The 63,776-nt window shown below is 31.3% G+C and overlaps 3 protein-coding genes across 4 annotated transcripts; all 3 read right to left on the bottom strand.

Annotated features, from left to right (window-relative positions):
* Positions 1–13,054: 13,054 nt before the first annotated feature.
* LOC132199784 (UDP-glycosyltransferase UGT5-like) lies at positions 13,055–15,306 on the bottom strand. 2 transcript variants are annotated; one of them, XM_059624768.1, is made up of 7 exons: positions 14,925–15,306; positions 14,519–14,721; positions 14,459–14,485; positions 14,199–14,403; positions 13,926–14,148; positions 13,656–13,875; positions 13,055–13,569 (listed from the first exon to the last, which is right to left on the bottom strand). In XM_059624768.1, the coding sequence occupies exons 1-7, from the start codon at positions 15,282–15,284 to the stop codon at positions 13,269–13,271; spliced, it is 1,539 nt and encodes a 512-aa protein (XP_059480751.1). In that variant the 5' UTR covers positions 15,285–15,306; the 3' UTR covers positions 13,055–13,268. The 2 variants fall into 2 exon arrangements, with proteins under 2 accessions (XP_059480751.1, XP_059480750.1); XM_059624767.1 differs by having other exon boundaries at positions 14,459–14,721.
* A 562-nt stretch (positions 15,307–15,868) lies between these two features.
* On the bottom strand, positions 15,869–17,058 carry LOC132201553 (uncharacterized). Its single transcript, XM_059627785.1, has 5 exons — positions 17,036–17,058; positions 16,613–16,779; positions 16,491–16,561; positions 16,336–16,438; positions 15,869–16,281 (listed from the first exon to the last, which is right to left on the bottom strand). Exons 1-5 carry the CDS (start codon positions 17,056–17,058, stop codon positions 15,962–15,964), a joined length of 684 nt encoding a protein of 227 aa, XP_059483768.1. The 3' UTR covers positions 15,869–15,961.
* Positions 17,059–27,729: 10,671 nt separating this feature from the next.
* Positions 27,730–29,298, bottom strand: LOC132201187 (uncharacterized). The gene is made up of 6 exons (XM_059627153.1): positions 29,033–29,298; positions 28,682–28,980; positions 28,274–28,342; positions 28,168–28,210; positions 27,875–28,103; positions 27,730–27,824 (listed from the first exon to the last, which is right to left on the bottom strand). The coding sequence occupies exons 1-5, from the start codon at positions 29,148–29,150 to the stop codon at positions 27,961–27,963; spliced, it is 672 nt and encodes a 223-aa protein (XP_059483136.1). The 5' UTR covers positions 29,151–29,298; the 3' UTR covers positions 27,730–27,824; positions 27,875–27,960.
* Positions 29,299–63,776: the final 34,478 nt, after the last annotated feature.

The raw sequence follows: 63,776 nt of genomic DNA, 5'->3' as shown, positions 1-63,776 counted from the left end.
GAATATAAAGAGACAAGCAGGAAAATTTTTTAGAAATAATTTATGAAAAAGGTTTCACAAGTTAAATATTAAAGGGTAATTAGCCTTAACCAAGCCCAGGACAAGCTGAATTTGCACTAGGGTCAGATCAGGCTAGCTCTAGGAGTTAATTAAATCGAGAGGCACAGGCGGGCTAAGTTATAACAGACTAGGCCACGCTAGGATTGTGGATCATCCTTACCAGGAAGAGCAAAATACCAAAAATAATCAAAAAATTGTTGAACAAGCAAAATTACTGGAATTCATCTAAAACGGAATAGAAACAAAAATTAAATATCAAATCCAATTTTTCTGGAGTCTTTATGTTCTTAAATGAACCCGAGTTATCGGCCCTTGCGATTTAGCAGCCGGTCTGCTACCACTGGTGCCTTTCCCAAGAGGGATAAACAATGAAAAATTTTCATTGTGATTAGCTTAATTAAAACGGTTTGTTTTTATGGAAGACTCCAAAAGACAGTTGAAATCTATTGAATGCTATTTACTTAGCATTGTAATACCTTTTCAGCTTTATTAATATTTATTTAACATTTGTAAAACAAAGCAAAAAATTCTGCTGTACCATTCAGGAAAGAAATCGTGGATGTTTTAGATTCTATTATTAAGCAATTAAATCAAATTACTTTTTAAAATGTGAAAATGAGTTTAATTTATTTAACTTTATTAATTTAAAAATAAAAATAGTTTATTATTATGATAATTAAAAAAAATATTGTATTACATATTTATAATTAATAAATCTGTTGTTTTATAATATTTTAACATTTGAAATACTACAGTGTATTCCCCTAACTGATATTCCCATAGCTAACGCCTCCTTGAAAGAGGTGAAGGAAATGAACAATTATGGAGTTGAGGAAGAGTGACTTATTTTAGTCGCTACAGTTTCATTCAATAATTTCCTCAGAGTTACGTCACAGAATTTTTCACGTCGGATTCCGTTCACTAGTTTTTTTTTCTTGAGCACCACTCGATGGTTGGACTAGATGAATGACCATTGCCTGTCTAGCCCCTACACATCCGAAATGCAAGGGGACGTCATAATAAAAAGCGGCAATTAAATATGACTGCACCTACGGGTCGTGCACACCGCGAGGGCCAAGCCGTGTAATTATCGTCACTGCTGCATCCTCCCACACCAATGCACTGCTTTTCCCCGGCAGAACTAATTTCTCAGAAAGCTACTACTGCCGCCGCGCCACCGGAGCGTGAATTTTATTTTTTGGTGCGTGATTTTCAAAGAGGATTCAAAGTTGATTTCCACCGCGACGCGCGCGAACTTCCTACGATACCATCATTTTCATATAATAATCATGCACTTTGCCGGATATATTATATTTTATAATGTATAGCGCGTCTGTGCTGTATTGTTGTTTTCTGTCCTTTTGATTTGATTTGATTTAATATATATTTATTTATTAGTTCGAAAACTAGTACATGTACATTTAAAATATTAATATGTCAAAAATTTGTCCATTGCACTCTTGATGACCATTTTTGTCCTGCACAAATTGTCTTTTTTCAATCACTTGAACACAATGTTACAATATACTTTTTCTCTTTTGTACTTTCTGATTTTTATGCTAACATTGAAATAACATTTTTGAGGAACTAAAATTCACTTCAATTTACAAAAAAGCAACAATCTAAAGAAGCATTATACTTCCAGATAATATAAATTTGTAAAACTAATTTTCTTCAATATGTTTGGTTTATGTTAAGTTTTATTTATTACCTTATAATATATTTTATTTAATAAAAATTTTTACCGAAACATTTTAAAACTTATAATATTTTCAAATTTTAATAATTATTTAAACAAATTATATGTACATATTTTTTATTTGCAATATTAAACAAATAAATTAAATATTAATCCTTGTTCTTATGATTCTAATTATTAATTTTTTACTGGGAACTGCATTGGATAGATTTTCTCTGGTCATTCTATTACATTCAAATTATGTACATATACCTTCAATTTAAACATTATTAAACATTCTGAGAGTTTCAAAAGTTTTGGAAATTCTGAAAGAACATAAATTTAATTTGCGTGTATCATTGCTACTCAGCAGTAAATTCGCAGCGAGTATACAATGCATACGCGTGCTACTCTGGGCGAGGGCGTGACACGATCCACCCATGACCTCCGTGCAGAATTAAAAGCTCTCCCATTTGGCTCTCTTTGTGCCACACGTAGAGTCGCTCTTTCTGCGTGAGAACAGATTAAATTTATTGGGAGAGAGCCCTTTGTGTCTTTATTAAAGCCACCGTCGAGTGCAAGTCACGTATTCCCAAAAAGAAATACCCTTTCCTAATCCACTTATTGTTGTTTGCTATATGGAGCGACCCCAGGTGACCCTCCAAGGTCACGTCTATGCTTATACACATTTTATTATAAAAATTTTAATTCTTATCTTTTCTATTTAGGCTAATGTTCTTGGCTTGAGTAAAGCAAATTATGACAGCATGAATCATAAAAAAAATGTAAATTATAATTAACAATTACACAAACCCTGAAAATTACATGATGGGAATTATTATTGATTTGTTGAATTTATTAATAAAATATAATTTTGTAAAAAACCCTCAAATAATCATTTTTTTTACAATGTATCTTAACTTTGCAGGAATTATTAAAATCTACAATCTTTAATTAAGAGTTTTACGTGGCGACTAAAAGTGCTTTGGGATTAAATTTTAAAACTTTGCTAGACGATTTGAAATGTCATAATTTATGAATTATTATACTTTTTATAAAAATTACATGCATTATTTTTCCAACATTTTTCAAAATTCGAAATAAATTTCCTTCTGCGTCACGTTTTTTATTTTGCATGCGCAAATGATGGTTTCCTTCTTTGTTTGTTGACGAAGCGCAGCCGAAAGTGCGTAATTAGTGAGATTCAAACCCCAGGGTGTCCGTGTGATTAAGCGCGCTTTGAGGTTCGGCCACTATCTCAAAATTGCGGTTCCTCTCGCCAGAACTTCCTGTAAACAAATAATCTCCTTCGTCAGGATTTTCCACATTATTCTTCTTCGTCATGACTCGAAAATTAAGTCAAAGCAGAGAGAGAGAGAGAGGCACCCGGTGTGCAAGCAAAATTACACGCGACATGCGATTTCTCAGAAAATCCACTCTCAAAGAGGAAGCAGGGAAGTTACGCTACGTGCACTTAACTCCTTCTTTAGCACGTGAACGAAAAGGCAGCGGATGATGCATGAGAAAATTTTTAATTTTTTATCACTTAGAGAATAAAAAGAAGTGTTGTGTAATGAAATTGATTAATTTAACGTTATTCATTTACTTAATTTTCGGAGACAACAAATATATCTTTTTATTTTTGTTATTGGAAATATGCAAATTCTTCTTGGAAAAGTGAATATGCGCAGTTACAAAATTATTTCATGGTCAAGGTTGGTTGGCTGCAGGAATCTTGCACCAAAATAACTGCTTTCCTTGAAGGTTCCAGACGCTCTTCAGTTATATTAAAATGTTAATTAAAAATAATGTGAGTAGATGACTTTTGTTTTAAATACTCAGATCAAACAAGAATAAATATTTATTTCACGAAAATCGGTTTGGCATGCAAGCGAAAGATAATCTGTAATTTTACACCATTGAAGGAGTAATAAAAATCTTTGATAATTGGAACCTCATGAAATTATGTTTAACTTCTGGTGGGACGTGTATATTATTCTAAACGTTTGACAGTGGCCTTGAATATTTTGGCTAATTTTGTTGACGAGGGGCTATTAAAATTCGTTTTGAGCGAAAACATTATGTTTTTACCCTCGAGTCCCTGAATTTACTTGTGTTTGGTGAACATTAAACCGAATTCGCTTTCGGCCAACAATCATCAGGAGCGACGCCGCCGCTTTTATTTTCGGCGGCACGCACCGTGGTCACACAAATTGAGCCCCTGACAGCCACCAACAATGGGTCATTATGGAGAACCTCTCCTGCTTTTCCTTCCAAGCGACGCTGCACTTTCAGGGAGGGCATTGACTCCCTGCACTTGTTATTAAGATTAAAAATAGTGCTTTGATGTCATAAAAATAAAACAGAACGGAAAACTATTGATTTTATAAACTAATACCAGGCTTGAAGAATTTTTTGTAAAATAGATGCAAATTTCCCAATTTTGAAACAGAAATAATAATAAAAAAAAGCGCAGCTAAATTTATGAAATTAGGTTGCAGATTCCGGAGGAAACTTCATATTTTTTCTCTTATAATAAAAAAATTATATCTATTTTTTTCAAATTAGCGAGATCGATCATAATAATTATATTTGTAAAAATTAAAATTGTATGATAATTTTTTTGATGAATTAAAATCCTGGCTTCCTCAAAGAAGTTGAGCACATTTTATTGTTTCTGAGATAAATGAACGACTTGAGTGCCGAAGGATTTGACAACAACCACAAGAACGTCTGAAAAAATTGTATAGTAATTGTTTTATAAATTTATTTTGGTAAATTTTTTATCGTTACACTAAATTATTTTTATCTTTTACCTTTAATTTCCCTTAACATATTGAATTACGCCATAGCAGAGCAGCAATAAGAAAATGATCATAAAAGTTATTCCTCGAATGAAAAATTTAGTGAAGCAATTTTCTGTACAGTAAGTGACCCATTATAAATTTAAAGTTTTTTTTTTGTCAATCTGAAGTTCTTGATCTTTTCTTGAATTTACGTTAGCATGGATCATAATTTTTTTGATTAAAATAAATATTTAATTAAATAAGACCTGAAGCAATAAAATATTTTAATAGTTTGCTTTATTTTTGTGTGTGTGTGAATATTTTGAGAATCTACAACCTTCAACAACATTCAAATGGTGGTGTTGTTTGGTGTAAATTCGTGGTGAATTTCAAAACGAGCTTTTGGGAGACGTCAAGTGTAAAAAACGTCAAAAGGAGCATCTCTGGCTGTGGACGCCCGAAGGCGAGTCGCTCGTCAAAGGTGTGTTTTGGTTTTTTGTGCCTCAGATTCCAGGGGCCCAGCAGTCTGCCTGGTAATTAGACGTTGTGCCAATCATTAGGTGGCCGAGGCACGATCGTTACGTCACACGGAGAACATTGAATAAACATGCACGCAGCTCTCTCGCGTCTCGTCCGCGCTTTCGATTGTCATGCGAAGAGCAAAACTTCTCTTGAGCAACTGCATAAGGCAAACATCGCACGCAGCGCACTAAACACCGTTTGGTGCTACGAATATCACAACTCTATTAGCAAGTTTGACTTTTTCACTTCTACAACATGTTTTTTACTTGAAAGACAAAAAATATTCTGAAATAAATCAGAATTTTTTACTGAGATATTATTGTTTTTGCTGTTTTAGTCTCTGTTTTTATTTTATAAATAGTGTTGGGTGATGTGAAATTGAATCTGATGGAATTTTAAAAAGTCTTATAGAGTCCAATTTTTTGTTGAACAGGATTTTATTTTTATTGATGGGTTCATGAACTTTAATTTTTATATAATAAACTGCAATAAACTAATTTTTAACCAAAGATTTACAAACATCTCACTACTTCTAGAATTAATACAGGAATAAATTGTCATCTAAATAACTTTATAATGAGCAGTTCTTATGCTGATGAGATTGGAGTAAATGAGACTAACTAAATGAAAAATTCATCCAATCCTCTCGGTATTTCCAATTTTTTACTCACATGCAATCTCCAATCGTAAGTTATGTATGCAATAATTAATATCTTAATGAGATTTTTTTAATATCATTTGCAGAATATCCATAAGTACCAACTCAAATAAAAACTGCACCACAATAGAAAGATACAAAAATATCGTTTAATTTCTTGTTCCAGTTTTGAGTCAAAAAAATTATATGATTTAGGAATTTGCACATAAAATATGTAAAAATAGATTTAAGTAAAATTTATATTTGTATAAATGCAATTAGGTTTAAATAAATTATTAAATTAACAGCAAAAACGTAAAAATTAAATTTAAAATATTTAATATCTAATAATTAAATTTAAAATTGATAAAACATTGTATAAAATATAATGTAAAAAATAAATAAAGTTCAAGTTATTTGTTAATAATGTTTTATTAATATACAGGGGTTGTTTCATGGTGATTTGAATTTTTTGTATTTTCAGAAAGCTCATCACACTGAGCAGGCTAAATTCAAGTACCGCGGAAATCGCTCTTGTCGAGTGTTGCAAATTTGCGATTGCCAAAAGGATGAGGGTCATTTTCCAAGTCGGTCCCCCTGCGTTCAATTCTTTTTTTTTTGTAGTGTGGTTATCGCCGCTGCCGACCCGGCCGCGTGTGCAAATTTCAGCGAGTAATTTGCTCGATTTGGAGGATATGAGACTTTTATGGGGCGCTCGGTTCTCTCTGGTTCGTCGCTGCGAAAAGAGAGACATGATGAGATGAGAGGCCGCGAGACCGACACCGGCGACCGACGCTGCTCATTACATGGCCAGGCTAAAATAATAATATGCCTTGGCTGACACGTACACCACTGGACAAAATTTCCTGTTTTTTCCAACGATGTCATTATTTAAGTGATGAAATTTTCACTTAAATACAAATATTTTCCATAATGTAAATTCAAAATTTTCTACAAAAAGAAGTGATGATGAACTATTTATATTTTTAATCAGAAAGGCAGTGTTCAGAATATAATATAAGTTTTATTCTCTTTGGATATAAATTTCTATTATTGCAAAAAGTATTTTACAATTATATATTATTGTAATCAATATAGTACTTGATATATTTCACTACGTAAAATAAAATAAATAGCATTAAGAGACCGCGAAAAGTTAGAAATCTTTATTTAAAAAAAGGGAACACTTGTCACATCTTGCAACCTTGCAAAGCTTGCTTTTTAGAGTTAACTACAGATACTGATCTTTATTTTTTGCTTAATCTAATATAATAAGAAAACAAATAATATCATAATTTTGCACTGGGGTATAATGGTGGCGAAAATTCCTTTTGCTTTGTTGTAAACATTTATTAGTTTTAAAAATAGATATACACTTTTATTTGTGCAGCTGGAGGTGATTTAAGCGGAATAGAATTTTAACGAGCTGATTTATTTTCCACATACACGTGAGAAAATTTGAATACGTAATTGCGGTCATTGTGAGTGTTTGCGCCTGGCGTGTGTAATTTTAGCTGCTCACACTCGATTATTATTATATTGTTGCTCAATTACACCTTTCGTGACTCTTTGTATAAAATGTGAATATAAATACACGCAGCTAGCCACTTAGGCGTGCTTAAACTTTCCACAAAGTGCAGTCATTCATGTCCCTTTTACCTTTTAATGACGTGCAAATTGCCTGTTAGACAAAAATAGATCATCGAAAATTAAAAAAAAAAAAAATGTCTCATGGAATGAGAGGCTGCTCTTTAAACGTGCGTCTGCCGTAATAAAATTCAATCCAGCGAATTGCGGTTGACATTCAATCATTACAAGTAAGAGAGACATCTCGACATTCAGTGCTCCTTGCGTGCTATAACTGCGCCTTATTTTTCAATATCGGCGGCAGACTGCTGGTGTTTCATCGCAAAAACAATTATTCAACCGAGAAGCGGCTGATTAATTTTCCTTTCCGTTCGATTCAATAAAGTCACGCTGACCGCAAAGGGTTGAATGATTTCATGACATGGAATGGCTATTTTCATTAAAAAGTATGTGGAATAATATTTTATAAAATAATAATTTATCAATACTGAAATTGTATTCAATTGATTAAAATCTCAAAAAAACTGATGAGCTGAAAAAATATGTCAGTTTTTTAAATTTTTATCCTTCTTTTGTTTTAAAAATTTAATTGCGCTTTGTTAAATCAATTAATACTAGTCTTTAGAAATATATGAATTTTTTTTAATTTTTTGTTCAATTGATACTGTCTGGCATTACATACATAAAAAATGTGATAGTTCTTGGTTTTTGATAAGAAATATATTTCTTTGCCATGGTTTTATTAAAAGATTTAGCAATTAAGTATAAATAACCTTAACCTTGATTTGAAACTATCTATTTTGACCTGAGCTGATCTTTCTTTGCAATGACTTGATGACTGTTGTGGTAAATTACGGAGCCGGCCGGCCGGCGTTGCTGATGCTGGGACGATCTAAGAAATACCAAAGAGATCGGAATCAGTCGGCTGAGCAGCGCATTATAACAATTACGCAATCTTACCTGCGCTATAACAGGTCGGCCTTGTGCTGTTCATCCCGAGAATAAGTGACACGCCGACTCGCTTATAGTTAATCCAGAAAACAAAGCAGCAAATCAAAGAAAGCTTTAGATTCCAATGCATCAGCTGCGCGACGAGAGGCGATTTGATTCAATGAAAGTGCATTTCGTATGCAAAGAAGCAACTTAAAACGATTGCCAGCTGCTATACATTATGGTATCACAACTAGACTGTCTGTTCATTGAGGGGAATTTATTAATTGAAAATAGGAACTGTGACGTAGATGATTTTATTTTTAATTTTTTTTTTTTAAATGAAAAATTATCAGTGTGTGAGATTAGATTAATAATGTTAAATCTTTCAATATAGCAACATTTTTAGTGCCACATTCTTTAGCCCAATTGAACCGAAAAGCAATTTATTTTCATATTAGTTTTTGAATCATAAATACTGTTTAAGCATATTAATATTATTTTAATGACAAGCAATGATTTTTTTTTTGATCGCCAAAGTATAAAAAAGCCACTATTGAAATATTGAAAATGTTGGCGATAATAACTTAAAAAATAAATAAATAAACTTATAGTAAATAGCAAAAAAACAAATTTTACTTAAATTATTAAATTATCGCAAATGAGAAGCTATTTAAAATTTATAAATTATAAATATTTAGAGAACTTTTAAATATTACGGCTTTCATTCAAATATGCAAACATGACACATATTTTATTTGAGGAGATAATTAAATTACACGGTGCGAAGTGCTCAGCTGCTGGCGAGAAAGGCCAAAACGTTGCAAATTTTTATTTTTTTTCTCCTCTTGGAGTTTTCCAAGTAAACGGGGAGCGTCAGTATCTCCATCTTCAAGTTGATGTTTCTTAAAAGGGACGAGCCTAATTTGGCGCAATTTAATTCCAGCTGCTGCTGAGCTTCGCTTGTGGCGTGACACCGAGAGGTCAAAGACAAGGACACTCGCGGACGATCCTCCGAAAAAATTATGATGCCTCTCGCTACTAATTACACCACAGAAAAACACACAGACACACGCACCTGAAATGAAATGCGATCCGCATGCACCACCGCTCAAGACGAATTTCGCCATCAACTTGTCTTACAGGTTTTCTGGCAAAGGTTTTCCTCATAGGATCAAGTTAAAATAATTTTAGAATATACACAACATACCATGCACTAAACATACGTGTATGGAATTGGCTTTTCATTTATATATATTTTTTAATTTAATCGTTGGTAATTTAAGAAAATAAAACGGTAAAGTACAACTTATTATAATAATTTGGCCATATTTAATTTTATAGGACAAATTGCACAGGATTTTTCATTAACTCTTTTATTTTGATTTTATTTTTTTAATCAATATGAAAATTTGAGTCGACTCCAGATTTCAATTGTTTTCCCCTCTTTTCATTTAAACAATGAAAAGTTCATATCATACGTCTTGATAAATACGTAACATTGCTATTGAACGTTTGTAAAATAAATTTCAGAAAACCTTTCCTCATCCACATTTCCTTCAAACTTCCCACAAGCAAATTAATTCCAGTTCAAAGCAGATTTTTTCGCATCCTCGCCTGATAAAAACATGACGAGGTTTAACATTTTCACTGGAGGCTAGACCAAAACGACAAAAACTTTTCCCACTTTGGTGCGTAATATTTCCGGCCTTTTGACGCATCACACACACTCTCATCCTCGGCTGATCCGCGACGATTAGACAGGGTATCATGCATTGATGGCGAACCACACCTGTTGCGCCTGGAAAGCCCTTCGCCTTTTTCGAGCGCGTCTCTGTAATATAATAATAATAACAAACTTCCAGAGGCAATACATTATATCTATAAAAGAAGAAGGAGCTGTGCGTCGAAATAGAGAGGCTTAAGAATATAGAATGTTACGGCCGTGCGTAAAAATAGTAATATTTAAAGAAGCAGCGACCTCATACACATGAAAGGGAATTTGTAAATAGGCGAATTCCTTTCTCAATCCGTTGCCTGTGAGAATGATTGTGTCACGCATTTAAAATTAATAAAAGTTTAAAACCTTTAAGATTTTATTTATATATAAAAATAAATTATTTATAATACCTTTTGAATTTAAAAAAAATTTACTTTATTATTTATTTAAAAATATTACTTTATTATTTGTATGCAATAATTGATTATTTTTATGTTAAAATTTATTTATTTTTAAATTTTTTTATCCATAAAATAATATTATTTTTACATAAATTAAAGTCTACAAATTTGTATAAAAACTGTTTTGTGCCATTTATTAATTAACACTGAACACTGAAAAATAATTTTCACTGACTGGTTAATTTTGTGTATCCTGACTCCTGACCGTTTAATTTATATTTTCAATCAAATTATTTATGTCAATTATTCCATTTAGTTCATTAACTGATAACTAATAGTAGAAATGAATTTACCAATAACTTGTGTGGCGATACTCGTGGAAAATTTTAGTCAGAGGAGGTCATCAGAGCGTGTCTCCACACCGTGGCGCCCCAAGTATTATTACGTCCGAAGTCACGTCACAACGAATTTCTGATTTTTTTTCTCATTCCCATCTTTACAACACAACGGTGGCTTCGCCAAAAAGAAACTGGTTCCCTTCTGCATTGGGACGATACTTGTGAATTATAATGTTAATCATGAGAAAAGAACCCTGCGGTCAAATGACAAATGGCACCAACATGATTCACTTTTCTTTACACGCTCCGATGCCAACCAGCTTTGACATTTAGGTTTTTGCTCTTTGTGAATGACAAGATTGATCAATTAATTATTCCTGCGTTCCAAGTTTGGATTCGCTCCTTGCTTTGTCAAACACGCCCGCGGCAGATATTCCAAATCTGTCAAGTGTCAGCGAATTGAAATGCACTGTCGCACATATTAATTAATACCGAGAGTTAAATGCACTCTGTTTTATTGCATTGTAATGAGACAGTGAATGGGGACGCAATTTAGCACATAATTTTCCTTTAATGAAGCGCACTTTGTCTCACACTGCACAATACAGCAGTGTAATGTTGTTTGAATGGTAAAATGTTCCCCATTTTAATTAAGTATCATAAAATGATAACCCTAATTATAAGTCCTTAATTAATTTTTACCAACGAGTATTCTAAATTTTTTCCAATCAACTGAATGAAATATCTTAATTGATGATATTTACAATTGAATTGAATAATTTTTTGTATTTTAAAATCAACTGGAAATTAATTATTTTTCTGATCTTTTAATTATATTGAGTTTAATTTGAAATGGTTAATTTTTTACAACTTGATATTTTATTATACAAACACGAATTATCAAAAGAACTATGATTATTTGTGTTATTTTTTAACTTTTGTAGAAATGTAAATTTCATGCAGTTAATTTAATTTATAATTGTTGAAACTCAAATTTAAAACTAAGATTGATAAAAACTAATAATTAATAAATATAAAAACCTATCAGTTTGCAAAATCAATATTATTTATAAGGATAGTGATTTTCCCAAAGAGAAGAATTTATCAAGGGAAAAAAATAAATTGAAATCAATTTTATCTTTGCATCATCGTATTTTGTAATATTTTTCGCACGATGGACAGAATCTTTGAGGTGTCAGAGAAACACTCTCGCGCTGTCAAACACGCATTTGGCCTTGTCTTGAATGCAATCTGGAACATTCCTCTCTTCACCGCGCGTTGATACAATTGAGAGATACAATCACACGCGTACCGATGTATAAGTTTTGTAAAAGTAGCCGCCGACACGGAGAGGTTGGGACGCGAACATCATCTCACGCCCGCTTTTGCATAGCACAGCTCACCTTACAAGCCACTCACTCAATCAAGACAATAATAAAGCAGCGAGAGACGAGACGCCGAGTAAAAAATATTTGTAGCGATCAGAGGTGAGATAAAATGAAATTTCATGGCCGCGAAAGCCCGGAGGCGAGGCCCAGCCGAATCGGACTGAGGTTGTTGCCCCTTTCTTTTTCGCGCATTGTTTCCCTCCGGCGTAAGAATTTAAACGAGCTAATATACATTCATCCTTCCTTTTCGAGCAACAGTTAGTTATATTGTAATAAAATATGTAGTGCGAGTAGAATTCATCAAATTCATAACAATATAAATTCAATTGTTCCTACACTTCAAATATATCAAAAATCAAAACCTAAACTTCCCAAACCTCAGACCACTACCCAAAACATTAATTGTAATATTTTCCATTCCTTTTTAAATTATCAGCTTGGTTTGTCATTATCGCATGGTTCATCAATTATAAGAAAATATAAGCAAATAAATAATGATAAAATTTATGTTAATGATAAAATAACTAAATAGCAAATAAATTTGTGCCTCCTGCTAAATAAATAAAAGTTTTTTGTATGAACCTTGAATTAAAAAATTCTTTGTTTTATTAATTAGAAATGAATAATTGAAAACTCATGGGGAAACAAAACGATTGAAGAGTTTTCATTTTGGCTTTAAATTATTATTTATGCCATAGCATAGCAACTACTAGCAAGGAAATTAGATAGAAATTTAAAATATTTATTTCGTATATATTTTTTTATTTTTAAATTGGTACAAGATTACATTGAATATTTTATAGATCTTGACGATCTTGATCATTATTAAAAACCTACTTTTAAAATCCGCCTGATCAAGCTGTTTATGCAACCTGCGTAACCTCTAAGTTTCAACAGTTGCCTAAGGAGTAATTTAAGCAGTACCTTCAAATCTTGATAATTTTTCATCGCTTCAAACATAATTATATTTTGAAATATTGATGTTTTTATTGAATGAAATAAGTAGCTTGAAATAAATTTAATAAATTTAATCAGGTTCAAAATAACATATGATGAAGCAAAAACAACAGAACTTACAAATAATTATCGATAGTTTCCACACATTAATTCAATTTTTATTTTAGTTTATATATTTCACTCAACTCCAAATTCATTTAAACGTAAATGAGAATGGTTACAAAATCAAAAAACAATTTAATAATCAAAATTTCAAGGTTTTTCTCATTTTTTCTTTTTATCCTTAGTAACTGCTGATGTACTTTGTTGATTTTTGCTTTTTGAGCAACAGAGTTTCCTGACAATGCAAGGGATCAGAATGAGGGGTACGGCAGCAAATATTGCGAGCACTGCGTACACGTCGAGCAAATGCACTTGGTACCACTCAAGATCAACAGCCGCCGAGCGTAAATGGGGCGCCCCATTGTGGCGCAGGACGTACTCGGTCCAGAAAACTGCTCTTTCCAGAGGCGTCTGCGGTTGGTCCCAAACCCGCTTTTGCAAATCTTTTGCTTTTTTCAGGAAGCTTAAATATTTTTTTTAATAAATTACGAATCATATAATATAGATTTAAACACAAATGAAATGATATGAGTCTGATTAGAGATATACCTGGGTTCACTGAGGATAGTTTTAATCGTGCTTAAAACAGACTCTTTGGTAATGTCATGATAGGGAAGTTGAAGGGCGTAGCCCATGCCCTGAGACCTGGCCACGTTGAGCATTTGGTCACCCATCATGGGTATTCCAATTAACGGCATTCCATAGTAAGAAGCCTCCTGAGTGCTCAGCAACCCACCGTGCGTGATGAAAAGTTTCACGTTTGGGTGTCCTGTATATTTTAATGTTTAAATTAGATTTAATAAAGCTCAAATTACAAACCGAGAATTGCCTGTTGGGGAAGCCAGGCTCCCGTTTTGACGTTTTTCGGTTGTCCCGGCAGTGTTTCTGCTTCCCATTTCCAAATCACCTTTTGGGGGAGCTCAGCAAAAGCTTCAACAAAGGCATTCACTTTATCGAGAGGCATGTCTTTGGCCTTAAGAATGGAGCCCATCGAGAAATAAATCGCGCCATCCTTAGCGCTATCCAGAAATTCTTGCAAATCCTTTTCAATTTTTTTAAATTTTACACTCATTTAATCATATTCTTATTCACCTTTGGCAAAGGTTTGACGTCTTTTTGAATTTGCATTCCTCCCGCTTCAATAATCGCAGGGACGAAAGGCCGAGGATAGTTCAAACTAAAGTGACCGTTTACAATTAGCAAGCTGGTGTTTTTCTGCATTTCCATCACGGAGGGTGCGTCTGGACCAAAGAATTCCTTAATGTCCTCTTCGACGGCAGGGAAAAAGAAACAAAATCTATTGGCAATCAACTTATTTAGTACAAATTTTGCAAAAGATGAAAGTTTCCAACCTTATGAAATTGATAAAATGAGCCATTATTGTGTTGGCAAAACGCTCAAAAAGGTTCATGTGGTCTGTAAATGGTAAAAATACGTTCGGCACATAAGAAGTGGGCTCTGGATTTCCCATCCCTAATTCAAAGTGAGTAGCAACTCCTGTTGGGGCTAATGATATCATTGGCGCTTTATTGAGCCACGCAAAAGGATAGGCGCAGTCATTGAAAAACATTGACACCAAAAGGAGATCAAATTTTTCATTTTTCAATGCTTCAACCTGCAAAGAATTTGTAAACTGTACTTTAAAGTAAAAATAACATAATAAGTGCAAAAATTTAAAATTAATACTAATTATTAAATTTAAAATAATATATTATGAAAATATCTAAAAAAAATAAATCATATTTTCAATCTTGGCGTGTAAATCAATTTTTTATTATTTTTATTTTGAAACCTACAAATATTAAAGTGTGTTATAACCTCTGGAATTTTTAAAGTTTTGCTGCAGATGAAGAAGAATTCAGCCGACTCTCTCCACTTTGATACCCGCGTCCAGAACCCCTCTGTGCTGGCCTCCACGACGTTATGAGCGCCGAAAATTTCGCGGGCAACCTTGGCGTCGATTTGCCGATAGTTCTTCGGCGTCTCCTTCATGGGGTATGCGGTGACCACGGTGAGTTCGTGACCTCGGTTGGCCAGCTCGACGGTCAGGGCGTTGAAAAAGTTGTTGTGGCTCTTTGAAGAGAAGCCAAAGTATCCTAAAATTTTTGCTGCCGCCGCCTCCGGGGGTGGCACGGCGGCCATAAAGGCCAATAGAACTATTAAATAGCTTGACCTCATCTCACAAACTGAAACATTTCAATTCTTTTATATCAAACAGAGAAACGTGTGTTTTAGAAACGTTGATAAGATAATGGATGATAATATACAAATAATGATCTTTGAGCCATTCAATGCCTGATTAAAGATAATCTAAGTTAATATCAGCGTTGTTTAAACTCTGATAATATGTAAGATTCTGTTTTATTTTAAATTGCTAATATTTTAAATAATTTCTTCAGGTCACATACATGGAGAGAAAAATCACATGTATAGCAATGGATCTCATGTTTGATTCTGTTCAAGTAGTTGCGTGAATTAATTTATCCAAACCACAAAAAATAGCTTATTTTGGACGCGCATAGAATAGAATGCAACACGCGTAACAGGAGAGTGTTGCAAGTTGTATCTTCTATATTAAATTATAAAAAAATGCTATAGCATTTATTGATTTATTTTCAAATAACGTCTGTTATTATTTCTTGTCGAACAAAATTTGTAATAATTTGATTTTTATTGATATTGTTGTTCATTTGTCTAGACTAAACAAATTGAAAAAAAGATTTGAATTTTCTTACGATGATTTTTCTTACCGATGCACTTAATTAATACTTGTTATTATAATGTTTCTGGTTCATAGCAACACATAGTTTTTGATTCGAAGGGCTAATATTTCTGAACACTTTGTTGCAGCTTATTTACAATTCAATATCGTCCGGCAGCGGCAGCTTGTAATAAGTATAATTTTTGAAATATTGCGGGTATTTCAGACATTTGTTTGCCACACTCTTGGGAATCTGGCAAAACATTTTAGAAATTGAAATATTAAAGTCCATATGGACAGCGTGCAAATTCGGTCTAGAACTCGCCAGAGACACCAAGTAAAAAGGGAAGTCTGCAATTAGGTCGGCGCCAGAATCAAGTGGAACAGGCACCTTCAGCGAATCGTAGCCGCACCACCACAGATCTCCCTTGTCATCAACGTAAGCCTCATTCCAAATTAGATTGTTCTTTGTTCCTGCGCAAGAAAACCAATGCTTATGAGATAATTATTTCAAAGTGTGTTTAGTACCATTTAGGAAATGGAACGTTTTGTTGAATTCCTCAGCCGACGAGGCAATTAATGGTGTCCCTCGGATTGTATGGCACGATGAAAAAGCAACTTGAAATTGTCTCTGAAAACAGAAATTTACATATCTGCTGAGAAAAAGCAAATGGATTAAATACTTTTTTATTCAAGCCAGTCGGTATGAAGAAGGTCAGTAAAGTTTCATTTGACACCAACTTGTTGTAATACACTGCAAAGGGAAAATTTTTAAAATTGGCTTATTTGGATATTTTTAGCCTACACAGAGCGGAGCAGAAATCTCTTGTATCTCTTTTATCCACATACTCCAAATCTTTTGCAAAACACTTTAAAGTTAGATACTCATCACTTTTTATGGGAAAAAAATCATTTGGTTTCGCCTTTAAGAGGTCTCCTCTTTGATATTCTATCTGTTTGATTATATCGCGACTTTGCAAATTTAAGACTCCGTAATTCCAAATGTCGGGCAAGTATTGCGAATTATTGAAGAGGCACACGTAAAATTTGTACGTGAATACGCACACATCATTATCCTTTGGTACTAAAATATGAATTAATTAAAAAAAAAATATTTATTTTTCAACAAACCTTCTGATCGACACTTTGAAAATTTATCAAGAGCCTCTCTTTGTGCAAGAGATTTGAAATCATCAAAAGAATCAGAATTTAATTTGATCCAACTGACAGCTTCAACCCTTTGCTGGTCATTTAGACCCGCGTTAGTAAAATTGCCGTTTGAATAATTTACTAAAATGAATTATTAAATTTGCAAAATTAATTCTAATGCTTTAATAATAATATTCGGAACAAACGATATTTTTGTGGTGAAACATCAATTGATGTCATCAAAATATAGTTAATGACGGTATCAATCCAAAATTTGTTATTCTCATACAACTGCAATGAAAAATAGGTGAAGCTTTAATGATTTGCGTGACTCCACATTACTAAATTTAGTACTAATGACAACAGCTCAGCAATGCAACCCAAATAACACTATTTTTGTTTGAAACAAATTTGTTAATAGTGTGTAAACAATTTATTCTACTAGAGAAACTCACCTTCATTCGGAATGAGAATGTTTTTGCAAACTCGAATTTCAACAACGAAATTTCACCTATGATTTTAATTATTGCAACCTTTATTTAATTTTTTCTTTATCTTACGTTTGCTCACTTGATTAACAACTTGGCACTCATTTGCAACCGATTGATAAAAGCTCTGATTTTGGACGCGTGACTTAAAATTAGTTAGTAAAATTAAAAGTTATACCAAGAGTAAAAATTAAATATATTTGCAAACCTCGCAAATGAAGTGCATTTCTTTTTCGCAGATCTCTGTCTCCAGTAGTACACCTAATAGTATGTAAATATAATAATATTTTACAACTATAAAGAGATGCATACCTTCCAAATAATCGTTACTAATATAAATGCACGAGTTATTCAACTTTGGTTCACCTTTTCGCCATTGCAAGTTTGATTTGACATAATCTTTTATATCATTTGAGCACCATCTACAAAGCGGGGAATTTTCATTTGTATCATAATATACATCAGAATTACAATTAAAATTAATAATATCTCAAACACATTTATGGTGATTCAATGGTATAAATTTAAATTTAAGCAAACTTGGGTTTTAAGGAAAGTTATTTCAAGATATTCAAGTAATTTTGATCCTTAAAAAGTTTAATTATATTATTAATTTAGATATAATTATGCATTTTCTCATTGCTGCGATGAATTAATGCAAATACCTAAATTTTCCTGGGCAATATTGATCAGTGCCTGACGTCCAAAAGCTCTCGTTGAAAAGTGAGATAACTGATAACAGGTATGTTATCCTCCTCTGTTATTGTAAATATTATTTTTTAAATTTCTTTACTTTTGTCTTCAAAAATTTTCCCCAGGCAATATTGCTTTTCGTAGGAGTAAATGGTCAACAGTCTCATACCAAGCGAGCAGCAATAGTCAATGGCACCTTTCCACGTGGCCTTTTGGCAAAGAAATCGCATATAAAATAATTGGTAAAAGCGATGAAAATTAAAAACTTTTTGCTTGGAAATTAAGTAATAAACACTGCATGATCTTTTCCAATAGCCAATCAGTTGCGGTTCTTGTTAGAGAATGAAGTTGAAGCATTATTGTAATTACTTTGTTCGTATTTTCTTACTGAACAGTGTCCAATAAGAACCAACAACTTGCATTCTCTTCAACTAGCATGACAATTATTAATGCAAAAAATTGAATGCTAAATTTGATACAAGCTTCATACGTCTATGATGCAGGTTATTGGTTCACATATTGGATTATTACAAAAGTCGTCATCATCATCAGTAAACTACGAAAATCAAATCAAAGTACTTTAATTTTGGCAGTAAATATGTAAAAATAATTAAATTGTTCTTTATAAAGATATTTAAACTAATCCAGAATTATTTCAATTGATATTAGGAATTTACGTTCGAAGATTGTAATTGCCCGATGACATCGACAACGTTGGTGTTTTCGCGTTCACAGGCGAAATTGACAAGGGACGTCGTGCATGGCATTATTTGAACGGGGGAGTACGCCTTTGCACGTACGTCATACTGCCCCATTGACAGACACGCGCCAGAGTACCATGTTTTGATTTTATCCCAAATTTTCTTGTCCGAGTCCCAAGGACCCAAGTTGTGCATGCAAAATCGGAAGTGGCCTGCACATCCAAGTCTCGTCCCGGCCGTCCAGTGGAAGGGAGCCAGATCGTAAAATGAATCAATATGAGCTAAAGATTTAAATGAAAATATCTTATGTTCCCTTTCAAATGTACAGTCATTTATACTCAAAGAAGAACTGTAAAATATCTTTGCACTGTTAATCTTCATTATTCTTGTTGTCTCCGGGTAGATCGGACTCATCCCGAGTTTACAGCACTGGATTACGTTCTCCGCCCACGACATCTGCAGATTATTATTTTCAAATTTGACATTCATAAAATTTTCAACGAACCTTTGTATTCCCAAACAAGTAAGTAATATTCATTGTTCGGTTGATGTTTATTTGAGTCCACACTCCAAAACTATATCCATCTTTATTTAAAAAAAAAATAAAACTTCTAATATCAAAAGAAACATTCAAACTTTTTAATAATTGTTTCTCATCAAAAAGATTTCCCTGTGCCAAAACGCTCTTTTTATTTGAACGTGTGTTAAAAAAATAAAAAATAAATACTTCTTTTTTACAGCTATTGTTGCTAGAACACGTGACTGTGCTGCACTGATTCTGTGTGGAAATGTGTATTAATATTTTAAATAATTAATGGAAACTACTAATAAGAAATGATTAAAAATTTTGAGAAAAAAACCTCGCAATAAAATGGCAATTTTCTCTCGCAACTGACTCTGGCGAGTGCACCAATTTTTGTCTGAAGGGCCAAACATTTTTCATCCGACGTTACGTTTGGCAGCCCAAAGATTATAGGATCAATTTCACTTCCACTCTTCGCGCACCAGGAATAAGCGGTTGATTTGCACCTCGTGGATTTCGCTTCGGCCATTCCACTAGTCCAAATGTAGGCAAAATTATCGGCACCTTTGCATTAAGCAGCGTTACAGTTTTCGTCGTGAACTTTCAAAAGACGCTTTACTCAGCCAATTGAAGATTAGAGTATTCGTAATTTTAGTGTTACTAAGGCATTGCCTTTGTTTTTCTCCGTCAACAGAAACAAGTTGCATTCGTCTTTGAGCACAAGCAACCACTGCCTCCTTGAACGTCACCTTAAATAAAATTAATTATTAAAATTCACTCTCAGATTTTACTCACCATTGACAGGCCAAAAAAATAGATGTGGCCGCAATGAATTTCTTTTCGTCCTACATATTTATTCCGATCCTTGGCATATATCGTGCTTAAGGCTGAATTAAAATGTTTAGTCTTATACTTAGGGCAAATTTATTTTCAATTAAATTCTCACTATCTGTTTCTGAGATGAAATCTGATGATGAAAGAAGACGTTTGTATCAATTTTTTTTATTCAATTTATTACAAACCCTCAGGAAAGGCTGATTCCAAGTATTTCTATAAAGCACTTAAAGAATATTAATTTTCTTTTATAAAACCAAGTTATCACACCTCCCGAGCATAGTCATGAAGAGTGCAATTCGCCTGGCAAAAGGGCAATTTTGCAGCTTTTGAATACACGCTCTGAAAAATATTGGTAAAAAATTTTAATTGTGTAGAAAAGTATACCATAAGCTGAGCCAAGATGTACAGTATGGTAAGCAGAAGCATTTGCGGTTGTGTGACAACAAATTTTGGAAAAATAATTTGTAGGCTAGTGATTGCTTTTGGTGATTTTCCGGCTGTAAGGCAACTTCCTCTGTTTGAAATTAATGAAAAATATTGATAGCAATCTTTTCACTTTCAAAAGCTAATATAGAAAGTTGTTCATTTGGTGCCTTTAATTTTATTTGAAAATAAAATTAAATAAATTAAGTTTTTTCAAATGAGTTAACTGCAATATAAAAGAAGGAAATCGCAAAATTATGATGTTGGGTGGGGTTTTCAAATTTAAATTGAATATATAATATATCAATCTACCCGATGCTTAAATTTTAATTAAAATTTAACAGAGATAAAAATCTGAGATTTTATCATAGATTATACATAGAGAAAATGGAAAAATTAAATAAAATTCAACGTTTTATGACAGTTGCGAAATAAGTCCAAAAACTTAATGCAAAATTTCCTTGCAATATATAATTTTTAATTTGCTACCACCATAAATTTAAAAATAATTCCATTAAAATAAAGAGCAATAAACACTCATTCCATAACATAATTAATGAGGCATAAATATTCCAATCACCTATATTTTTTACGTGTAACCTGTAAGTATCAAAATGTTGCGCAAATTTATTGATTTTGCAAACCAGCAGCTTATTTATTAACAATATTAACTTCGCTATCTAATCCTCATTTCAACCTCTTTTATGCAGCAGTTATTAAATCAGTAAAATCACTAACCGACACATATCTTGATTTTTTCTTGTTTAATTAATTTTGTATGGCGGTTTGAATTTAAAATAATTTTATTTTTAGCTAATTTTTTATGGTTTAAATCATAATACTATATCTCTTTAACGCCAAGTGTAAAATGGCAAAAAATTTAATTCAATTTAATTGTAAAGAGTTGTAGGTGAAATAAATTTTAAGTAACATACGCAGACTGTTAAATTTTTCCTTGTTTTATTGAGGTAAACCTTTTTATTAACTTTTAAGCTCTTAAAACTATAAATCGATTTTTTTTACATCCGCAGAAAGAATAAATTTCATAACATTATATAAATTGTACTTTGGTTTCTCATATCAAAAGTAACAATAGTTAAGACTTATTGGACGTTTGGCGATGAAGTGCATTCATATTTTTCAAATTTTAAGTGGGGAAACATATCACTAGGGCCTACTAAAACAATTACAATTTTAATTTAAAACAGCATTTGTACGACTGAAAATGGTTGGTTCAGATAAACCTTCAATTTGAAAACTGAGAATTTTTCAATATTTAGTTGCAAATTGTGTTTATTGATATTTATTATGTGCAAATACATTTAGTTTTATTGTATTTCATGCAGACTAAAAAAAATTGAAAAATAAAATTGGCAGGAAATTCTATGTATTTTAATTTCTAGTGTAGCGTTTTGCATAACAAGAAATTGTTTGTAAAAACAACAAGCAACAATGACGTTTATGTCATATTTATAAAATGCGCCTAATATAAACAATCGCAACAATGCGAAATTTCTTTTAAAGTCATTCTCAAATTCAACACTCAAGAGGTAAGATCTGTTTTGAATACTTTAAAGAATTTTTGTATTTTGACTAAGATTTTTGGATTTATTTTAATTGAAATTTCGGCTTTTGCATCGTGGTTTTGGTGTGAAGCAACAACCGACTAAAATCCCTTCCAGGTAGAGCCGAAATTTCAAATAAAACGGTATGAATAAACCCTCGATAATTTTTTCTTTCTAAAAATAAAATTTCCGTAACTCTACGACAAGAACCTCCATCAGCTTGAAGCAGCACCGCAACATCTATCTATTTTAATTTCTAGGATTTCAAAGTTAGAAATTTGTTACAAAAAGCAACAGTGACATATTTGTCACAATTTAAAATGCGACAAAAGTAAATAACCGCAACAATGAAAAATTTCATTAAAAAGTTCAGTTACCACACAAAAATGTAACGGTAAGATCTCTTTTTGAAGTCCCTGCAAGAATTTTTATAATTCGATAAGAGTTTTTGCTATTTGAATCGAAATATAATCGGCTTCTCCTCATATGGCTTTGCAGTGAAATGACTTTTAAAAACCTCATTGACGGAAAGCTGAATCTCAAAATCAAACACCATGAACAAACCCTAGATTGTGAATTAAAAAGATTTCATCTACCGTTCGACAGATACACCATCAAAACAAGAGCATAAAAAAATCTATCCAGATGAAGAAATGCAGCTGTCTTCCTCGTCAATTTGCCTCGATTGACCAGTCCGTGAAGGATTCAGTTTTTCATCAAGGTGGTCGGATAGGGTTTGCTGGAGAGAAAGCCCAGGAGCAGCCTCGCAACCAAGGTTTGTTAATCACAAATCACAAAGCATAAAAATTAAAGAAATCGCTACAATTCGCTTTTCCAATATATTTAGACAACCGCCAAAACCGATTGGCTTACACAGAACCAGTCGCAAACACTCGACTTAACCAAGGAGGTCAGCTGTGGACTGAAGGAAACGTCGCTCTTAATGAGGACATATGCCTTCTTGGTCTTCTAGTCGATTTCCCTCCATTGACCAATCTGTGAGAGATTCTGTTTTTCATCAGGTGGGCGGATTGGGTTTGCTGGAGAGAAAGCCCAGGAGCAGCCTCGCAGCCAAGGTTTGTTAATCACAAAGCATACAAATTAAAGAAATCGCTACAATTTGCTTTTCCAATTTATTTAGACAACCGCCAAAACCGATTGGCTTACACAGACCAGTCGATGACAAACTCTCGACTTAACCAAGGAGGTCAGCTGTGGACTGAAGGAAACGTCGCTCTAAATGAGGACATGTTTTTTTTTTTTTTTTTTAAATATATGTTACTCGACAGGTATTTCTTGAATGAATGTAAAACCAACCACCTATTAAACAGGAAAGATACTATTATTTATTGATATTAAAGTCAATTTTTGTTCAAATTGGCTTTTTCTTTAGTTTTAATTGAAGCCAATATTCGTTAAAATTTTGTTAACATAATTGAATAAGGCCAGCATTTCTATGGAAAAAGTTCAAATGAAATCTTTTATTTATAAATAAATCACTGCTCATGAATTTTAATTTTAGTAACATGTGAAGCAAGATTTTTAGATGAAAGAATTGATCATATATATCGTAGTTTAAAATTCATATTAGCTATGTAGTCCAAAAGGAACTAATTGTGTTTGTTATTCTTAAAAAGAAAATAAAAACATTTCTCAAGTTTAACCAGGTTTTAATAAAAAATTATTAAAATAAAATACATAAAAGATAAAATTATTAAACAAATTTTGTCATCATAGAAATTTAATTTATTGTTTGCGAATTATTTAAGAATTTTAATAGTATTTTAAAGTAATTAATATATACTAATCAGTGATGATTTTAATAAATTTTTTGTATGTAGAGGCTGAGATTGCTTATATGATTAAGGTCCTTTCCGTGATAATATGCTGATGAAATTTTACAAAAAAAAATTTACTTTTTGAAACTTCACATATGCGCCGAACAAAAACCGGTTTTTTATGGCCGGTATCCTTTGCATATAACCGATTACCGGCAATCAAAGTAAAAACGAAAAATGCTCATATTTTTCCACTGAGGAATGAAAGTAGTACGAATAAGGTATTTTTCGATCCCAAATTTAACCTGGAACCAACATTTATGCTGCTTATATTTTTTGCATTGGAAAAAGTTAAAAATTTTAAGAAATTATAATTAGCGTTTAGGTTATTTTGCCAAAATAACCGGTTTAACTTTTTTACGGCATGAAATAATTGAAAATTTTTCGTGCGAAAGTGAAGTTAGCCACTATGGTTCTCTATTTCCAACATAAAAACACTATGGAACGCGGCTACTTTTTGTGTGGCAAGCTTTAAAAAACATTATTTGTAAATTTTCCTGCTTCGGAGATAGGGCTATTTTAGTAAATCAGCTGTAACTTTTGATTGGTATGAAAAAAAGTTTTGAAATTTTAAACACTTCTTAAGGACATGATGACAAATCGATCAATGTGCCACATGACCAACCTTTCCTGGCTTTCCCACATTTTCCAACCCTATTTGACCCCTGTTGGGAAATTTTTGATTTTCTCAAAAATGGAAAATGCAAAAATAATTTCCTATGGGGAAGTTTGTGCCTATGAGTGACGTCAAATTTTGGCTATCTCAGATTTAATTTTCCGGTTGCATACCTTCAGGGGCAGGCATCTAAATTTTTTGACCCTGATTTCAGGGTACTTAACCCTTTCATAGAAAAAAATTGTCAATGCAAAAAACATAGGAAATTTAATCAGCTTTCAGAATATATGCTGTTTTTTGTTGTAGGACTTATACTTAATGAGATACAAGCGGAAAAGCAAACCCCTTAATAACTCAGCCATTTTTCGGAAAAGTCGGAAAATTTTTTCATAGAAGCTCTTATAATGGCTAAATAAAAGCAAAAAATGGGTTGGAATTATTTTGTGGTCATTTTTTCAAATATTGGCAAATTTAGTGGGCGTAACCTACGATTTTCACTGAAAGGACCTAAATTTTTAATATTATTTCAATTGATTTTTCTGACTAAAGACTAAACGCTAGAAGAACGCTTCGCTGATGACAGTTTTTAACATAAAGCAAAGTATGAACTTAAACAGTAAAAATAAAATAAAATTCAAGTTCTAATCAACAATGGCTCAATTAAATTAATTCCACACAATTTAAATGAAAACAAGAAAAATGAATTTTTATGGAATGAATTAATTATCTTGATCAATCGTTTATTAATATTGTATTGTTAATTACTTGTCCAAGTAATAACATAGAAAAAAAAACAAATTATTGGGTTCTTTATTAAATTTTATAGAACTATTATAAACCAGTAATATATTTTATTTCCTTAAACTTTTGTCTATTATATTTATTAACGTAGCACTGCATAATAATTTTTATTCAAAGTCGTTACATTTTTATTGATTTTTATTAATACTTTTTAAATTTCACAACTTATTTACAATTCAATATCGTCTGGCAGTGGCAGCTCATAGTAAGAATAATTTGTGAAAAATTGAGGATATTTAAAACATTTGTTTGCGACACGCTTGGGAATCTGGCAAAACAGTTGAGGAAAAGAAATATTAAAGTCCAAATGGACTGCGTGCAAATTCGGTCTAGAACTCGCCAGAGACACCAAGTAAAAAGGGAAGTCTGCAATTAGGTCGGCGCCAGAATCAAGTGGAACAGGCACCTTCAGCGAATCGTAGCCGCACCACCACAGATCTCCCTTGTCACCGATATAAGCTTCGTTCCACATCAGATTGTTCTCTGTTCCTGCGCAAATACATTGGAGTTTTATTTTTAAAATCAATTTTTACTACCGTTAAGAAAGAAAAACGTTTTGTTGAATTCCTCGGCTGACGAGGCTATTAATGGTGTTCCTCGGATCAAATGGCAATAAGAAAATCCATTATCAAATGGTTCCTGAAAACAGAACGTAACAAATTTTCTGAAAAAACGCGTGTGGATTAATTACGCCAGTCGGTAGTAAAAAGGTCAGTAAAGTTTCGTTTGACACCAGCATGTTGTTATACACTGAAGAGTGGGATTTTTGTTTTAAATAAATAATCTGAATATTTTTAGCCTACACAAGACTGAGCAGAAATCTCTTGTGCCTCTTTCATCCACATAATCTAAATCTTTGGCAAAACACTTCACCGTCAGAAATTCATCATTTTGAATTGGAAAAAAGTCATTTGGTTTCGCCTTTAAGATGTCTCCTCTGCGATAGTCAATCTGTTGGATCATATCGCGACCTTGAATATTTAAGTCTCCGTAATTCCAAATGTCGGGCAAGTATTGCGAATTATTGAAGAGGCACAAGTAGAATTTGTACGTGTACACGCACACATCGTTTTCCTTTGGTACTATAATGGGAATAATTTCAATTAAAAAAATGATAATAAATTTAATAATTCTTTTGCATCTAACCTTCCAATCCACATTTTGAAAATTTTTCAAGAGCTTCTCTTTGTGCAAGAGACTCAAATTTTTCAAAAGAATCAGAATAGAAGTTGATCCAGTTAACTGCTTGGACTATCTGGTCATCATTTAGATCCTTGTAAGTAAGGTTGGTGTTGAAAGATTCCACTAAAATGAACAAATAAAGTTGCATTTTAATAATATGTTTCAATAATTAGAACATACAATATTTTTGTGAGGAAAAAGCAATTGATGACATCATAATATAATTAATAACAGTATCAATCCTAAATTTGTTATTCTCGAACAACTGCAATGAAAAATAATAATCTTTATTGATTTGCTTTACTTCTCGTCACTTAATTTGGTACTAATGACAACAGCTCAGCAATGCAACCCAAGTAACACTATTTTTAGTTAAAATTAATTGATTATTTATGCTCTTATGCTTAAAAAGAAACTCGCCTTCATTCGAAATGAAAATGTTTTTGCAAACTTGAAATTCAACAAGGACATTTCACCTACAAATTTAGTTATCGTCAAATGGAATTTTAAAAATTTTTTCCTTACGTTTGCTAACTTGATTAACCGCTTGACACTCATTTGCAACCGATTGATAATGGCTCTGACTTTGGACGCGTGCCTTAAAATTAAATTTAAAAGTTATATATCATTGCAAGAATTATTTATAATTGGCAAACCTCGCAAATAAAGTGCATTTCTTTTTTGCAAACTTCTGCCCCTAGTAATACGCCTAATGGTATGTTAAAAATGGAAGTATATATTTTGTAATGTTCAAAAAAGCATACCTTCCATATAATCGTTGACAATATAAATGCATGAGTTATTAAACTTTGGTTGCCCTTTTCGCCATAGTAAGTTTGATTTGACATAATCTTGTATCTCATTTGAGCACCATCTAAAAATGGGAATATTTCTAGTATTCGTCAGAATTGGAAATACAATTTTTAATTTCTCGGACACATTTAGGGTGATGCAAAAGCCTAAATTTATATCCCTGGCCAACTTGCGGGAAAAGGAAAGTTATATCAAAAATATTGGAGCAATATTGATCCCGAAAAATTTGATTAAAATATTTAACTTAAATTAATTCAGCAATAATATTACATAATATTTAATTAAGTATTTAGCTTTTGCTGGGTCAAATACTGCAAACACCTAAATTTCCCTGTGCAATACTGGTCAGTGCCTGATGTCCAGAAGCTCTCGTTGAAGGGTGAGTTATCTGGTAACAATGTTATTATCCTTCTATTTTAATTTAAAATTTTCTCTTACATTTGTTTTTAAAAATCCTCGCCAAACAAAGTTGTTTTTCATATGAGTAAACGGTCAACAGTCTCATTCCGAGCGAGCAGCAATAATCAATGGCTCCTTTCCACGTGGCCTTCTGGCAAAGAAATTTTATGAAATAATTTGTAATTTAAATTAATAATGACAACTTTTCGCTTAGAAATTAAGTAGTAAACATTGCATGATCTTTGCCAATATCCTAGTAGTTGTGGTTCTGTTTAGCGTAGGATGTACGTTGATACATTATTTTGATTAAAATTTTTTTCCTATATTCTTACTGAACAGTCTCCAATGTATGTCGACAAAATCCATTCTCTTCAACTAGCAAAACAATTATTGATGTAAGAAATTAGCTGCTAAATAATTTGCTATTGTGCTTCATACGTCTATGATGCAGGTTATTGGTTCACATATTGGATTGTTACAAAAGTTTCCAGCATCATCATGAGTGATCTAAAAAAATCAAATATTTTAAATAGTAAAAAAAACAGCAGTTATTTCTCGAATCAAAGTATAACCAACCAGTAAACAGGAAAGATGGTATTAATATCAGGTATTTCGGTCAATTTTTGTTCAATTTTCTTTCTTTAGTTTTAATTTCAGATATTGTAAAAATTTAATGGTTATTTGTAGTGATTATTGAATTAAGTCAGCAAATCCTTCAAATGAATTCCACATGAATGGAACATGATTTTGAAATGTAAAAAAAAATGTACTCATTATTTATATAAAAAAAAAAACAAATATTATAATTAACAATAAGTGTAATTTCAACAAATAATATAAATTTACATCGGAATTTCGTAATCGCCCGATGACATCGATGACGTTGGTGTTTTCGCGTTCACAGGCAAAATTGACAAGGGACGTCGTGCATGGCATTATTTGAATGACAAAGTATGTCGTCATGCCGTACTGCCCCATTGACAGACACGCGCCAGAGTACGCTGTGTTGATTTTATTCCAAATTTCCTCGTCCGCGTCCCACGGACCCAAGTCGTGCATGCAAAATCGGAAGTGACCTGCACATCCGAGCCTCGTCCCAGCCGTCCAGAAAAATGGAGCCAGATCATAAAATGATTCAATACGAGCTACATACAAATAAAATATTCTCACTCTTAATAAAAAAAAATAAAAAAATACTCAAAGAAGAACTGTAAAATATATTTGCTCTGATGATCTGATCTATTCTTGATCTCTCTGGGTATATCGGACTCATTCCCAGTTTACAGCACTGGATTACGTTCTCCGCCCACGACATCTGCAGATTTTTATTTTAAATTTCGCAATCAAAACGTTTTTGACGAACCTTTGTTTTTCCAAACAGTAGGTAATGTTTATTGTTCGGTTGATATTTATTTGAGTCCACACACCAAAACTGTATCCATCTTTATTTAAAAATAAAACTTTTTAATAAGTGTTTTCCATCAAACAGATTTTCCTGTTTAATAAATATCTTTTTATTTTAGTTTGTTGGTTAAGATGCTCAATAATACGTCTTTTTTACATCTGCCTTTGCTTGGACACAAGACCGAGCTGCACTGATTCTGCGTGTGGAAGTATTTTCAAAATTTTAATAAAAATAAATTATTCATAAATTCAAAAAAATACTTCGCAATAAAATGGCAATTTCATCTCGCAACTAACTCTAGCAAGTCCGCCGGTGATTGTCTCAATCGCCAAACATTTTTCATCTGACGCTTCATTTGACAGCCCAAAGATTGCAGGGTCAATTTTACTTCCACTCTTCGCACACCAGGAATAAGCGACTGATCTGCACCTTGACGATTTACCTTCGGCCATTCCACTGGTCCAGATGTAGGCAAAATTATCGGCGCCTTATATTTCAGGAAAGTATTACAGATTTCATTGTGAGCCTTTTAAAGACGCTTTACTCAGCCAGTTGTAGAGTTTATTATTCGCAAAGTTTTTGTTAACAAGGCATTGCCAGTTTTTCTCGTCATCAATTGATATAAGTTGCATTCGTCTTTGAGCACAAGCAGCCACGGCCTCCTTAAATGCTACCTTTAAAAAGATAATTAACAGAATTTTGTCAATTTTTTCCAAAGTAGGACGCACCTTAGAAAGGCCTAAAAAGTAGACTCGCCCACCATGAATATCTTTTCGTCCTGTATATTTGTTCTTATCTTTGGAAAATATTGTGCTTAAGCCTAAATAAATATTTGTTCTTGAACTTTTGTAAATCGATTTTTAATTAAATCTTACTATCTGATTCGGAGATAAAATCTGACGATGAAAGAAAATGTTCAATATAAATCTTTAATTATTCTAACAACTGGACAAACCCTCTGGGAAGGCTGATTCCAAGTATTTCTGGAAAAACTGTGAGAATATCAATTTTCTTTTATAAAACTAATTTATCAAACCTCGCGAGTGAAGTCATGAAGAGTGCAATTTGCACGGCAAATGGCCAGTTTTGCAGCTTTTGAGTACACACTCTGACATATTTTATTGGTAAAAATGAAATTATTTAAATTTTGTATTGTACCAAAATCTGAGAAAAGATGCACAGCACGGTAAGCAGCAACATGGGATTGCATGTGGCAAAACATTTTGATAAATATTTTGCATGCTAGTGAATGCCGTTGGAATATTTCCGGCTGTAAGGCAACTTCCTCTGTTTGAAATTAATCAAATATTATATGATAAACCTTTTTTACTCTCAAACCCCTAATTAGAAAGCTGTGCAGCTCCTAATTGCATTTAATAAAATAATTTTATAAATGAAGCTTTTAAAAAAAAATATTTATTGGAATATAATTTATGTTGACCTAAAAATTATTAGGAAGATAACTATCATATTAAAAAAATCCCTATGTGATGCATGATGAGGTTTGAAATTTTTAATAAAATAGATAGTAATCTACCTGCTGCTTCGATTTTAATTAAAATTTAATGTGATAACAATCTGTGATTTTACCCATCTATACCCATATAGGGAAAATGATGAATTATAATACAATTGTAAACCTTTACAACTTGACAGTTGCGAAATAAGTCCAGATAAGTCGTTCAGAAAATTTGCCTATAATTTAGTTTATTTAACGTTAATTTACTAACGTCAAAGGTAAAAAAAAATCCAATCAAATAAATTAAACAAAAAAAATTCTAACGCCAGAATATAAAACGAAGCAAAAATATTGCAAATGAATCTGCGACGTGATAAAAAGATGACGTCTCTTTCCCTTCGTTATTTTGAGTAAATTAATGGATATCACGAAGAAGCAGCTTACTCAACATGCTCCTGAAAATGGACCAGTCAGCAACAAGAGTAATAAGAATTTGATGCAATGCAAGTTGCATAACTTGAAATAAATAATAAATTTAAATTTTTATGTGTCTCATAAGTGAAATATATAGCTATCTTTCATTTAATTACTAATAGCAGGTTTTTTCACATTTTCTTAATGTAAAATAATTTTAATAACAATTTAATCATTTCAATTCCTTATATAGCGCAGAGAGATTGGAATATAGAATAATCGTAATTAGTTTTCCAAAGCAACAATAATGCAGCCTAAAAACAACTATTTTTTTTTCATCAGAAATATTTTTGTGTGGTGCATATTGGCTCTCGGCCTCTTGGCTACAGAACACGGAACCGGACAGTTGGCCCATGGGCGATGGGCAAGTGCTCGGACGTTCAGAGATGAGAAAATGCCTACCTTGAACTGCTGGCCGCTCTTCCTGCAGTCCCGAAGAAGCGAATCACTGGTTTCCCTTCACTTTCTCGTCGAATTCACACATTTTTCACTGGTAAATTAGTAAAAAGAGGTCCCCACGCGAAGACATTGTCTGTCAAAATTCACCACCAAAAACTTATAAACTTACCCTGAAAATTGGTAAAAAATTTATTTTTATTTCAATAAATATGAACCAGAAGCGCCCTTTGCGATTCCCTAGATCAGTCTCACTGATTGCGATAATTCAAGCTTATATAATCGGTTTTATATCAACAATTGCGTTCGGAATGTTATATTCGTCTGAATATAAGTGAGGCACCAAATAAGTTGAATTTCATATATTTGCCCATCTTTGTACTTGAAACGTGTTGAATGTGTATTATAACTTTAGAAATACTTTCTACAGTAGCTTAGCTTTATTCTGCCAAGTCTACAAATCGCTGGCTGATCAAGAAATCAATTTTCTAAAATTTTGAAATCTGAAAATATTCTTACCCTGAAAATTGGTAAAAAATTTATTTTTTTCAAAAAATATTTAACCAGAAGCGCCTTTTGCGATTCCCTAGATTAGTCTCACTGTTTGCGATAATTCAAGATTATATTATCGGTTTTATATCAACAATTGCGTTCCGAATGTTACATTCGTCTGAATATAAGTGAGGCACTAATTAAGTTGAATTACATATATTTGCCCATCTTTGTACTTGAAACGTGTTGAATGTGAATTTTAACTTTAGACATACTTTCTACAGTAGCTTAGCTTTATTCTGCCAAGTCTACAAATCGCTGGCTGATCAAGAATTAAATTTTCTAAAATTTTGAAATCTGAAAAAATTCTTACCCTGAAAATGGGTAAAAAATTTATTTTTGTCAAAAAATATTTAACCAGAAGCGCCCTTTGCGATTCCCTAGATCAGTCTCTCTGATTGCGATAATTCAAGCTTATATTATCGGTTTTATATCAACAATTGCGTTCCGAATGTTATATTCATCTGAATATAAGTGAAGCACCAATTAAGTTGAATTTCATATATATTTGCCCATCGTTGTACTTGCAACGTGTTGAATGTGAATTTTTACTTTAGAAATACTTTCTTCAGTAGCTTAGCTTTATTCTGCCAAGTCTACAAATTGCTGGCTGATCAAGAAATAATTTTTCTAAAATTTTGAAATCTGAAAATATTCTTACCCTGAAAATTGGTAAAAAATTTATTTTTTTCAAAAAATATTAAACCAGAATCGCCCTTTGCGATTCCCTAGATCAGTCTCACTGATTGCGAGAATTTAAGCTTATATTATCGGATTTATATCAACAATTGCGTTCCGAATGTTATATTCGTCTGAATATAAGTGAGGCACCAATTAAGTTGAATTTCATATATTTGCCCATTTTTGTACTTGAAACGTGTTGAATGTGTATTTTAACTTTAGAAATACTTTCTACAGTAGCTTAGCTTTATTCTGCCACGTCTACAAATTGCTGGCTGATCAAGAAATAATTTTTCTAAAATTTTGAAATCTGAAAATATTCTTACCCTGAAAATTGGTAAAAAATTTATTTTTTTCAAAAAATATTTAACCAGAAGCGCCTTTTGCGATTCTCTAGATCAGTCTCACTGATTGCGATAATTCAAGCTTATATTATCGGTTTTATATCAACAATTGCGTTCCGAATGTTATATTCGTTTGAAAATATAAGTGACGCACCAATTAAGTTGAATTTTATATATTTGCCCCTCTTTGTACTTGAAACGTGTTGAATGTGAATTTTAACTTAAGAAATACTTTCTACAGTAGCTTAGCTTTATTCTGCCAAGTCTACAAATCGCTGGCTGATCAAGAAATAAATTTTCTAAAATTTTGAAATCTGAAAATATTCTTACCCTGAAAATTGGTAAAAAATTTATTTTTTTCAAAAAATATTTAACCAGAAACGCCCTTTGCGATTCCCTAGATTAGTCTCACTGTTTGCGATAATTCAAGATTATATTATCGGTTTTATATCAACAATTGCGTTCCGAATGTTACATTCGTCTGAATATAAGTGAGGCACTAATTAAGTTGAATTACATATATTTGCCCATCTTTGTACTTGAAACGTGTTGAATGTGAATTTTAACTTTAGACATACTTTCTACAGTAGCTTAGCTTTATTCTGCCACGTCTACAAATTGCTGGCTGATCAAGAAATAATTTTTCTAAAATTTTGAAATCTGAAAATATTCTTACCCTGAAAATTGGTAAAATATTTATTTTTTTCAAAAAATATTTAACCAGAAGCGCCCTTTGCGATTCCCTAGATCAGTCTCTCTGATTGCGATAATTCAAGCTTATATTATCGGTTTTATATCAACAATTGCGTTCCGAATGTTATATTCGTCTGAATATAAGTAAAGCACCAATTAAGTTGAATTTCATATATTTGCCCATCTTTGTACTTGAAACGTGTTGAATGTGTATTTTAACTTTAGAAATACTTTCTACAGTAGCTTAGCTTTATTCTGCCAAGTCAACAAATCGCTGGCTGATCAAGAATTAAATTTTCTAAAATTTTGAAATCTGAAAAAATTCTTACCCTGAAAATGGGTAAAAAATTTATTTTTGTCAAAAAATATTTAACCAGAAGCGCCCTTTGCGATTCCCTAGATCAGTCTCTCTGATTGCGAGAATTTAAGCTTATATTATCGGATTTATATCAACAATTGCGTTCCGAATGTTATATTCGTCTGAATATAAGTGAGGCACCAATTAAGTTGAATTTCATATATTTGCCCATTTTTGTACTTGAAACGTGTTGAATGTGAATTTTAACTTAAGAAATACTTTCTACAGTAGCTTAGCTTTATTCTGCCAAGTCTACAAATCGCTGGCTGATCAAGAAATAAATTTTCTAAAATTTTGAAATCTGAAAATATTCTTACCCTGAAAATTGGTAAAAAATTTATTTTTTTCAAAAAATATTTAACCAGAAACGCCCTTTGCGATTCCCTAGATTAGTCTCACTGTTTGCGATAATTCAAGATTATATTATCGGTTTCATATCAACAATTGCGTTCCGAATGTTACATTCGTCTGAATATAAGTGAGGCACTAATTAAGTTGAATTACATATATTTGCCCATCTTTGTACTTGAAACGTGTTGAATGTGAATTTTAACTTTAGACATACTTTCTACAGTAGCTTAGCTTTATTCTGCCACGTCTACAAATTGCTGGCTGATCAAGAAATAATTTTTCTAAAATTTTGAAATCTGAAAATATTCTTACCCTGAAAATTGGTAAAATATTTATTTTTTTCAAAAAATATTTAACCAGAAGCGCCCTTTGCGATTCCCTAGATCAGTCTCTCTGATTGCGATAATTCAAGCTTATATTATCGGTTTTATATCAACAATTGCGTTCCGAATGTTATATTCGTCTGAATATAAGTAAAGCACCAATTAAGTTGAATTTCATATATTTGCCCATCTTTGTACTTGAAACGTGTTGAATGTGTATTTTAACTTTAGAAATACTTTCTACAGTAGCTTAGCTTTATTCTGCCAAGTCAACAAATCGCTGGCTGATCAAGAATTAAATTTTCTAAAATTTTGAAATCTGAAAAAATTCTTACCCTGAAAATGGGTAAAAAATTTATTTTTGTCAAAAAATATTTAACCAGAAGCGCCCTTTGCGATTCCCTAGATCAGTCTCTCTGATTGCGATAATTCAAGCTTATATTATCGGTTTTATATCAACAATTGCGTTCCGAATGTTATATTCGTCTGAATATAAGTGAAGCACCAATTAAGTTGAATTTCATATATATTTGCCCATCGTTGTACTTGCAACGTGTTGAATGTGAATTTTTACTTTAGAAATACTTTCTTCAGTAGCTTAGCTTTATTCTGCCAAGTCTACAAATTGCTGGCTGATCAAGAAATAATTTTTCTAAAATTTTGAAATCTGAAAATATTCTTACCCTGAAAATTGGTAAAAAATTTATTTTTTTCAAAAAATATTAAACCAGAATCGCCCTTTGCGATTCCCTAGATCAGTCTCACTGATTGCGAGAATTTAAGCTTATATTATCGGATTTATATCAACAATTGCGTTCCGAATGTTATATTCGTCTGAATGTAAGTGAGGCACCAATTAAGTTGAATTTCATATATTTGCCCATTTTTGTACTTGAAACGTGTTGAATGTGAATTTTAACTTTAGAAATACTTTCTACAGTAGCTTAGCTTTATTCTGCCACGTCTACAAATTGCTGGCTGATCAAGAAATAATTTTTCTAAAATTTTGAAATCTGAAAATATTCTTACCCTGAAAATTGGTAAAAAATTTATTTTTTTCAAAAAATATTTAACCAGAAGCGCCTTTTGCGATTCTCTAGATCAGTCTCACTGATTGCGATAATTCAAGCTTATATTATCGGTTTTATATCAACAATTGCGTTCCGAATGTTATATTCGTTTGAAAATATAAGTGACGCACCAATTAAGTTGAATTTTATATATTTGCCCCTCTTTGTACTTGAAACGTGTTGAATGTGAATTTTAACTTAAGAAATACATTCTACAGTAGCTTAGCTTTATTCTGCCAAGTCTACAAATCGCTGGCTGATCAAGAAATAAATTTTCTAAAATTTTGAAATCTGAAAATATTCTTACCCTGAAAATTGGTAAAAAATTTTTTTTTTTCAAAAAAAATTTAACCAGAAGCGCCCTTTGCGATTCCCTAGATTAGTCTCACTGTTTGCGATAATTCAAGATTATATTCTCGGATTTATATCAACAAATGCGTTCCGAATGTTACATTCGTCTGAATATAAGTGAGGCACTAATTAAGTTGAATTACATATATTTGCCCATCTTTGTACTTGAAACGTGTTGAATGTGAATTTTAACTTTAGACATACTTTCTACAGTAGCTTAGCTTTATTCTGCCACGTCTACAAATTGCTGGCTGATCAAGAAATAATTTTTCTAAAATTTTGAAATCTGAAAATATTCTTACCCTGAAAATTGGTAAAATATTTATTTTTTTCAAAAAATATTTAACCAGACGCGCCCTTTGCGATTCCGTAGATCAGTCTCTCTGATTGCGATAATTCAAGCTTATATTATCGGTTTTATATCAACAATTGCGTTCCGAATGTTATATTCGTCTGAATATAAGTAAAGCACCAATTAAGTTGAATTTCATATATTTGCCCATCTTTGTACTTGAAACGTGTTGAATGTGTATTTTAACTTTAGAAATACTTTCTACAGTAGCTTAGCTTTATTCTGCCAAGTCTACAAATCGCTGGCTGATCAAGAATTAAATTTTCTAAAATTTTGAAATCTGAAAAAATTCTTACCCTGAAAATGGGTAAAAAATTTATTTTTGTCAAAAAATATTTAACCAGAAGCGCCCTTTGCGATTCCCTAGATCAGTCTCACTGATTGCGACAATTCAAGCTTATATTATCGGATTTATATCAACAATTGCGTTCCGAATGTTATATTCGTCTGAATATAAGTGAAGCACCAATTAAGTTGAATTTCATATATATTTGCCCATCGTTGTACTTGCAACGTGTTGAATGTGAATTTTTACTTTAGAAATACTTTCTACAGTAGCTTAGCTTTATTCTGCCAAGTCTACAAATTGCTGGCTGATCAAGAAATAATTTTTCTAAAATTTTGAAATCTGAAAATATTCTTACCCTGAAAATTGTTAAAAAATTTATTTTTTTCAAAAAATATTTAACCAGAAGCGCCCTTTGCGATTCTCTAGTTCAGTCTCACTGATTGCGATAATTCAAGCTTATATTATCGGTTTTATATCAACAATTGCGTTCCGAATGTTATATTCGTCTGAATATAAGTGACGCACCAATTAAGTTGAATTTTATATATTTGCCCATTTTTGTACTTGAAACGTGTTGAATGTGTATTATAACTTTAGAAATACTTTCTACAGTAGCTTAGCTTTATTCTGCCACGTCTACAAATTGCTGGCTGATCAAGATATAAATTTTCTAAAATTTTGAAATCTGAAAATATTCTTACCCTGAAAATTGGTAAAAAATTTAATTTTTTTCAATTAATAATTATCCACTTGTGACCTTTGTGATTCCCTAGATCAGTCTCACTGATTCCGACAATTCAAGCTTATATTATCGGATTTATATCAACAATTGCGTTCCGAATGTTATATTCGTCTGAATATAAGTGAAGCACCAATTAAGTTGAATTTCATATATTTGCCCATCTTTGTACTTGCAACGTGTTGAATGTGAATTTTTACTTTAGAAATACTTTCTACAGTAGCTTAGCTTTATTCTGCCAAGTCTACAAATTGCTTGCTGATCAAGAAATTCATTTTCAAAAATTTTGAAATCTGAAAATATTCTTACCCTGAAAATTTGTAAAAAATTAATTTTTTCAATTAATATTTAACCACTTGTGACCTTTGTGATTCCCTAGATCAGTCTCACTGATTGCAATTATTCAACCTTATATAATCGGTTTTATATCAACAATTGCGTTCCGAATGTTATATTCGTCTGAATATAAGTGAGGCACCAATTAAGTTGAATTTCATATATTTGCCCATCTTTGTTCTTGAAACGTGTTGAATGTGTATTTTAACTTTAGAAATACTTTCTACAGTAGCTTAGCTTTATTCTGCCAAGTCTACAAATTGCTGGCTGATCAAGAAATAATTTTTCTAAAATTTTGAAATCTGAAAATATTCTTACCCTGAAAATTGGTAAAAAATTAATTTTTTCAATTAATATTTAACCACTTGTGACCTTTGTGATTCCCTAGATCAGTTTCACTGATTGCGACAATTCAAGCTTATATTATCGGATTTATATCAACAATTGCGTTCCGAATGTTATATTCGTCTGAATTTAAGTGAAGCACCAATTAAGTTGAATTTCATATATTTGCCCATCTTTGTACTTGCAACGTGTTGAATGTGAATTTTTACTTTAGAAATACTTTCTACAGTAGCTTAGCATTATTCTGCCAAGTCTACAAATTGCTTGCTGATCAAGAAATTCATTTTCTAAAATTTTGAAATCTGAAAATATTCTTACCCTGAAAATGTGTAAAAAATTAATTTTTTCAATTAATATTTAACCACTTGTGACCTTTGTGATTCCCTAGATCAGTCTCACTGATTGCGATAATTCAACCTTATATAATCGGTTTTATATCAACAATTGCGTTCCGAATGTTATATTCGTCTGAATATAGGTGAGGCACCAATTAAGTTGAATTTCATATATTTGCCCATCTTTGTACTTGAAACGTGTTGAATGTGTATTTTAACTTTAGAAATACTTTCTACAGTAGCTTAGCTTTATTCTGCCAAGTCTACAAATCGCTGGCTGATCAAGAAATAAATTTTCTAAAATTTTGAAATCTGAAAATATTCTTACCCTGAAAATTGGTAAAAAATTTATTTTTTTCAAAAAATATTTAACCAGAAGCGCCCTTTTCGATTCTCTAGATCAGTCTCACTGATTGCGATAATTCAAGCTTATATTATCGGCTTTATATCAACAATTGCGTTCCGAATGTTATATTCGTTTGAAAATATAAGTGACGCACCAATTAAGTTGAATTTTATATATTTGCCCCTCTTTGTACTTGAAACGTGTTGAATGTGAATTTTTACTTTAGAAATACTTTCTACAGTAGCTTAGCTTTATTCTGCCAAGTCTACAAATCGCTGGCTGATCAAGAAATAAATTTTCTAAAATTTTGAAATCTGAAAATATTCTTACCCTGAAAATTGGTAAAAAATTAATTTTTTCAATTAATATTTAACCACTTGTGACCTTTGTGATTCCCTAGATCAGTCTCACTGATTGCGACAATTCAAGCTTATATTATCGGATTTATATCAACAATTGCGTTCCGAATGTTATATTCGTCTGAATATAAGTGAAGCACCAATTAAGTTGAATTTCATATATTTGCCCATCTTTGTACTTGCAACGTGTTGAATGTGAATTTTTACTTTAGAAATACTTTCTACAGTAGCTGAGCTTTACTCTGCCAAGTCTACAAAATGCTGGCTGATCAAGAAATAAATTTTCTAAAATTTTGGAATCTGAAAATTTTCTTACCCTGAAAATTTGTAAAAAATTAATTTTTTCAGTAAATATTTAACCAGAAGCGCCCTTTGTGATTCCCTAGATCAGTCTCACTGATTGCGATAATTCAAGCTTATATTATCGGTTTTATATCAACAATTGCGTTCCGAATGTTATATTCGTTTGAAAATATAAGTGACGCACCAATTAAGTTGAATTTTATATATTTGCCCCTCTTTGTACTTGAAACGTGTTGAATGTGAATTTTAACTTAAGAAATACTTTCTACAGAAGCTTAGCTTTATTCTGCCACGTCTACAAATTGCTGGCTGATCAAGATATAAATTTTCTAAAATTTTGAAATCTGAAAATATTCTTACCCTGAAAATTGGTAAAAAATTAATTTTTTTCAATTAATATTTATCCACTTGTGACCTTTGTGATTCCCTAGATCAGTCTCACTGATTGCGACAATTCAAGCTTATATTATCGGATTTATATCAACAATTGCGTTCCGAATGTTATATTCGTCTGAATTTAAGTGAAGCACCAATTAAGTTGAATTTCATATATTTGCCCCTCTTTGTACTTGAAACGTGTTGAATGTGTATTTTAACGTTAGAAAAACTTTCTACAGTAGCTTAGCTTTATTCTGTCACGTCTGCAAATTGCTGGCTGATCAAGAAATAAATTTTCAAAATTTTGAAATCTGAAAATATTCTTACCCTGAAAATGGGTAAAAAATTAATTTTTGTCAAAAAATATTTAACCCCAAGCGCCCTTTGTGATTCCCTAGATAAGTCTCACTGATTGCGATAATTCAAGCTTATATTATCGGATTTATATCAACAATTGCGTTCCGAATGTTATATTCGTCTGAATATAAGTGAAGCACCAATTAAGTTGAATTTCATATATTTGCCCATCTTTGTACTTGCAACGTGTTGAATGTGAATTTTTACTTTAGAAATACTTTCTACAGTAGCTTAGCTTTATTCTGCCAAGTCTACAAATTGCTTGCTGATCAAGAAATTCATTTTCTAAAATTTTGAAATCTGAAAATATTCTTACCCTGAAAATTTGTAAAAAATTAATTTTTTCAGTAAATATTTAACCAGAAGCGCCCTTTGTGATTCCCTAGATCATTCTCACTGATTGCGACAATTCAAGCTTATATTATCGTATTTATATCAACAATTGCGTTCTGAATGCTATATTCGTCTGAATATAAGTGAAGCACCAATTAAGTTGAATTTCATATATTTGCCCATCTTTGTGCTTGCAACGTGTTAAATGTGAATTTTTACTTTAGAAATACTTTCTACAGTAGCTTAGCTTTATTCTGCCAAGTCTACAAATCGCTGGCTGATCAAGAAATAATTTTTCTAAAATTTTGAAATCTGAAAATATTCTTACCCTGAAAATTGGTAAAAAATTAATTTTTTCAATTAATATTTAACCACTTGTGACCTTTGTGATTCCCTAGATCAGTCTCACTGATTGCGACAATTCAAGCTTATATTATCGGATTTATATCAACAATTGCGTTCCGAATGTTATATTCGTCTGAATATAAGTGAAGCACCAATTAAGTTGAATTTCATATATTTGCCCATCTTTGTACTTGCAACGTGTTGAATGTGATTTTTTACTTTAGAAATACTTTCTACAGTAGCTTAGCTTTACTCTGCCAAGTCTACAAATTGCTGGCTGATCAAGAAATAATTTTTCTAAAATTTTGAAATCTGAAAATATTCTTACCCTGAAAATTGGTAAAAAATTTATTTTTTTCAAAAAATATTAAACCAGAAGCGCCCTTTGCGATTCCCTAGATCAGTCTCACTGATTGCAAGAATTTAAGCTTATATTATCGGATTTATATCAACAATTGCGTTCCGAATGTTATATTCGACTGAATATAAGTGAGGCACCAATTAAGTTGAATTTCATATATTTGCCCATTTTTGTACTTGAAACGTGTTGAATGTGTATTTTAACTTTAGAAATACTTTCTGCATTAGCTTAGCTTTATTCTGTCACGTCTGCAAATTGCTGGCTGATCAAGAAATAAATTTTCTAAAATTTTGAAATCAGAAAATATTCTTAACCTGAACATTGGTAAAAAATTTATTTTTTTCAAAAAATATTTAACCAGAAGCGCCCTTTGCGATTCTCTAGATCAGTCTCACTGATTGCGATAATTCAAGCTTATATTATCGGCTTTATATCAACAATTGCGTTCCGAATGTTATATTCGTCTGAATTTAAGTGAAGCACCAATTAAGTTGAATTTCATATATTTGCCCATCTTTGTACTTGCAACGTGTTGAATGTGAATTTTTACTTTAGAAATACTTTCTACAGTAGCTTAGCATTATTCTGCCAAGTCTACAAATTGCTTGCTGATCAAGAAATTCATTTTCTAAAATTTTGAAATCTGAAAATATTCTTACCCTGAAAATGTGTAAAAAATTAATTTTTTCAATTAATATTTAACCACTTGTGACCTTTGTGATTCCCTAGATCAGTCTCACTGATTGCGATAATTCAACCTTATATAATCGGTTTTATATCAACAATTGCGTTCCGAATGTTATATTCGTCTGAATATAGGTGAGGCACCAATTAAGTTGAATTTCATATATTTGCCCATCTTTGTACTTGAAACGTGTTGAATTTGTATTTTAACTTTAGAAATACTTTCTACAGTAGCTTAGCTTTATTCTGCCAAGTCTACAAATCGCTGGCTGATCAAGAAATAAATTTTCTAAAATTTTGAAATCTGAAAATATTCTTACCCTGAAAATTGGTAAAAAATTTATTTTTTTCAAAAAATATTTAACCAGAAGCGCCCTTTGCGATTCTCTAGATCAGTCTCACTGATTGCGATAATTCAAGCTTATATTATCGGATTTATATCAACAATTGCGTTCCAAATGTTATTTTCGTCTGAATATAAGTGATGCACCAATTAAGTTGAATTTCATATATTTGCCCATCTTTGTACTTGCAACGTGTTGAATGTGAATTTTTACTTTAGAAATACTTTCTACAGTAGCTTAGCTTTATTCTGCCAAGTCTACAAATCGCTGGCTGATCAAGAAATAAATTTTCTAAAATTTTGAAATCTGAAAATATTCTTACCCTGAAAATTGGTAAAAAATTTATTTTTTTCAAAAAAAATTTAACCAGAAGCGCCCTTTGCGATTCCCTAGATTAGTCTCACTGTTTGCGATAATTCAAGATTATATTCTCGGATTTATATCAACAATTGCGTTCCAAATGTTATATTCGTCTGAATATAAGTGAAGCACCAATTAAGTTGAATTTCATATATTTGCCCATCTTTGTACTTGAAACGTGTTGAATGTGAATTTTTACTTTAGAAATACTTTCTACAGTAGCTTAGCTTTATTCTGCCAAGTCTACAAATCGCTGGCTGATCAAGAAATAAATTTTCTAAAATTTTGAAATCTGAAAATATTCTTACCCTGAAAATTGGTAAAAAATTAATTTTTTTCAATTAATATTTTACCACTTGTGACCTTTGTGATTCCCTAGATCAGTCTCACTGATTGCAACAATTCAAGCTTATATTATCGGATTTATATCAACAATTGCGTTCTGAATGCTATATTCGTCTGAATATAAGTGAAGCACCAATTAAGTTGAATTTCATATATTTGCCCATCTTTGTGCTTGCAACGTGTTAAATGTGAATTTTTACTTTAGAAATACTTTCTACAGTAGCTTAGCTTTATTCTGCCAATTCTACAAATTGCTGGCTGATCAAGAAATTCATTTTCTAAAATTTTGAAATCTGAAAATATTCTTACCCTAAAAATTGGTAAAAAATTTATTTTTTTCAAAAAATATTTAACCAGAAGCGCCCTTTGCGATTCCCTAGATTAGTCTCACTGTTTGCGATAATTCAAGCTTATATTATCGGTTTTATATCAACAATTGCGTTCCGAATGTTTAATTCGTCTGAATATAAGTGAGGCGCTAATTAAGTTGAATTTCATATATTTGCCCATCTTTGTACTTGAAACGTGTTGAATGTGAATTTTAACTTTCGACATACTTTCTACAGTAGCTTAGCTTTATTCTGCCACGTCTACAAATTGCTGGCTGATCAAGAAATAAATTTTCTAAAATTTTGAAATCTGAAAATATTCTTACCCTGAAAATTGTTAAAAAATTATTTTTTTTCATAAAATATTTACCCACAAGCGCCCTTTGTGATTCCCTAGATCAGTCTCACTGATTGCGAGAATTCAAGCTTATATTATCGGATTTATATCAACAATTGCGTTCCAAATGTTTTATTCGTCTGAATATAAGTGAAGCACCAATTAAGTTGAATTTCATATATTTGCCCATCTTTGTACTTACAACGTGTTGAATGTGAATTTTTACTTTAGAAATACCTTCTACAGTAGCTTAGCTTTATTCTGCCAAGTCTACAAATCGCTGGCTGATCAAGAAATAAATTTTCTAAAATTTTGAAATCTGAAAAAATTCTTTCCCTGAAAATGGGTAAAAAATATATTTTTGTCAAAAAATATTTAACCCCAAGCGCCCTTTGTGATTCCCTAGATCAGTCTCACTGATTGCGATAATTCAAGCTTATATTATCGGATTTATATCAACAATTGCGTTTCAAATGTTATATTCGTCTGAATATAAGTGAAGCACCAATTAAGTTGAATTTCATATATTTGCCCATCTTTGTACTTGCAACGTGTTGAATGTGAATTTTTACTTTTGAAATACTTTCTACAGTAGCTTAGCTTTATTCTGCCAAGTCTACAAATCGCTGGCTGATCAAGAAATAAATTTTCTAAAATTTTGAAATCTGAAAATATTCTTACCCTGAAAATTGGTAAAAAATTAATTTTTTTCAATTAATATTTAACCACTTGTGACCTTTGTGATTCCCTAGATCAGTCTCACTGATTGCGACAATTCAAGCTTATATTATCGGATTTATATCAACAATTGCGTTCCGAATGTTATATTCGTCTGAATATAAGTGAAGCACCAATTAAGTTGAATTTCATATATTTGCCCATCTTTGTACTTGCAACGTGTTGAATGTGAATTTTTACTTTTGAAATACTTTCTACTGTAGCTTAGCTTTATTCTGCCAAGTCTACAAATTGCTGGCTGATCAAGAAATTCATTTTCTAAAATTTTGAAATCTGAAAATATTCTTACCCTGAAAATTGGTAAAAAATTTATTTTTTTCAAAAAAAATTTAACCAGAAGTGCCCTTTGCGATTCCCTAGATTAGTCTCACTGTTTGCGATAATTCAACCTTATATAATCGGTTTTATATCAACAATTGCGTTCCGAATGTTATATTCGTCTGAATATAGGTGAGACACCAATTAAGTTGAATTTCATATATTTGCCCATCTTTGTACTTGAAACGTGTTGAATTTGTATTTTAACTTTAGAAATACTTTCTACAGTAGCTTAGCTTTATTCTGCCAAGTCTACAGATCGCTGGCTGATCAAGAAATAAATTTTCTAAAATTTTGAAATCTGAAAATATTCTTACCCTGAAAATTGGTAAAAAATTTATTTTTTTCAAAAAATATTTAACCAGAAGCGCCCTTTGCGATTCTCTAGATCAGTCTCACTGATTGCGATAATTCAAGCTTATATTATCGGATTTATATCAACAATTGCGTTCCAAATGTTATTTTCGTCTGAATATAAGTGATGCACCAATTAAGTTGAATTTCATATATTTGCCCATCTTTGTACTTGCAACGTGTTGAATGTGAATTTTTACTTTAGAAATACTTTCTACAGTAGCTTAGCTTTATTCTGCCAAGTCTACAAATCGCTGGCTGATCAAGAAATAAATTTTCTAAAATTTTGAAATCTGAAAATATTCTTACCCTGAAAATTGGTAAAAAATTTATTTTTTTCAAAAAAAATTTAACCAGAAGCGCCCTTTGCGATTCCCTAGATTAGTCTCACTGTTTGCGATAATTCAAGATTATATTCTCGGATTTATATCAACAATTGCGTTCCAAATGTTATATTCGTCTGAATATAAGTGAAGCACCAATTAAGTTGAATTTCATATATTTGCCCATCTTTGTACTTGAAACGTGTTGAATGTGAATTTTTACTTTAGAAATACTTTCTACAGTAGCTTAGCTTTATTCTGCCAAGTCTACAAATCGCTGGCTGATCAAGAAATAAATTTTCTAAAATTTTGAAATCTGAAAATATTCTTACCCTGAAAATTGGTAAAAAATTAATTTTTTTCAATTAATATTTTACCACTTGTGACCTTTGTGATTCCCTAGATCAGTCTCACTGATTGCAACAATTCAAGCTTATATTATCGGATTTATATCAACAATTGCGTTCTGAATGCTATATTCGTCTGAATATAAGTGAAGCACCAATTAAGTTGAATTTCATATATTTGCCCATCTTTGTGCTTGCAACGTGTTAAATGTGAATTTTTACTTTAGAAATACTTTCTACAGTAGCTTAGCTTTATTCTGCCAATTCTACAAATTGCTGGCTGATCAAGAAATTCATTTTCTAAAATTTTGAAATCTGAAAATATTCTTACCCTAAAAATTGGTAAAAAATTTATTTTTTTCAAAAAATATTTAACCAGAAGCGCCCTTTGCGATTCCCTAGATTAGTCTCACTGTTTGCGATAATTCAAGCTTATATTATCGGTTTTATATCAACAATTGCGTTCCGAATGTTTAATTCGTCTGAATATAAGTGAGGCGCTAATTAAGTTGAATTTCATATATTTGCCCATCTTTGTACTTGAAACGTGTTGAATGTGAATTTTAACTTTCGACATACTTTCTACAGTAGCTTAGCTTTATTCTGCCACGTCTACAAATTGCTGGCTGATCAAGAAATAAATTTTCTAAAATTTTGAAATCTGAAAATATTCTTACCCTGAAAATTGTTAAAAAATTATTTTTTTTCATAAAATATTTACCCACAAGCGCCCTTTGTGATTCCCTAGATCAGTCTCACTGATTGCGAGAATTCAAGCTTATATTATCGGATTTATATCAACAATTGCGTTCCAAATGTTTTATTCGTCTGAATATAAGTGAAGCACCAATTAAGTTGAATTTCATATATTTGCCCATCTTTGTACTTGCAACGTGTTGAATGTGAATTTTTACTTTAGAAATACCTTCTACAGTAGCTTAGCTTTATTCTGCCAAGTCTACAAATCGCTGGCTGATCAAGAAATAAATTTTCTAAAATTTTGAAATCTGAAAAAATTCTTTCCCTGAAAATGGGTAAAAAATATATTTTTGTCAAAAAATATTTAACCCCAAGCGCCCTTTGTGATTCCCTAGATCAGTCTCACTGATTGCGATAATTCAAGCTTATATTATCGGATTTATATCAACAATTGCGTTTCAAATGTTATATTCGTCTGAATATAAGTGAAGCACCAATTAAGTTGAATTTCATATATTTGCCCATCTTTGTACTTGCAACGTGTTGAATGTGAATTTTTACTTTTGAAATACTTTCTACAGTAGCTTAGCTTTATTCTGCCAAGTCTACAAATCGCTGGCTGATCAAGAAATAAATTTTCTAAAATTTTGAAATCTGAAAATATTCTTACCCTGAAAATTGGTAAAAAATTAATTTTTTTCAATTAATATTTAACCACTTGTGACCTTTGTGATTCCCTAGATCAGTCTCACTGATTGCGACAATTCAAGCTTATATAATCGGTTTTATATCAACAATTGCGTTCCGAATGTTATATTCGTCTGAATATAGGTGAGACACCAATTAAGTTGAATTTCATATATTTGCCCATCTTTGTACTTGAAACGTGTTGAATTTGTATTTTAACTTTAGAAATACTTTCTACAGTAGCTTAGCTTTATTCTGCCAAGTCTACAGATCGCTGGCTGATCAAGAAATAAATTTTCTAAAATTTTGAAATCTGAAAATATTCTTACCCTGAAAATTGGTAAAAAATTTATTTTTTTCAAAAAATATTTAACCAGAAGCGCCCTTTGCGATTCTCTAGATCAGTCTCACTGATTGCGATAATTCAAGCTTATATTATCGGATTTATATCAACAATTGCGTTCCAAATGTTATTTTCGTCTGAATATAAGTGATGCACCAATTAAGTTGAATTTCATATATTTGCCCATCTTTGTACTTGCAACGTGTTGAATGTGAATTTTTACTTTAGAAATACTTTCTACAGTAGCTTAGCTTTATTCTGCCAAGTCTACAAATCGCTGGCTGATCAAGAAATAAATTTTCTAAAATTTTGAAATCTGAAAATATTCTTACCCTGAAAATTGGTAAAAAATTTATTTTTTTCAAAAAAAATTTAACCAGAAGCGCCCTTTGCGATTCCCTAGATTAGTCTCACTGTTTGCGATAATTCAAGATTATATTCTCGGATTTATATCAACAATTGCGTTCCAAATGTTATATTCGTCTGAATATAAGTGAAGCACCAATTAAGTTGAATTTCATATATTTGCCCATCTTTGTACTTGAAACGTGTTGAATGTGAATTTTTACTTTAGAAATACTTTCTACAGTAGCTTAGCTTTATTCTGCCAAGTCTACAAATCGCTGGCTGATCAAGAAATAAATTTTCTAAAATTTTGAAATCTGAAAATATTCTTACCCTGAAAATTGGTAAAAAATTAATTTTTTTCAATTAATATTTTACCACTTGTGACCTTTGTGATTCCCTAGATCAGTCTCACTGATTGCAACAATTCAAGCTTATATTATCGGATTTATATCAACAATTGCGTTCTGAATGCTATATTCGTCTGAATATAAGTGAAGCACCAATTAAGTTGAATTTCATATATTTGCCCATCTTTGTGCTTGCAACGTGTTAAATGTGAATTTTTACTTTAGAAATACTTTCTACAGTAGCTTAGCTTTATTCTGCCAATTCTACAAATTGCTGGCTGATCAAGAAATTCATTTTCTAAAATTTTGAAATCTGAAAATATTCTTACCCTAAAAATTGGTAAAAAATTTATTTTTTTCAAAAAATATTTAACCAGAAGCGCCCTTTGCGATTCCCTAGATTAGTCTCACTGTTTGCGATAATTCAAGCTTATATTATCGGTTTTATATCAACAATTGCGTTCCGAATGTTTAATTCGTCTGAATATAAGTGAGGCGCTAATTAAGTTGAATTTCATATATTTGCCCATCTTTGTACTTGAAACGTGTTGAATGTGAATTTTAACTTTCGACATACTTTCTACAGTAGCTTAGCTTTATTCTGCCACGTCTACAAATTGCTGGCTGATCAAGAAATAAATTTTCTAAAATTTTGAAATCTGAAAATATTCTTACCCTGAAAATTGTTAAAAAATTATTTTTTTTCATAAAATATTTACCCACAAGCGCCCTTTGTGATTCCCTAGATCAGTCTCACTGATTGCGAGAATTCAAGCTTATATTATCGGATTTATATCAACAATTGCGTTCCAAATGTTTTATTCGTCTGAATATAAGTGAAGCACCAATTAAGTTGAATTTCATATATTTGCCCATCTTTGTACTTGCAACGTGTTGAATGTGAATTTTTACTTTAGAAATACCTTCTACAGTAGCTTAGCTTTATTCTGCCAAGTCTACAAATCGCTGGCTGATCAAGAAATAAATTTTCTAAAATTTTGAAATCTGAAAAAATTCTTTCCCTGAAAATGGGTAAAAAATATATTTTTGTCAAAAAATATTTAACCCCAAGCGCCCTTTGTGATTCCCTAGATCAGTCTCACTGATTGCGATAATTCAAGCTTATATTATCGGATTTATATCAACAATTGCGTTTCAAATGTTATATTCGTCTGAATATAAGTGAAGCACCAATTAAGTTGAATTTCATATATTTGCCCATCTTTGTACTTGCAACGTGTTGAATGTGAATTTTTACTTTTGAAATACTTTCTACAGTAGCTTAGCTTTATTCTGCCAAGTCTACAAATCGCTGGCTGATCAAGAAATAAATTTTCTAAAATTTTGAAATCTGAAAATATTCTTACCCTGAAAATTGGTAAAAAATTAATTTTTTTCAATTAATATTTAACCACTTGTGACCTTTGTGATTCCCTAGATCAGTCTCACTGATTGCGACAATTCAAGCTTATATTATCGGATTTATATCAACAATTGCGTTCCGAATGTTATATTCGTCTGAATATAAGTGAAGCACCAATTAAGTTGAATTTCATATATTTGCCCATCTTTGTACTTGCAACGTGTTGAATGTGAATTTTTACTTTTGAAATACTTTCTACTGTAGCTTAGCTTTATTCTGCCAAGTCTACAAATTGCTGGCTGATCAAGAAATTCATTTTCTAAAATTTTGAAATCTGAAAATATTCTTACCCTGAAAATTGGTAAAAAATTTATTTTTTTCAAAAAATATTTAACCAGAAGCGCCCTTTTCGATTCCCTAGATTAGTCTCACTGTTTGCGATAATTCAAGCTTATATTATCGGTTTTATATCAAAAATTGCGTTCCGAATGTTTAATTCGTCTGAATATAAGTGAGGCGCTAATTAAGTTGAATTACATATATTTGCCCATCTTTGTACTTGAAACGTGTTGAATGTGAATTTTAACTTTAGACATACTTTCTACAGTAGCTTAGCTTTATTCTGCCACGTCTACAAATTGCTGGCTGATCAAGAAATAAATTTTCTAAAATTTTGAAATCTGAAAATATTCTTACCCTGAAAATATGTAAAAAAATTTATTTTTTTCAATAAATATTTAACCAGAAGCGACCTATTTGATTCCCTAGATCAGTCTCACTGATTGCTATAATTCAAGCTTATATTATCGGATTTATATCAACAATTGCGTTCCGAATGTTTTATTCGTCTGAATATAAGTAAGGCCCTAATTAAGTTGAATTACATATATTTGCCCATCTTTGTACTTGAAACGTGTTGAATGTGAATTTTAACTTTAGACATACTTTCTACAGTAGCTTAGCTTTATTCTGCCACGTCAACAAATTGATGGCTGATCAAGAAATAAATTTTCTAAAATTTTGAAATCTGAAAAAATTCTTTCCCTGAAAATGGGTAAAAAATATATTTTTGTCAAAAAATATTTAACCCCAAGCGCCCTTTGTGATTCCCTAGATCAGTCTCACTGATTGCGATAATTCAAGCTTATATTATCGGATTTATATCAACAATTGCGTTCCAAATGTTATATTCGTCTGAATATAAGTGAAGCACCAATTAAGTTGAATTTCATATATTTGCCCATCTTTGTACTTGCAACGTGTTGAATGTGAATTTTTACTTTTGAAATACTTTCTACAGTAGCTTAGCTTTATTCTGCCAAGTCTACAAATCGCTGGCTGATCAAGAAATAAATTTTCTAAAATTTTGAAATCTGAAAATATTCTTACCCTGAAAATTGGTAAAAAATTAATTTTTTTCAATTAATATTTAACCACTTGTGACCTTTGTGATTCCCTAGATCAGTCTCACTGATTGCGACAATTCAAGCTTATATTATCGGATTTATATCAACAATTGCGTTCCGAATGTTATATTCGTCTGAATATAAGTGAAGCACCAATTAAGTTGAATTTCATATATTTGCCCATCTTTGTACTTGCAACGTGTTGAATGTGAATTTTTACTTTTGAAATACTTTCTACTGTAGCTTAGCTTTATTCTGCCAAGTCTACAAATTGCTGGCTGATCAAGAAATTCATTTTCTACAATTTTGAAATCTGAAAATATTCTTACCCTGAAAATTTGTAAAAAATTTATTTTTTTCAAAAAATATTTAACCAGAAGCGCCCTTTGCGATTCCCTAGATTAGTCTCACTGTTTGCAATAATTCAAGTTTATATTATCGGTTTTATATCAACAATTGCGTTCCGAATGTTACATTCGTCTGAATATAAGTGAGGCGCTAATTAAGTTGAATTACATATATTTGCCCATCTTTGTACTTGAAACATGTTGAATGTGAATTTTAACTTTAGACATACTTTCTACAGTAGCTTAGCTTTATTCTGCCACGTCTACAAATTGCTGGCTGATCAAGAAATAAATTTTCTAAAATTTTGAAATCTGAAAATATTCTTACCCTGAAAATTGGTAAAAAATTATTTTTTTTCATAAAATATTTACCCACAAGCGCCCTTTGTGATTCCCTAGATCAGTCTCACTGATTGCGATAATTCAAGCTTATATTATCGGATTTATATCAACAATTGCGTTCCAAATGTTATATTCGTCTGAATATAAGTGAAGCACCAATTAAGTTGAATTTCATATATTTGCCCATCTTTGTACTTGAAACGTGTTGAATGTGAATTTTTACTTTAGAAATACTTTCTACAGTAGCTTAGCTTTATTCTGCCAAGTCTACAAATCGCTGGCTCATCAAGAAATAAATTTTCTAAAATTTTGAAATCTGAAAATATTCTTACCCTGAAAATTGGTAAAAAATTAATTTTTTTCAATTAATATTTTACCACTTGTGACCTTTGTGATTCCCTAGATCAGTCTCACTGATTGCAACAATTCAAGCTTATATTATCGGATTTATATCAACAATTGCGTTCTGAATGCTATATTCGTCTGAATATAAGTGAAGCACCAATTAAGTTGAATTTCATATATTTGCCCATCTTTGTGCTTGCAACGTGTTAAATGTGAATTTTTACTTTAGAAATACTTTCTACAGTAGCTTAGCTTTATTCTGCCAATTCTACAAATTGCTGGCTGATCAAGAAATTCATTTTCTAAAATTTTGAAATCTGAAAATATTCTTACCCTAAAAATTGGTAAAAAATTTATTTTTTTCAAAAAATATTTAACCAGAAGCGCCCTTTGCGATTCCCTAGATTAGTCTCACTGTTTGCGATAATTCAAGCTTATATTATCGGTTTTATATCAACAATTGCGTTCCGAATGTTTAATTCGTCTGAATATAAGTGAGGCGCTAATTAAGTTGAATTTCATATATTTGCCCATCTTTGTACTTGAAACGTGTTGAATGTGAATTTTAACTTTCGACATACTTTCTACAGTAGCTTAGCTTTATTCTGCCACGTCTACAAATTGCTGGCTGATCAAGAAATAAATTTTCTAAAATTTTGAAATCTGAAAATATTCTTACCCTGAAAATTGTTAAAAAATTATTTTTTTTCATAAAATATTTACCCACAAGCGCCCTTTGTGATTCCCTAGATCAGTCTCACTGATTGCGAGAATTCAAGCTTATATTATCGGATTTATATCAACAATTGCGTTCCAAATGTTTTATTCGTCTGAATATAAGTGAAGCACCAATTAAGTTGAATTTCATATATTTGCCCATCTTTGTACTTGCAACGTGTTGAATGTGAATTTTTACTTTAGAAATACCTTCTACAGTAGCTTAGCTTTATTCTGCCAAGTCTACAAATCGCTGGCTGATCAAGAAATAAATTTTCTAAAATTTTGAAATCTGAAAAAATTCTTTCCCTGAAAATGGGTAAAAAATATATTTTTGTCAAAAAATATTTAACCCCAAGCGCCCTTTGTGATTCCCTAGATCAGTCTCACTGATTGCGATAATTCAAGCTTATATTATCGGATTTATATCAACAATTGCGTTTCAAATGTTATATTCGTCTGAATATAAGTGAAGCACCAATTAAGTTGAATTTCATATATTTGCCCATCTTTGTACTTGCAACGTGTTGAATGTGAATTTTTACTTTTGAAATACTTTCTACTGTAGCTTAGCTTTATTCTGCCAAGTCTACAAATTGCTGGCTGATCAAGAAATTCATTTTCTAAAATTTTGAAATCTGAAAATATTCTTACCCTGAAAATTGGTAAAAAATTTTTTTTTTTCAAAAAATATTTAACCAGAAGCGCCCTTTTCGATTCCCTAGATTAGTCTCACTGTTTGCGATAATTCAAGCTTATATTATCGGTTTTATATCAAAAATTGCGTTCCGAATGTTTAATTCGTCTGAATATAAGTGAGGCGCTAATTAAGTTGAATTACATATATTTGCCCATCTTTGTACTTGCAACGTGTTGAATGTGAATTTTTACTTTTGAAATACTTTCTACAGTAGCTTAGCTTTATTCTGCCAAGTCTACAAATCGCTGGCTGATCAAGAAATAAATTTTCTAAAATTTTGAAATCTGAAAATATTCTTACCCTGAAAATTGGTAAAAAATTAATTTTTTTCAATTAATATTTAACCACTTGTGACCTTTGTGATTCCCTAGATCAGTCTCACTGATTGCGACAATTCAAGCTTATATTATCGGATTTATATCAACAATTGCGTTCCGAATGTTATATTCGTCTGAATATAAGTGAAGCACCAATTAAGTTGAATTTCATATATTTGCCCATCTTTGTACTTGCAACGTGTTGAATGTGAATTTTTACTTTTGAAATACTTTCTACTGTAGCTTAGCTTTATTCTGCCAAGTCTACAAATTGCTGGCTGATCAAGAAATTCATTTTCTACAATTTTGAAATCTGAAAATATTCTTACCCTGAAAATTTGTAAAAAATTTATTTTTTTCAAAAAATATTTAACCAGAAGCGCCCTTTGCGATTCCCTAGATTAGTCTCACTGTTTGCAATAATTCAAGTTTATATTATCGGTTTTATATCAACAATTGCGTTCCGAATGTTACATTCGTCTGAATATAAGTGAGGCGCTAATTAAGTTGAATTACATATATTTGCCCATCTTTGTACTTGAAACATGTTGAATGTGAATTTTAACTTTAGACATACTTTCTACAGTAGCTTAGCTTTATTCTGCCACGTCTACAAATTGCTGGCTGATCAAGAAATAAATTTTCTAAAATTTTGAAATCTGAAAATATTCTTACCCTGAAAATTGGTAAAAAATTATTTTTTTTCATAAAATATTTACCCACAAGCGCCCTTTGTGATTCCCTAGATCAGTCTCACTGATTGCGATAATTCAAGCTTATATTATCGGATTTATATCAACAATTGCGTTCCAAATGTTATATTCGTCTGAATATAAGTGAAGCACCAATTAAGTTGAATTTCATATATTTGCCCATCTTTGTACTTGAAACGTGTTGAATGTGAATTTTTACTTTAGAAATACTTTCTACAGTAGCTTAGCTTTATTCTGCCAAGTCTACAAATCGCTGGCTCATCAAAAAATAAATTTTCTAAAATTTTGAAATCTGAAAATATTCTTACCCTGAAAATTGGTAAAAAATTAATTTTTTTCAATTAATATTTTACCACTTGTGACCTTTGTGATTCCCTAGATCAGTCTCACTGATTGCAACAATTCAAGCTTATATTATCGGATTTATATCAACAATTGCGTTCTGAATGCTATATTCGTCTGAATATAAGTGAAGCACCAATTAAGTTGAATTTCATATATTTGCCCATCTTTGTGCTTGCAACGTGTTAAATGTGAATTTTTACTTTAGAAATACTTTCTACAGTAGCTTAGCTTTATTCTGCCAATTCTACAAATTGCTGGCTGATCAAGAAATTCATTTTCTAAAATTTTGAAATCTGAAAATAGTCTTACCCTAAAAATTGGTAAAAAATTTATTTTTTTCAAAAAATATTTAACCAGAAGCGCCCTTTGCGATTCCCTAGATTAGTCTCACTGTTTGCGATAATTCAAGCTTATATTATCGGTTTTATATCAACAATTGCGTTCCGAATGTTTAATTCGTCTGAATATAAGTGAGGCGCTAATTAAGTTGAATTTCATATATTTGCCCATCTTTGTACTTGAAACGTGTTGAATGTGAATTTTAACTTTCGACATACTTTCTACAGTAGCTTAGCTTTATTCTGCCACGTCTACAAATTGCTGGCTGATCAAGAAATAAATTTTCTAAAATTTTGAAATCTGAAAATATTCTTACCCTGAAAATTGTTAAAAAATTATTTTTTTTCATAAAATATTTACCCACAAGCGCCCTTTGTGATTCCCTAGATCAGTCTCACTGATTGCGAGAATTCAAGCTTATATTATCGGATTTATATCAACAATTGCGTTCCAAATGTTTTATTCGTCTGAATATAAGTGAAGCACCAATTAAGTTGAATTTCATATATTTGCCCATCTTTGTACTTGCAACGTGTTGAATGTGAATTTTTACTTTAGAAATACCTTCTACAGTAGCTTAGCTTTATTCTGCCAAGTCTACAAATCGCTGGCTGATCAAGAAATAAATTTTCTAAAATTTTGAAATCTGAAAAAATTCTTTCCCTGAAAATGGGTAAAAAATATATTTTTGTCAAAAAATATTTAACCCCAAGCGCCCTTTGTGATTCCCTAGATCAGTCTCACTGATTGCGATAATTCAAGCTTATATTATCGGATTTATATCAACAATTGCGTTTCAAATGTTATATTCGTCTGAATATAAGTGAAGCACCAATTAAGTTGAATTTCATATATTTGCCCATCTTTGTACTTGCAACGTGTTGAATGTGAATTTTTACTTTTGAAATACTTTCTACAGTAGCTTAGCTTTATTCTGCCAAGTCTACAAATCGCTGGCTGATCAAGAAATAAATTTTCTAAAATTTTGAAATCTGAAAATATTCTTACCCTGAAAATTGGTAAAAAATTAATTTTTTTCAATTAATATTTAACCACTTGTGACCTTTGTGATTCCCTAGATCAGTCTCACTGATTGCGACAATTCAAGCTTATATTATCGGATTTATATCAACAATTGCGTTCCGAATGTTATATTCGTCTGAATATAAGTGAAGCACCAATTAAGATGAATTTCATATATTTGCCCATCTTTGTACTTGCAACGTGTTGAATGTGAATTTTTACTTTTGAAATACTTTCTACTGTAGCTTAGCTTTATTCTGCCAAGTCTACAAATTGCTGGCTGATCAAGAAATTCATTTTCTAAAATTTTGAAATCTGAAAATATTCTTACCCTGAAAATTGGTAAAAAATTTATTTTTTTCAAAAAAAATTTAACCAGAAGTGCCCTTTGCGATTCCCTAGATTAGTCTCACTGTTTGCGATAATTCAACCTTATATAATCGGTTTTATATCAACAATTGCGTTCCGAATGTTATATTCGTCTGAATATAGGTGAGACACCAATTAAGTTGAATTTCATATATTTGCCCATCTTTGTACTTGAAACGTGTTGAATTTGTATTTTAACTTTAGAAATACTTTCTACAGTAGCTTAGCTTTATTCTGCCAAGTCTACAAATCGCTGGCTGATCAAGAAATAAATTTTCTAAAATTTTGAAATCTGAAAATATTCTTACCCTGAAAATTGGTAAAAAATTTATTTTTTTCAAAAAATATTTAACCAGAAGCGCCCTTTGCGATTCTCTAGATCAGTCTCACTGATTGCGATAATTCAAGCTTATATTATCGGATTTATATCAACAATTGCGTTCCAAATGTTATTTTCGTCTGAATATAAGTGATGCACCAATTAAGTTGAATTTCATATATTTGCCCATCTTTGTACTTGCAACGTGTTGAATGTGAATTTTTACTTTAGAAATACTTTCTACAGTAGCTTAGCTTTATTCTGCCAAGTCTACAAATCGCTGGCTGATCAAGAAATAAATTTTCTAAAATTTTGAAATCTGAAAATATTCTTACCCTGAAAATTGGTAAAAAATTTATTTTTTTCAAAAAAAATTTAACCAGAAGCGCCCTTTGCGATTCCCTAGATTAGTCTCACTGTTTGCGATAATTCAAGATTATATTCTCGGATTTATATCAACAATTGCGTTCCAAATGTTATATTCGTCTGAATATAAGTGAAGCACCAATTAAGTTGAATTTCATATATTTGCCCATCTTTGTACTTGCAACGTGTTGAATGTGAATTTTTACTTTAGAAATACCTTCTACAGTAGCTTAGCTTTATTCTGCCAAGTCTACAAATCGCTGGCTGATCAAGAAATAAATTTTCTAAAATTTTGAAATCTGAAAAAATTCTTTCCCTGAAAATGGGTAAAAAATATATTTTTGTCAAAAAATATTTAACCCCAAGCGCCCTTTGTGATTCCCTAGATCAGTCTTACTGATTGCGATAATTCAAGCTTATATTATCGGATTTATATCAACAATTGCGTTTCAAATGTTATATTCGTCTGAATATAAGTGAAGCACCAATTAAGTTGAATTTCATATATTTGCCCATCTTTGTACTTGCAACGTGTTGAATGTGAATTTTTACTTTTGAAATACTTTCTACAGTAGCTTAGCTTTATTCTGCCAAGTCTACAAATCGCTGGCTGATCAAGAAATAAATTTTCTAAAATTTTGAAATCTGAAAATATTCTTACCCTGAAAATTGGTAAAAAATTAATTTTTTTCAATTAATATTTAACCACTTGTGACCTTTGTGATTCCCTAGATCAGTCTCACTGATTGCGACAATTCAAGCTTATATTATCGGATTTATATCAACAATTGCGTTCCGAATGTTATATTCGTCTGAATATAAGTGAAGCACCAATTAAGTTGAATTTCATATATTTGCCCATCTTTGTACTTGCAACGTGTTGAATGTGAATTTTTACTTTTGAAATACTTTCTACTGTAGCTTAGCTTTATTCTGCCAAGTCTACAAATTGCTGGCTGATCAAGAAATTCATTTTCTAAAATTTTGAAATCTGAAAATATTCTTACCCTGAAAATTGGTAAAAAATTTATTTTTTTCAAAAAATATTTAACCAGAAGCGCCCTTTTCGATTCCCTAGATTAGTCTCACTGTTTGCGATAATTCAAGCTTATATTATCGGTTTTATATCAAAAATTGCGTTCCGAATGTTTAATTCGTCTGAATATAAGTGAGGCGCTAATTAAGTTGAATTACATATATTTGCCCATCTTTGTACTTGAAACGTGTTGAATGTGAATTTTAACTTTAGACATACTTTCTACAGTAGCTTAGCTTTATTCTGCCACGTCTACAAATTGCTGGCTGATCAAGAAATAAATTTTCTAAAATTTTGAAATCTGAAAATATTCTTACCCTGAAAATATGTAAAAAAATTTATTTTTTTCAATAAATATTTAACCAGAAGCGACCTATTTGATTCCCTAGATCAGTCTCACTGATTGCTATAATTCAAGCTTATATTATCGGATTTATATCAACAATTGCGTTCCGAATGTTTTATTCGTCTGAATATAAGTAAGGCCCTAATTAAGTTGAATTACATATATTTGCCCATCTTTGTACTTGAAACGTGTTGAATGTGAATTTTAACTTTAGACATACTTTCTACAGTAGCTTAGCTTTATTCTGCCACGTCTACAAATTGATGGCTGATCAAGAAATAAATTTTCTAAAATTTTGAAATCTGAAAAAATTCTTTCCCTGAAAATGGGTAAAAAATATATTTTTGTCAAAAAATATTTAACCCCAAGCGCCCTTTGTGATTCCCTAGATCAGTCTCACTGATTGCGATAATTCAAGCTTATATTATCGGATTTATATCAACAATTGCGTTCCAAATGTTATATTCGTCTGAATATAAGTGAAGCACCAATTAAGTTGAATTTCATATATTTGCCCATCTTTGTACTTGCAACGTGTTGAATGTGAATTTTTACTTTTGAAATACTTTCTACAGTAGCTTAGCTTTATTCTGCCAAGTCTACAAATCGCTGGCTGATCAAGAAATAAATTTTCTAAAATTTTGAAATCTGAAAATATTCTTACCCTGAAAATTGGTAAAAAATTAATTTTTTTCAATTAATATTTAACCACTTGTGACCTTTGTGATTCCCTAGATCAGTCTCACTGATTGCGACAATTCAAGCTTATATTATCGGATTTATATCAACAATTGCGTTCCGAATGTTATATTCGTCTGAATATAAGTGAAGCACCAATTAAGTTGAATTTCATATATTTGCCCATCTTTGTACTTGCAACGTGTTGAATGTGAATTTTTACTTTTGAAATACTTTCTACTGTAGCTTAGCTTTATTCTGCCAAGTCTACAAATTGCTGGCTGATCAAGAAATTCATTTTCTACAATTTTGAAATCTGAAAATATTCTTACCCTGAAAATTTGTAAAAAATTTATTTTTTTCAAAAAATATTTAACCAGAAGCGCCCTTTGCGATTCCCTAGATTAGTCTCACTGTTTGCAATAATTCAAGTTTATATTATCGGTTTTATATCAACAATTGCGTTCCGAATGTTACATTCGTCTGAATATAAGTGAGGCGCTAATTAAGTTGAATTACATATATTTGCCCATCTTTGTACTTGAAACATGTTGAATGTGAATTTTAACTTTAGACATACTTTCTACAGTAGCTTAGCTTTATTCTGCCACGTCTACAAATTGCTGGCTGATCAAGAAATAAATTTTCTAAAATTTTGAAATCTGAAAATATTCTTACCCTGAAAATTGGTAAAAAATTATTTTTTTTCATAAAATATTTACCCACAAGCGCCCTTTGTGATTCCCTAGATCAGTCTCACTGATTGCGATAATTCAAGCTTATATTATCGGATTTATATCAACAATTGCGTTCCAAATGTTATATTCGTCTGAATATAAGTGAAGCACCAATTAAGTTGAATTTCATATATTTGCCCATCTTTGTACTTGAAACGTGTTGAATGTGAATTTTTACTTTAGAAATACTTTCTACAGTAGCTTAGCTTTATTCTGCCAAGTCTACAAATCGCTGGCTCATCAAGAAATAAATTTTCTAAAATTTTGAAATCTGAAAATATTCTTACCCTGAAAAATGGTAAAAAATTAATTTTTTTCAATTAATATTTTACCACTTGTGACCTTTGTGATTCCCTAGATCAGTCTCACTGATTGCGACAATTCAAGCTTATATTATCGGATTTATATCAACAATTGCGTTCTGAATGCTATATTCGTCTGAATATAAGTGAAGCACCAATTAAGTTGAATTTCATATATTTGCCCATCTTTGTGCTTGCAACGTGTTAAATGTGAATTTTTACTTTAGAAATACTTTCTACAGTAGCTTAGCTTTATTCTGCCAAGTCTACAAATCGCTGGCTGATCAAGAAATAAATTTTCTAAAATTTTGAAATCTGAAAATATTCTTACCCTAAAAATTGGTAAAAAATTTATTTTTTTCAAAAAATATTTAACCAGAAGCGCCCTTTGCGATTCCCTAGATTAGTCTCACTGTTTGCGATAATTCAAGCTTATATTATCGGTTTTATATCAACAATTGCGTTCCGAATGTTTAATTCGTCTGAATATAAGTGAGGCGCTAATTAAGTTGAATTACATATATTTGCCCATCTTTGTACTTGAAACGTGTTGAATGTGAATTTTAACTTTCGACATACTTTCTACAGTAGCTTAGCTTTATTCTGCCACGTCTACAAATTGCTGGCTGATCAAGAAATAAATTTTCTAAAATTTTGAAATCTGAAAATATTCTTACCCTGAAAATTGTTAAAAAATTATTTTTTTTCATAAAATATTTACCCACAAGCGCCCTTTGTGATTCCCTAGATTAGTCTCACTGTTTGCGATAATTCAAGCTTATATTATCGGTTTTATATCAACAATTGCGTTCCGAATGTTTAATTCGTCTGAATATAAGTGAGGCGCTAATTATGTTGAATTACATATAATTGCCCATCTTTGTACTTGAAACGTGTTGAATGTGAATTTTAACTTTCGACATACTTTCTACAGTAGCTTAGCTTTATTCTGCCACGTCTACAAATTGCTGGCTGATCAAGAAATAAATTTTCTAAAATTTTGAAATCTGAAAATATTCTTACCCTAAAAATTGGTAAAAAATTTATTTTTTTCAAAAAATATTTAACCAGAAGCGCCCTTTGCGATTCCCTAGATTAGTCTCACTGTTTGCGATAATTCAAGCTTATATTATCGGTTTTATATCAACAATTGCGTTCCGAATGTTTAATTCGTCTGAATATAAGTGAGGCGCTAATTAAGTTGAATTACATATATTTGCCCATCTTTGTACTTGAAACGTGTTGAATGTGAATTTTAACTTTCGACATACTTTCTACAGTAGCTTAGCTTTATTCTGCCACGTCTACAAATTGCTGGCTGATCAAGAAATAAATTTTCTAAAATTTTGAAATCTGAAAATATTCTAACCCTGAAAATTGTTAAAAAATTATTTTTTTTCATAAAATATTTACCCACAAGCGCCCTTTGTGATTCCCTAGATTAGTCTCACTGTTTGCGATAATTCAAGCTTATATTATCGGTTTTATATCAACAATTGCGTTCCGAATGTTTAATTCGTCTGAATATAAGTGAGGCGCTAATTATGTTGAATTACATATAATTGCCCATCTTTGTACTTGAAACGTGTTGAATGTGAATTTTAACTTTAGACATACTTTCTACAGTAGCTTAGCTTTATTCTGCCACGTCTACAAATTGCTGGCTGATCAAGAAATAATTTTTCTAAAATTTTGAAATCTGAAAATATTCTTACCCTGAAAATATGTAAAAAAATTTATTTTTTTCAATAAATATTTAACCAGAAGCGACCTATTTGATTCCCTAGATCAGTCTCACTGATTGCTATAATTCAAGCTTATATTATCGGATTTATATCAACAATTGCGTTCCGAATGTTTTATTCGTCTGAATATAAGTAAGGCACTAATTAAGTTGAATTACATATATTTGCCCATCTTTGTACTTGAAACGTGTTGAATGTGAATTTTAACTTTAGACATACTTTCTACAGTAGCTTAGCTTTATTCTGCCACGTCTACAAATTGATGGCTGATCAAGAAATAAATTTTCTAAAATTTTGAAATCTGAAAAAATTCTTTCCCTGAAAATGGGTAAAAAATATATTTTTGTCAAAAAATATTTAACCCCAAGCGACCTTTGTGATTCCCTAGATCAGTCTCACTGATTGCGATAATTCAAGCTTATATTATCGGATTTATATCAACAATTGCGTTCCAAATGTTATATTCGTCTGAATATAAGTGAAGCACCAATTAAGTTGAATTTCATATATTTGCCAATCTTTGTACTTGCAACGTGTTGAATGTGAATTTTTACTTTTGAAATACTTTCTACAGTAGCTTAGCTTTATTCTGCCAAGTCTACAAATCGCTGGCTGATCAAGAAATAAATTTTCTAAAATTTTGAAATCTGAAAATATTCTTACCCTGAAAATTGGTAAAAAATTAATTTTTTTCAATTAATATTTAACCACCTGTGACCTTTGTGATTCCCTAGATCAGTCTCACTGATTGCAACAATTCAAGCTTATATTATCGGATTTATATCAACAATTGCGTTCCGAATGTTATATTCGTCTGAATATAAGTTAAGCACCAATTAAGTTGAATTTCATATATTTGCCCATCTTTGTACTTGCAACGTGTTGAATGTGAATTTTTACTTTTGAAATACTTTCTACTGTAGCTTAGCTTTATTCTGCCAAGTCTACAAATTGCTGGCTGATCAAGAAATTCATTTTCTAAAATTTTGAAATCTGAAAATATTCTTACCCTGAAAATTGGTAAAAAATTTATTTTTTTCAAAAACAAATTTAACCAGAAACGCCCTTTTCGATTCCCTAGATTAGTCTCACTGTTTGCGATAATTCAAGCTTATATTATCGGTTTTATATCAAAAATTGCGTTCCGAATGTTTAATTCGTCTGAATATAAGTGAGGCGCTAATTAAGTTGAATTACATATATTTGCCCATCTTTGTACTTGAAACGTGTTGAATGTGAATTTTAACTTTAGACATACTTTCTACAGTAGCTTAGCTTTATTCTGCCACGTCTACAAATTGCTGGCTGATCAAGAAATAAATTTTCTAAAATTTTGAAATCTGAAAATATTCTTACCCTGAAAATATGTAAAAAAATTTATTTTTTTCAATAAATATTTAACCAGAAGCGACCTATTTGATTCCCTAGATCAGTCTCACTGATTGCTATAATTCAAGCTTATATTATCGGATTTATATCAACAATTGCGTTCCGAATGTTATATTCGTTTGAAAATATAAGTGACGCACCAATTAAGTTGAATTTTAT

This window comes from Neocloeon triangulifer, unplaced genomic scaffold (genome assembly GCF_031216515.1).
Source record: "Neocloeon triangulifer isolate White Clay Creek 2 clone unplaced genomic scaffold, ASM3121651v1 ptg000014l, whole genome shotgun sequence".
NCBI lineage: Eukaryota > Metazoa > Arthropoda > Insecta > Ephemeroptera > Baetidae > Neocloeon > Neocloeon triangulifer.
The sequence above is the reverse complement of the archived record's forward strand: the minus strand, read 5'-3'. Positions and strand labels throughout refer to the sequence as shown.

Bases quoted from the DNA above. Each gene is read 5' to 3' on its own strand.
- LOC132199784 (XM_059624767.1), bottom strand. From the start codon at position 15,284: ATGAGGTCAAGCTATTTAATAGTTCTATTGGCCTTTATGGCCGCCGTG. The intron at 14,404-14,458 runs GTTGGAAACTTT...GATTGCCAATAG, and splicing joins CATTTTATCAATTTCATAAG to ATTTTGTTTCTTTTTCCCTG. The intron at 13,876-13,925 runs GTTTGTAATTTG...TAAAATATACAG, and splicing joins TCCCCAACAGGCAATTCTCG to GACACCCAAACGTGAAACTT.
- LOC132201553 (XM_059627785.1), bottom strand. From the start codon at position 17,058: ATGACCAGCAAAGGGTTGAAGCT. The intron at 16,780-17,035 runs GTCAGTTGGATC...AAATTTGCAAAG, and splicing joins ACCAGCAAAGGGTTGAAGCT to TCGCGATATAATCAAACAGA. The intron at 16,562-16,612 runs GTAGGCTAAAAA...TTCCCTTTGCAG, and splicing joins AGATTTCTGCTCCGCTCTGT to TGTATTACAACAAGTTGGTG.
- LOC132201187 (XM_059627153.1), bottom strand. From the start codon at position 29,150: ATGTCGTGGGCGGAGAACGTAATCCAGTGCTGTAAACTGGGAATGAGT. The intron at 28,343-28,681 runs GTAAATTTATAT...TGATTTTTTTAG, and splicing joins GGCGATTACGAAATTCCGAT to ATCACTCATGATGATGCTGG. The intron at 28,211-28,273 runs GTATGAAGCACA...TTGTTTTGCTAG, and splicing joins CAATAACCTGCATCATAGAC to TTGAAGAGAATGGATTTTGT.